The sequence below is a fragment of the Oncorhynchus tshawytscha genome, linkage group LG15 (assembly GCF_018296145.1).
Source record: "Oncorhynchus tshawytscha isolate Ot180627B linkage group LG15, Otsh_v2.0, whole genome shotgun sequence".
NCBI lineage: Eukaryota > Metazoa > Chordata > Actinopteri > Salmoniformes > Salmonidae > Oncorhynchus > Oncorhynchus tshawytscha.
Window position 1 is genome coordinate 4,484,816 of NC_056443.1, and position 54,343 is coordinate 4,539,158.

The following is a 54,343-nucleotide window of genomic DNA, read 5'->3' on the forward strand; positions in this document are numbered from 1 at the left end:
TACCTCATCCCCAGCGACAGGTTAAGTGACATTTTGCCAATGTACGGAAGGTGAGATCTTTCAGTATGAATCATAGAGTCCAGAATGCACGCAATTCCAAGGCCTTACCCTGCATGACACACGAGCGATCATAGAAATGATTTGCACCCATCTCCTGCTCTATATCACCTCGAAACGTCCTCGTTCACTGTGGCGGTGAAGCTAGGGTTACATGTCAAATAACACAGCATTCCGATCAGCTTACCATACGACACATAGACCATCTGCCTAATTGAGACAGTGCTAGAGGAAGAATGGTTTTATGTCGGGGTTGAAACGACCTCCTGAAAAAAAAGATGCATACCTGGGATATTGGGTCCAGCACTATACCATACCCCTTTAAAATATGGGACTTCTCTGTTTCCCATATCGTTGCTCAGGAACACAGAGTCTGCTATCTGACTCACTTCTCGGTTGATTCTTCATTGAGGGCTTGATTCATGCTCTGGAACCAATGGAGATGAAGTGGCCTTTTAAACAGGCCAGCACGCAGTCTTCTCAGCAGATGAACTCCTATTGATTTATCGAGATTTACCTCAGCTAAGAAAACAGCTGGCACAGGGAAAAATATCAGAGTTTGGCAAGGCATAAATACAACAGAAGAAACCTGGCTCATTTGTTAAAAAGGATGCCTATTGCTGTAAAGGAGCAGATAGTTCTAGAATTACCCGGCGTGTGATAAGGCAAGTGAGAAATACCTCAACATCGCACAGAAACGTTACATCATTCACCAATTCTCTACAGAAGAGTTTAATGAGAGTGTAAAACTTGCTTGTTAAAATAAAACACAGTTAAATTAATCGGTCTTATTAACATCCAACACATACGGCAGACTACTCTCTCTCTCTCTCTTTCTCAGTATCTATCTCTCACACTCCTCAGTCACTTCCTCTCTGTCCTCGGTCACTGCCTCTCCTCTCGTCCAAAAAACAAAAAATGCAAAAAATGAAGTGCTGTCAAACAAAAGCATTAGAATAGCTCCCATAATGTCAGCCCCGTGTTCAGGCCAGAAGCTTGGGGCTCTCGAACAGACACTTCCCCAGTGAGTCTCGATTGTGGGCTTAGGCAGCACCATCATTCCCTCCCTGGTGCCTCCTGGCTGGATGTGTACATAGTTCTGACTATGTCGGGTCACACAGTAGTTTCCCCTGTGGATGGAGGCTGTATTAAACCCAGCTGTGGCCGTATTAGGTGAGCCGGTGGGCCTTGTGTGTAATGATGTTACATGGCTGCTATCTAACAGATGTTTCCTCTCCTCCTCCTCTCTCTCTCTCTTTCTTTTCCTCATTCTGACGTGCTGACTAGGTCTCCCTCTCCTCCCCCGACGATCCTTCCGCACCTTGCTCCTCGGTGAGACCGGAACCTTCCACTGCCGGCTCACGGGGTGGGCTACGCTTGACTCATGGTGTTATAAGAGGGGTCGTGACCCGGTCGTATGACTGCTTCCTGTTGTAGTTGAAGAGGTCTTCCGAGGCCTGGGGTGATCACAGGAGATACTACATCCGGTGGTTGAGGGCCTGTCTCAGTAAAAGATATACATCAGTTGAACAGTAGCTGTTCTGGGACGAAGGGAGAGAGGGAAACAGAGAAAGTGGTGTTATTTATTACTAAGAGGGCCAGAGGGAGGTCGTGAAAGAGATGAGTTCACTTCATATAGAAAAGACTGAATACATTTTTTAAAAACACTTTCATGAACTAACACTCACACTTGACTCCCCACCCCTTTACTAGCTCTGACTTTGCTGATAATGCATTCATCTTAAGTTAGCTAGCAGTAAGTCCCTTGGGATAAGAGGGACTAAATGCTAAATGACTAACATGTAAATATAAGAAAAGAGAACTGTTGGTCATATGGATGTTCTGGATGAATGCCAGGAGGACTCTGACGCTTTAAAAGTTCTGATACTGCTGTTCTCACAGACTATTACCTGGAGAGCTAGTTCCATGATCACCGATGTGAACAATAGTTCATATAGCCAGTGAAGACAAGCCCATGATACTAGCAAAGGAGAACAAACCAGCAAAGGAGAACAAACCACTGAAGGACTCTTATATTGGGTTATGGTTTGAATAGCTTAAACTGTCACTCCAGTTACCTGGGGGAGGGGCTTTCCTATTTTGTTCTCTATTGCTCCTCTATTGTTCCTCGAGTAAGGGGGGAGGCAGTTGACAATGTGACTTCCCATTGGACCAACTCCTTGAAGTTTGCAGTTGTCTTAAACACACATTTTGCGCAAAACATTTTTTTTTTTACCCTTTAGTGTGTGTACTTTACTTTCTTTATACTTTGGATATTACAACAGGACAAGTAAAAAAAATCACAGAAGGATGTCTTTAAAGGGGAACTGCATCCACTGATTTGGCCTAGTTTTTTGGCTTGCTCCTCAATAAATGCTGGCGGCCATGACAGAAGCCAAACTTGGGGGTGTGGTTTGACGTGGGTGTTTCTTGGGTGTGTCCTTGCCACCACCAAGACACAGCGATCTGTCAAAAACTTTCCCACAGCCCCCCCACCCCACTCAATCACAACAAACAAACCTTCTGCAGGTTGATTTCAATAACTACAGGCAGATGTATGGTGAGATGCCCGAAGGAAGCTTTGACTAGATCAGTCGCCTACAGAATAATATGAGAAAAATGCATTTGCTAAATTTATGTAGATTCTAAACTAAGTGTTTTGATGATGTAGTAACAGGTCCACGTAGAATAAACAACCCTTTACATAATACCATAGAATCAGTGTTCTGCTAATATAACAATGTGAACCTTTCACCTTTCATTGTTATTCCCAGCCGATACAGATACTATGTTGGCATTTTGTCTGGTGGTAATGGGGCTGCCTTGGCAAACATGTCAGAGTGGTCATGACTTCCTGTGTGGTATCCCGTATACTACAGGAGTTTCCAGATCCTGGTGCAGAATACACAGGTTTTCTCCCACCCCATATTGACTGATACCATTCAATTCAATAATAAAAAAGACAATACAAGTAAAAGTAAGATGTTATTGCCAGGTCTCTCTTCATTCAGGGCTATCAGTTCAGTATTAAGCCCGTTTGTCAGTCTGGACTTCCTCACATCATCAAGTCTCCATGTACTGACTCCATACATGTAACCGTATAGCTTCCGTCCCTCTCCTCACCCCTACCTGGGTTCGAACCAGGGACCCTCTGCACACATCGAAAACAGCCACCCTCAAAGCATCATTACCCATCGCTCCACAACACAAAAGCCACGGCCCTTGCAGAGCAAGGGGAACAACTACTTCAGGTCTCAGAGCGGGTGACGTCACCCGATTGAAACGCCATTAGCGCGCACCACCGCTAACTAGCTAGACATTTCACATCGGTTACACATACATACAGTCACTGTTATGTTACCAATGGCAGTTAGGGATAGGTGATATCTGATATACAGACATAATCTATGTTGAAGTTTGAACAGGTCAGATTAAACCTACACAATTATGGTCACCATTGGTGAGCAGACAAGAAGAGAGGCTGGAGTTGAGTTCTTTGCCAGCGTCCCATTGGTCGGCATAGCAGCGTAGATCAGCACCTGATCCCTTATCAAAAGATACTGATCGATCAAACGCTTTGTCTTGAACAGGTCGCAGTTGCAAATGAGAACTTGTTCTCAACTAGCCTACCTACTGGCTCAGGATTGTATTCGATTCAGGCTGATGACGCTATCACACCAACTGTGACATGTTTTGCTATATCCCTGGGTTGGTTTGAGTTCGTTGCTGCTAGTTTGTACACTGCTGTAGTCAGAAATGAGTTGTCTAGTACCACAATATGTATTTTTTCCCCTAGACATGGGTTGCACCTAATGTGGCTGTTTCATCTAAATTACACTAACTTAGATATGCATGGAAATACGATGACATTGCTAAAGTATGAACATAATTTGTAGGAAACAACTTTGCCATATTACGATGTTGTCAAATTTACTTTAGAGAAATGGCAATGTTATCATTACTGTTACTAGCAAAGTTTGTCAAAAATAACTAGCAATGCTAATGTTAGCATGCTAAAATACGATGGTCCCTTCAATCTTCAAGTTATACTGCATTTAAAGTTAATCTGGCGACATCACAATCATGACAAAAGATGTTCCTACTAATTATTTGCTGTCTTTTGAAATGTTATCGTGTTTCCAAGCCAAATCTGAGTTGTATTGAGGTAGGCTAACGTTAGCCAGCTAGCTAACGCTAGCGATGATAGTGATAACGATTATCAAAATATACACAACCAGCTGTCTAGCTACCAGTATACTCGCCACCACTGGGGACCAACGGACTCCAACCACCTATTCCGCATTATAGGGTCCTTCGGAAAGGGCATGCAAACTAGTTGGCTGTGTATCCTGATGGAAGCATTCATTGCATGGTCAATCCGTATAGGGCTTTTCAGACTAAAATATCTGTGATCTTTCAACGCGTTGGGGGCAATGAAACAACGGAACCCCATTCAATGAAATGAAGCGAAGTGGGCAGAGGGGCCATTTGCATGTGGAGCTTGGTAAAGGGGGGCATGATTTGTCAACATAATTGTAATCCAAAACCAACCTTAATTTACTTGATGTGACACACTAAACGTATCCTATTACACACTGTAGTCAAGTTTGACACCAGAATAAATGTTTCTGACTCATATTGAGGCATAGAGATGAGTTGGTTTTTAGTAGAGGGTCTTTAATGTCATTTTCAAGCAATTGTTATTCAAACACCTTTCCAACCTGATGGGAATTTAAGTGTTCTTTATTTTTCCTGTGAAAGACAGTTCTGACCTCGACATGGCCTACCGACAACTGCCATGCGCCGATTTAGGCTTATTTTTAAATCAAGAGCAGTCGGAGCTGATGGGACAAGGATGGGGTATCAGCGTCCCCAGAGGTCTTATAAATCTGAGCAGTTTACTGGACGGGAAAAATGGGCCCGCTCTCCGTCTCCAAACTCTGCCTAATCCCAGCACTTCCTCTCCTCCGCTCCTCTCCCCCTGCCCACAGTGTAATGCATTTTCTGTAACTAACAGCCGTTGTTTCCCGATTGTCACGCTCCCATCCCTTTCTCCAGGAATGTGTATGTCTGTGTGTGTATGCAGGAGGGGAGAAGAGGGGCCATTGGTCTCTGGGGCGCAGGGCTCTCTTCTAGCCTTGGAGCCATGGACACCGAGGCCAGAGTGAGAGAGAGACAGAGAGGGGGAAGGCAGAGAGAGAAGATGGGGGGGGGAATGTGAGAGAGCGAGAGAGAGGGAGAGGGAGGCTAGGAGCTGGCAGAGTATCTGGATAAGCCATTACTTTTTACCCCACAAACCTCCTCTCCCCCTCCTCCACCTACCCCTCCTCCCTCCATCCCCAGCTCTGTGATGACTCTGGCAGGCATGGTGCTGTAACTGGGCCCCGTCACGCCTAGCCCCCCCTCTTTCCTGGTTGAACAACCACCTCAGCGAAAGAGGAACACTTGGGTGTCAAGTCCTCTCCTGCTGGCATCATCTGGTGCCTTTCAACAGCCTTTAGGGCGTTTAATTAAGCATGTCCCTTATCTGCCCAGAGCCTGACAGACACAGAGCCTCAGGACCTGCAGGGACCAAACTGTATACAGTACTGTAGGCACAACAGCACACCATGAGGACTTTCTGCAGTTAACCCTAAATACCATTCTGATGATTTGATGTCAGTTTCTCCCATGTGTTCCCATTATCCTCAATCATTATGTGAGCATGCTACTGTCATCATGTTTGCGTTTAAAAACAGCAATTCTTTCAGATCAGTGTTTTCCAGTTTCTCTGTGCTAAAAGCTCTTGTCTTAGTGTGGTGCTGGTGGCAGGATCTTCTGTCTGTGTGGAGTGTAGTCCAGTCAGTATGTTATGTCTACAGAGGGCCTGAGCAGCCCTGGTGCTTTAGGGGATCATCACAGGTCCAGGCCTCTCTGTCCCGCCAGCCCAGGGGATGGGGGTGATTCTGGGTGTACGGGGCACCCTGTGACCCTCAGCCTGGGTCGGGTGTCAGGGGCTCGCACTCTGGGGACACAACCTGACCCCCGTCTCATTTCACATGGGGCTCCACTCCAAGGCCACGTTCAGTGCCACGACACTGCCCAGGCCGTGTGTGTGTTTGAGAGAGAGAGAGAGAGCGATAGAGAGGGTCGTTAATGGGAGACAAAGGCTGAGCGGTGTGAGCGCAGTGGGACTAATTCTACTTTAGTTCAAGTCTAGGGGTAAATACATTGGGAATGAGTCAATGCTGGCGAGCCAAAGTGTGACTAATTGCTCAGGGTCAATAACTCCGAGCCTGATTCTGGCTGGTTTCAGACCCAAAAACACTCTGACGTGTGAGAATGGGTGAGAATGGGAGGGCAGGCCTCTTCGTCTGGAACAAAACAGTCAAGATGAATCAATCATCGGCTCAACATTCTGTTCTGGCTCTATTGTTCAAAAGCCCACTAAAAATGATTTGTTTGGCGATTCTGGGTGAAGGCGAGTGGAGTAAGGAACCATATGAAGGGAGCTACAATTTTCCTGATGGAGGCCAGGGCTCAGGCAGGTCTGTGGGGGCAAATGCTATTCAACCACAGGTGGTTGCTGCCTTTTCAGCCAAGTGCTTATTTTTTTTAGCACAGAATAGTGTGTTCCTTCACAAAAGCCAAGGCCAAAAGAAGAAAATGCCAACTACTCTGCTCTAAAAAAGGCAAATCATTGTGAAAATGTTCCATGCCTGTGAACATATTCCATGCCTCTGTTTCAGGAAGCTCCACACAGGTATGATCCGACACGGCTTACCGAATCACAATAGCCTGCTCTAACAGAACATTTTAAAAAGGACATCTGCTTTGTCTGTTCCACCCAGTAAATAAGTGTTCAGTGCTGTTGTACCCTGGCTGAATAATGCCTCCCCCTCTCCTCTTATACATTTGAGTCATTTATCCAGAGTGACTTACAGGAGCAATTATGGTTAAGTGCCTTGCCCAAGGGATTTTTCACCTAGTCAGCTCGGGAATTTGAACCAGCAGCCTTTCGATTACTGGCCCAATGCGCTTAACCGCTGGGATACCTGCCGCCCCCTGCTACTTCTCTCCCTCCCCCTCAGCGACAGTCTGATAGGGGCTAGGGAGAGAGCGACAGGAGCTAAGGAGGGAGCGTGGCACAGTCCCTCATTAACACTCCCAAGCCCAAACAGTGGCGTGTCGCTTGGCTAAGCTACATTTCCTCTCCAGCCAACCCAGCATCTGTTTGTGCGTGCTACTGTCCTCTTATCCCAGGCTCTCTGACACCTTGCTCGATCAATTGTTATTTACTCACCCAGGGCAAAGAACCCTAAAGGGGAAGTGAGAAAAGGAAAGAGGGGAGAAATGCTAATGACTATCCTCTCTCTTCAAAGTAGGCTACTGATAGAGCAAGTGTGTGTGTGTGTGTGTTTGGGGGGGCGGTTAGTGTGATGACAAAATGCATCCTGGACCAACACCTCTATTGTTTGTGTGATTAGTGGAGGTAGAATGAGGTGTGAATAGAGGAAAGCCAGGTGCACTAGTGTGAGTACAAGTGTTTAGTACCCCCATGTGGTCCACACTACCTCAACAAGGCCTCATCATAAATGACATCATTTGGACACGCCAAAGGTTTTACCTAACAAGTTGAATGATTAAATATCATTACAAATTCTTCAATTCTCAACGTAAATATTCTAAAATTCCCATTGCATCCCATTCCCATCCCAAAAGGTTCACAGCTACTGTATATTACCGCGGGTTCTCTCTGTTCTGATGTCAACGACCAGGGCCAGATAGGGCCGTAGAGGAGAGGTTAGGGCCAGGGATCCAGGAGCAGAGAGTAAACAACAGTGGCAGTGGGCCTCCCTGCTGGGTTGATCGTTAGAGTGCAGTAAATAGGCCTGCTCATTGCCTAGACAGAGACAGCACATCTGGGGCTCAGCTCAACACTGCTCACCTGGGCATCTGCACTGGTTGGTACACACTTTAGATAGAGGCAGAACAAACATAATTTACAGTTCAGTAAAAAGACTGCACAGGATGTATCATAACCAGGGACTGAAAACAGAGAGGTAGGCCTACACCTTCGGTATATGTTTACCAACTATTTTTAAATGAGGAAAAATGAGACCTTTTGCTCTGTTGTGCTTCAAGGTCAACCAGCCACAGATGTTACAGCTTCTCCTGCAAATGTGTTAATGAACAAAACCAGAAGGCCCCAATGACACCCTGGGCACAGGAATCAAAAAATCACACATGCAGTACGCTGCTCCTTCCAAAAGCGATTATTTTTTATCTGCACAGGCACAATGTTTGTGGTCTTTGTTCATCACCAGACAGAGAACTCCATGGTCAACCCATGTCTGTCTATCTGTTGACCATAGTAGAGATTGTATCAAATTGAACTGAATTTTAGGAGCAGCAATACTCTGATCTATTGGTTGATACATTTTTCCATCACCAAAACTCCTTATGGATAGCTGACAGTTTCCCCGCGAGGGCCTCATGCTGAGGAAAGCAAGTTGTGAGTGAATAGATGATCAGAGAAATTGAGTTTAATGAACAGAAGAACCTTGTGCTGTGTGGAACAGGCAAAGCTTTGCCTCGGATTTGAGCTGTAAACGCGTTTGTACCATTGGATTTGTACTTTGTCACACAGCACTCTCTGCTGGTGAAAAGGGAGCAGCTGAAATCCGAGAAATTGAGGTTAGGTATCAAGAAATCTGCATCTGTCCAATCCATTCCACAAGTACAACTAGTATCAAATCTAGAAACATGTTGCAAACAGGAGAGAGGACATTAATATAACTGGAGGTAGGACGTTTTTCTTCTCTCCTCCACCTAGTCCTAGAATGAATAACAGACTGAGCACTGAACAAAGGACAAGACAACCTAGTCCATTCAAAATAAAAGTATTTAAATTGGCAAGTCAGTTACGAACAAATTCCTATTTACAATGACGTCCGGACGACGCTGGGCCAATTGTACGCCGCCCTACGGGACTCCCAATTACGGCCGGTTATGATTCAGCCTGGAATCAAACCAGGGTCTGTAGTGATGCCTCTAACACTGAGATACAGTGACTTAGACCGCTGTGCCACTCGGGAGCCTACTATAGGCGTTTACAATAAAAGTACACTGAACAAAAATATAAACACAACATGCAACAATTCCAACGAGTTTACTGAGTTACAGTTCATATAAGTAAATCAGTCAGTTTAAATAAATTCATTAGGCCCTAATCTATGGATATCACATGACTAGGCAGGGTGCACATAGTCCCACCCACAAAAGGGCTTTATTAGTCAGAAACACACCTGTTTTATCAGCTGTCCCGGTGGCTGCTCTTAAGACGATCCCGCAGGTGAAGAAGCAGGAAGTGGTCTGTGGTTGAGGCCAGTTGGACATAGTGCCAAACTCTCTAAAACGTCATTGGAGGCAGTTTATAGTAGATAAATTAACATTCAATTCTCTAGCAATAGTCCTGGTGGACATTCCTGCAGTCAGCATGCCAATTGCACGCTCCCTCAAAACTTGAGACATATGTAGCATTGTCTTGTGACAAAACTGTGCATTTTATAGTGGCCTTTCGTCCCCAGCACAAGATGCACCTGTGTAATGATCATTCCGGCACGGCCAGAACAGGACTGGCCACCCCTCATAGCCTGGTTCCTCTCTAGGTCCTGGCCTTTCTAGGGAGTTTTTCCTAGCCACCGTGCTTCTACACCTGCATTGCTTGCTGTTTAGGGTTTTAGGCTGGGTTTCTGTCCAGCACTTTGTGACATCAGCTGATGTAATTAGGGCTTTTTATAAATACATTTGATTGCTGTTTAATCCATTTGTTGATATGCCACACCTGTCAAGTGGATGGATTATCTTGGCAAAGGAGAAATGCTCACTAACAGGAATGTAAACAAATTTGTGCACTGAACATTTCTAGGATCTTATTTAAGCTCATGAAACCAACACTTTACATGTGTTCAGTATATGTCCACTTTGCTTTGGCAACAGCCGAACACATGGTTTTCACCGGTATAATGCTCTTTGACATTGAAAGGCACAATTCCACTAAAATTCATTAAAAATTAGTATTATTTTGGAGTGAGAATTCCAAGACTTCACTGAAATACACAATGTATAAACAGATGTGAAATGGCCCTAAACTGAAAGGATCACTCATGGGCCACTAAGTATTTATTTGTGATGACAGGAAGACACTTGCATAGTGATGCTCATGGTGCCCCATGGCAGATGTGGGAAGAGACTACTGGTGATGCTGAAGTTCATTCTTTGGGTTTATTTGGTGGCTGTAGTTCTGAAAAGCCATTTAATAACAGTTGTAGCTAAAGCAAATACAGCTCAGGTACTCCATGAGGAGCAACAATCTAGGGCTGTAAAGCCAAATTATTATCTGAATAGTGCTCTGCAAAGATGTAAAGCAAGCATAACATACACCTGTTATAATGCTTATTCGTTTTAAAACCCAGGTCTAGTCTAGCCATTAATTGAACGTATTAGGGTGAAACTCAGGATAGCGCTTAAGTATTAAAAGGTAGACTGAAAATGGCATTGCCACGAGCAGCACCGCAGATATTGAGCGAGATAGCACTTATAGGTCACCATCTGCACAGGTTCGCTTCATGTCGTTCAGTGTGGTTGCCACGGGACCAAAACAGCTGAGAAGCCTCATGCTTCACTCTTTAGTTGTGGAAATTTACCCCATATGCAGTTTACTTTCTGCATCTACGTCCTATCGCAGTCTACTTTAAAACACTTCCCAAAGTAGTGCTTGATGGTCATTAATTAACATTTTCATCAAGTAAGTTGAAAGAAACATGCCAGAAATATTTTCTTCCTCAACTTTATTACATGAAAATGTACAGAGAGGTTAACGGTAAGACTTCTGGTAGCGGGCACGGGCTCCTGGTCCACCGAACTTCTTGGACTCGCAGCGACGAGGGTCGGCAACCAGCAGGGTCCTGTCGTACTGGATCAAGATGTCCTTGATCTCCTTCTTGGAGGCCTCATCCACATCTGGAGAGAAAGAAACATGTCAGATTAGTTATTGTGAACCATTTTCTTGACCAAATGGAAACACAGCAATCATGCACCCACCATCATCCAAAAAAGAGACACCCAACATAGCAATATTGCTTCCTGCAAAAATGTGTCCAAAGTAACACTTAATTTATCAGCAGAGGCAATATTCCATTGAAAACAAGATACTGCATTTGATTTTACAGTAAAATTATTGACACTTACATTTCTGGTAGTATGCGACCAGGGCTTTGGAGATGGACTGACGGATAGCTGCAAGGAGAAGACGGCACAGCGTAAGACAAACAGCCATATTCAGTCAAGTACAGTTATTTCAAATCAACACATCAGTTTCTACTGAGATGATCTGTCTAAGTAGAGCAGCTTCCAGCTGTAAAAACAAGTCACCGTAGATCTGTGCGACATGTCCACCACCCTTCACTCGGACTCGGATGTCAACTCCAGCAAAGCGCTCCTTGCCCAGCAGCAGCACTGGCTCCAGAAGCTACAACAGAGAGGAACTTTGTCAAGGACGCACACAATGTCTATACATCCTGCAGACACATTCAGCTAAATGTCTGGACACAACCAGACATTTAGCTGAATGAAGACCCATGTTGAATTTGGGCTGAGTAAACCAACAGCAGCTATGTAAGAAGCCACGTTGCACATGCATGAAATAGTTAGCGACTGTTTCCCAGGGGACAGATTGGAATTTACCAGAGGGGGGCTGGTCCAACCCAAGGTGTCAAAATGCACAACCCTCCTCAACAAAATGTTTTTCCTCACATGACCATCCACTTGTACAGTCAAATAAATGGAACCGCCTCAGAATTTAACTCAATGTTCACAACAAATAAAAAATAGCAACCCCGTTTATAAACGTGGATATTAACTGCCACTTCACCATGCTTTTGTGGCACAGCCGATGCCAGAAGTTTGGGGGTTCACCGACAAGCTCACCCTCCCTGCCTGTTTCATGACACTACTATCAGAGCCAACTACAGACAATCAGATGTACCATTTTGAAGCCATATTTATAATTAGCTAAAATACATTGCCTTCGGAAAGTATTCAGACCCCTTGACCTTTTCCACATGGTTGTTAAAGCCTTATTCTAAAACGGATTAAAATTCTCAGCAATCTAGACACGATCCCACAATGACAAAGCAAATTTCTTCAGCATTGAAGATAGCAAAGAACACAGTGGCCTCCATCATTAAATGGAAGATGTTTGGAACCACCCAGACTTTCTAGAGCTGGCCGCCCAGCCAAACTGAGCAGTCAGGGGGAAGGGCCTTGATTAGGGAGGTGACCAAGAACCCAATAGTCACTGACAGATCTAAAGTTCCTCTGTGGAGATCGGAGAACAATCCAGAAGGACAACCATTTCTGCATCGCTCCACCAATCAGGCCTTTATGGTAAAGTGGCAAGAAGGAAGCCACTTCACACTGACAGCCCGCTTGGGAGTTTGCAAAAAGGGCACCTGAAGACAGACCACGAGAAAGATTCTCTGGTCTGATGAAACCAAGATAAAACTCTTTGGCCTGAATGCAAAGCTTAACATCTGGAGGAAACCTGGCACCATCCCTATGGCGAAGCATGGTGGTGGCAGCATTATGCCGTGGGGATGTTTTTCAGCGGCAGGGACTGAGAGACTAGTCAGGTTCGAGGCAAAGATGGCTGAGGACCTCAGACGGGAGCGAAGGTTCACCTTCCAACAGGACAACAACCCTAAGCACACAGCCAAGAGAACACAGGAGTGGCTTTGGGACAAGTCTCTGAATGTCTTTGAGTGGCCCAGATAGAGTCCGGACTTGAACCCGATTGATAATCTCTGTAGAGACCCGAATATAGCTGTGCAGCAACACTCCCCATCTAACCTGACAGAGCTTGAGAGGATCTGCAGAGAATGGAAGAAACTCCAAATACAGGTGTGCCAAGCTTGTAGCGTCATACCCAACTCAATGCTGCCAAAGGTGCTTCAACAAATGACTGAATAAAGGGTCTGAATATTTATGTAAGTGTAATTTACCATTTTATAAATTACCAACCATTTCTAAAAACAAACTGTTTTTGCTTTGTCATTATGCCGTAGTGTGTAGATTGAGGGGAAAAAAAACAATTCAACCATTTATAGAATAAGTCTAAAGTAACAAAGGGATCTGAATACTTTCCAAAGGCACTGTATCTGCTACACATTTTCTACCAACAGGTTTCTGTGCCAATGCACCACAACCAATATACAAAGCATACAGACTTTGGGCACGCCAATATCATGGTTAACTTTCAACACCCCAATAAAGACTGCCAATCTCGGCAAATAGAAGAAACATCCCTCCCCACCATGTAGGACAAAATGCTTAACATCCAGAAGAGTATGGGGGAGGTTTAAGTACAATGCTTGTTTGGCAGCTTATTGATGTGCAGGCATAATCAAAGTGACACTGGACTAGCGCACTAGCTATGTTTCCATCCAACCTATGTGAATATTCTAAAATTGTAATAAAAACAATATGCCATTTCAGAGTTTCCGTTAGGAAAATGTGTAGCCGGACAACATACCAGGGAAGATTTTAATTTGCCTGACATCCAAATGCATTCAGATCTGACCTGGCACGGCCAGCGCCTTCAATAAACCAGGGATATTGGCCAAATGAGAAAACGGCCTACAAATGACAAAAACACCAATTCCTTGTGCTTTAATGTGTAGCATACGCAAAACTTCACACCCTATTTTTTTTGGTAACGTTTTAAGGTTACTTTCGCAGTTCAGTTGTCAGATTTGAGCACTAAAATGTATCAGGGCATTACACGCATAGGTCTATAGGCTTAGGTGTCATATAGGACTAATCCGAGAGATAGATATGCCGGTGGCGTGCTACGACACTGGCACGCATTTCTTTATGAAAGAAGGCTACTTCATCTACAGATAGATGCAAAAGCTTATTCGTTAATTTTCAAATCAGAATATTTTTAAAATAATTATTCAATTATAGGTGTAACTCTGGTACGCCCGACAGTGTTCCTCGCATCAAGTTCACCTGTCGGAGTCAGTTGGCGCGCCCTTCATATCATAAGCCCACAGTAGCCAAAGCATAATAATAACTACACCATACCTTTACAAACATTTCTACACTTTATTAGGGTAATATCAAATCAAGCCCTTATTTGTAAGGAAGATATGAGCAGAAGAGCAAATGTAACGCACTACTCTCCCCTGTTCAAAACAACAAAAAATAAATCCCTTATTTTGGACAACAGTAAATTGCAATCTGTCTTTAAGGACTCACCTTGTACTGGAGAGTGGCTGGCTCAATCATCTCCAGGGGTCTGCCGTTCACCTTGATGAGGCCATTCCCCCTCTTGCAGTGAGCAACAGCGGTGGCTGTTTTCTGCAAAGAGATACTGTAATGTTCACTTCCATTTGCTTGGTTTTAGCTAATTACATGTGCACTTTTCTAGGAAGCATGGGTGGCTAAACAGACGGTCCATAACGTTAAACATTTCTTTGCTACGTTTACCCCCCCCACACACACACAAATGCTATTCAGGTGATTGCTGATCAACACTATTATTATAATCAACACTACTTAGCCAGCCAATGTCTTAACCAAACACTGAGGTACATCATGAGGGATGAGTGGACCAAGTCATGGCAACTCGCTAGCTACAGTACAATGATTAGTTTAAAAATTATGTAACAAATGCAGTGTTGTGGCATAATAAATCAGCGAATTAACGTTTTTTTTTTTTTTTTTTTTTTTTTTTACCTCACTACACCAAACAATTGGCGTTGATGTAGCTGGACAACATGCTTTCCGGCATAAAATTAGCTAATTGGTTGACGTAGCTAGCAGGCCGCAACATTTGTAGCCATTCATATCAATATGCCACTGGCTGCAATCAAGGCACATGTGGACGTTTAACAATAAAGTTGTCAAATCGACGGTCACTTATATTTCCAAATGTAATGGATACTTTTTGGGGGGACAAATACACATTTCTGGCCTGTCTGGCTAACGTCACCTAGCCGGATAGCGTTAGTTCTTTGGCTCAACACACGTGGAATAAAGTCAGATAGTTTACTCACTTTGCGTCCGAAAACCTGGACCGATTGCAGAGGACCTTTGGCCGGCATGTTTCTGAAACAATTAATCACAATGAGTACCTTCAAAAATAATTAATAGATCATATTTTTGCATTTGTAGCTGGGCTCAAGGGGGAACATACCCTCTTCAGCTTTAGTGCCGTACGAAAAGACCGAACGGGGGTTTCAACACCGAAAATCAGGGGCAGTAGTAGCACGACAGTTTATGGCTTTGCAATGCATTTACGACAATTGCAGGCAGAGAGGAAGAGCCGATAATATGTTTTGAAACTTGTGCACAATTCATTTTTATTTTGTAGCAACAAAATGTATCACGTATTTTGGAAACTTAAGCAAATTATTTTTATTTGACATGTTTAATAAATTGTCATAATGTAAATGATTTGAACCATGGATGATTTAAATGTTGTCAAAATGTAATTCATGGCCCAAATAGTTTACATTATGACTGAATTAAACATGGTCTGTGATTTTTTTTAAATTAAATAAATAAATATGACTGCAATATTTCTGTCCAGAAGAGGTCACTGTACGAACACGTTTTTCGGAGGACGAAACAAAGCAACTGTGGATGAACTCTTTGGTTTCCAATTTATCCTCGCCTTATGCCATTGGGGGAATCGCCAGTTGTCCAAATGATTAGCCAATCATGGCACGTTTGCAACGTAAGCCCCGCAGCTCTCGTTTTTAGTCGCCTTTGCGAGCGTACAATTATCTTCAAGCTGGATCCTAAAACTCCATAATTCTATTCGCTACGATTGTACGTCCGCTAACAAACTACAGGTGGCTGAAAACACAATCATCTCGAAGTGTCTTCTTAATTTGAGGGCTGAGGGGATAGGGTGTGTCTTAAGTGTTTGGACCGCAATCCTGTTCGCGATGATTGTACATCCGCTAAATCAGCCAAAACGTAAAACCCACATCAACATGGAGAAGTAAACATACAAGTGTAAGTAAAAACGAATGTTAATCATTTAAAAATTGTGCTAGTAATGCACATGATGGCACAAACACGTATCATTAGTGTTTGGTTAGCTTTTTGAAACTATCTAGCGCATACAACTTTCCCTGACGTCACACTTGTACATAGTAATGTTTGATTTACCTGATATTGTCGGATGGCTAGCATGCGTCGTCTTCTAGCCAAGATATGAAATGCAATCATAAATGACTGTAGTGCATATAAAGCACACACACCACAGCTCCAGGTGGGTTCCATGATGACTGAAAACAACCGTGGGACGAACTTGTGGCACATTTCATTGCAAGGGCGGTCCATTCATTCTTCACTCGCTCTGCAAGTGTCAACTCATCATGAGAAGTTCATTTGAGGGAAGAGGGTGTGTCTTTTATGTGTTTGGATCGTAGAAGGGTTTCCCAAAATGATCGAGTTTATCCTTAGAACCTTTGTAGGAGCATCGTTACATCTCCGAGCTGTTTCCCAAAACCAATTGCACGTGAAAACGCTCGTAATCTAACGCCTGGCACAGGCCACATGTAGAAAAGAGTTACGTTAAGTGCATCCTTAGACGCTTTTTCGGCCTAAAAATATAATTACCTTATTTCTCTCTCCGTGACCGCCGATAACTTAAACACATTTGTCTACAAATACAGAGTTGCCAATGTTTTTGCAACTGATACAAACAGGCAACGTTAAATATAAAGATATGATTCAAATGAACAGTAGGTAATAGGCCCCATGTCGCAAGGATCTGTACACGATTCCTGGAAGCTGAACATTACCCAGTTCTTCCATGGCCTGTATACTAACTAGACATGTCACTCATTGAGAATGTTTGAGATGCGCTGGGTTGACGCGTACAACAGCGTTTTCCAGTTCCCGCCAATATCCAACCATTGAAGAGGATTGGGAACACATTCCACAGGCCACAATCAACAGCTCGATCAGTTCTACGCGACGGAGATGCGTCGCACCCCGGGTGCAACACATAAATAAAAAGAACCATTCAGCACTAACTGTCCTTTTTATTCAGACATTTGGGACAACACAGATAATCATAACATTGAAAACTATATACATATTAAAATATATATACGGAAATAAGACTCAAAAAGTAACAAAGAAAAATAGAAACAAATTTTAGTATATAAATACAAATAAAAAAGAGAATCAAATCATTTCACTCTTATCCTATTGCTAACAAAAAACGCACAAGTCCTATATCACACAAATACACATAGAATAACACACTTATAAAAAAGGAACCTGATTATTACACTATTGCACTTCAAACAAGAAACACAAAACTAAATTGCATAACTGCCATAAACCCTGAACTTTCTTGCCTTCCTTGATGCAAAGTCATCAATTACATCATAAGAAATGTGCCCAGCAATTGCATGGTTAATACTGATGACAGCAAGGCCACTAAGGTGTTCCTGTGACATGGTGGCCCTCAGGTAGGATTTGATGAGCTTCAGCTTTGAACAGCTCCTCTCTGCTTCAGCTACGGTCACTGGAAGAGTGAGACACATTCTGAGAGCAGTCCACAAATTAGGGTACATTTCTGAGAGCTCCCTTTCAGGTATAAATATCAGCAGCTCAAGCAAATATTGGCCCTGGACTCCTCTGCCTCAAAACCCCATAAAATGTTCCTTTATGTGGGGCTCCTCCTTCAGTGACACAATGCTAATCACAACTGACAACTGTGTGGCTGACATCTGAGGTGCAATCTAGAATGATAGAGAATAATTTTGCCAGCTTGATGTCTCTCACCATTATTGAAATGACCTTGCTGCTCAACAAATCAATGAGTTCATTCTGTATTTGGTGGCCAAGGTAGCTAGCTGGTGGTGTGACTCCAGGTCCCTTTTTGGACACGGTTAAGGTGCTCTTTCATGACTGCATCAAATTGTGCCATCAGTTCAACCTCTTTGAGGAAATGTCCATTTGATGGAGAGTACAGTGTTTCTGTGTATCCCCATAGTGCCAGATTTCTAACTGCCAGAGACTGCACAATAGCAGTCAGATGTGTCAACACCTCTCTCCATCTTATCCTCTCAGCCTCCATAAGTGCCATATCATGCTTATCAATTGTTTCCCCCTTTTTAATCCTCGTTGCCAGTTCTTTCCATGTTTTCATGCAATTTTGGTGTTCTGGACTACTGTCGTGTGAAGTCAGCAAATAACTTGCATGTTTCCAGTCTGTTAGTCCTGAGTTTGCTAAATATATTCTATTCTTAGAAAAGAGATTGCAGCAGAAGAGGCTGTTGTTTCTTTCAGAATACATCAACCAATTTCTAGGGATTTTTTTTTCACCACTCACCAAGGTCTTCCTGAAATACTGGTGGTGGCAACTTCTTCTATCACTCTCATTCCTTGGGAAAACAAAGTTAGGTGTTACCTCACTTGGTCCTCTGCAAACTAGTTGTGTCTGAATTCTGTCAGTCAGAACTGAAGGCCAGTCATCAGGGTCTGTAGACAGTGGTTCAACCTCAGCAGCAGGGTCTGTATACAGTGGTTCAACCTCAGCAGCAGGGTCTGTAGACAGTGGTTCAACCTCAGCAGCAGGATCTGTACACAGTGGTTCAACCTCAGCAGCAGGGTCTAGTAGACAGTGGTTCATCCTCAGCAGCAGGGTCTGTAGACAGTGGTTCATCCTCAGCAGCAGGGCCTGTAGACTGGTTCATCCTCAGCACAGTGGTTCATCCTCAGCAGCAGGGCCTGTAGACAGTGGTTCAGTGGTTCCTCAGCAGCAGGGCCTGTAGACAGTGGTTCAACCTCAGCAGCAGGGCCTGTAGACAGTGGTTCAACCTCAGCAGCAGGGCCTGTAGACAGTGGTTCAACCTCTGTAGACAGTGGTTCAACCTCAGCAGCAGGGCCTGTAGACAGTGGTTCAACCTCAGCAGCAGGGCCTGTAGACAGTGGTTCAACCTCAGCAGCAGTGCCTGTAGACAGTGGTTCAACCTCAGCAGCAGGGCCTGTAGACAGTGGTTCAACCTCAGCAGCAGGGCCTGTAGACAGTGGTTCAACCTCAGCAGCAGGGCCTGTAGACAGTGGTTCAACCTCAGCAGCAGTGCCTGTAGACAGTGGTTCAACCTCAGCAGCAGGGCCTGTAGACAGTGGTTCAACCTCAGCAGCAGGGCCTGTAGACAGTGGTTCAACCTCAGCAGCAGGGCCTGTAGACAGTGGTTCAACCTCAGCAGCAGGGCCTGTCAGACAGTGGTTCAACCTCAGCAGCAGGGTCTGTAGACAGTGGTTCAACCTCAGCAGCAGGGTCTGTAGACAGTGGTTCAGCAGGGTCTGTAGACAGTGGTTCAACCTCAGCAGCAGGGTCTGTAGACAGTGGTTCATCCTCAGCAGCAGGGTCTGTAGACAGTGGTTCATCCTCAGCAGCAGGGTCTGTAGACAGTGGTGGTTCAACCTCAGCAGCAGGGCCTGTAGACAGTGGTTCATCCTCAGCAGCAGGGTCTGTAGACAGTGGTTCAACCTCAGCAGCAGGGTCTAGTAGACAGTGGTTCAACCTCAGCAGCAGGGTCTGTAGACAGTGGTTCAACCTCAGCAGCAGGGCCTGTAGACAGTGGTTCATCCTCAGCAGCAGGGGTAGACAGTGGTTCATCCTCAGCAGCAGGGTCTGTAGACAGTGGTTCAACCTCAGCAGCAGGGTCTGTAGACAGTGGTTCAACCTCAGCAGCAGGGTCTGTAGACAGTGGTTCAACCTCAGCAGGGTCTGTAGACAGTGGTTCATCCTCAGACAGTGGTTCAACCTCAGCAGCAGCAGGGTCTGTAGACAGTGGTTCATCCTCAGCAGCAGGGTCTGGTTCATCCTCAGCAGCAGGGTCTGTAGACAGTGGTTCATCCTCAGCAGCAGGGTCTGTAGACAGTGGTTCAACCTCAGCAGGGTCTGTAGACAGTGGTTCATCCTCAGCAGCAGGGTCTGTAGACAGTGGTCCTCAGCAGCAGGGTCCAGTGGTTCATCCTCAGCAGCAGGGTCTGTAGACAGTGGTTCAACCTCAGCAGCAGCAGGGTCAACCTCAGCAGCAGGGTCTGTAGACAGTGGTTCAACCTCAGCAGCAGGGTCTGTAGACAGTGGTTCAACCTCAGCAGCAGGGCCTGTAGACAGTGGTTCATCCTCAGCAGCAGGGTCTGTAGACAGTGGGTTCAACCTCAGCAGCAGGGTCTGTAGACAGTGGTTCAACCTCAGCAGCAGGGCCTGTAGACAGTGGTTCATCCTCAGCAGCAGGGTCTGTAGACAGTGGTTCAACCTCAGCAGCAGGGTCTGTAGACAGTGGTTCAACCTCAGCAGCAGGGCCTGTAGACAGTGGTTCAACCTCAGCAGCAGGGTCTGTAGACAGTGGTTCAACCTCAGCAGCAGGGCCTGTAGACAGTGGTTCATCCTCAGTAGCAGGACTTGGTGGGGATGCTGCTACAGGCATTTCTGATGGAGAGCACATGGGCATTAGTTTACACATGTGATTCACAGCATTTCTAGTGGTGGAACATCTGACATACACACCCAGTAATAATAAAATCATCATTGTTACCTACAATATGGAAACTTAAATCTTTGCAAAAGGGAAATGATTTATGTTGTTTTTGTTATGCAGGGATGCACACATAAACACATGTGCGTGTACCCACACACACACACACACACATGTGCTCACAAACACACCTGAAGAATCCTGCTGGGGAGAAGTGGAAGCAAATGGGTCTTCATCCTCAGGCTCAGACAACATTTGCGACGACACCTGTGTGGCTGAGGAGGTTGATGGCTCCTCATCCTGGCCAGTGCCAGAGGGTGCTCCAAAATATTTCAGAAGTGCCCCTGAACATGCATTGAAATACAATATATGAGTCTGACACCCGAAATACATTTGTTGCACAATTAAATATACATGTCATTATGCACAATTTATCAAACCTTCAGAATAAGAACCAAATAAATCATATGACCTCCTTGGCTAATTCTAGGCATAAGACACTCCAAAAGACTCAATATATCACAAAAGATACAAAATATCAGCCTAATATAGATGTCTTTTAAGTTATCCTACAACATTGTAAATTCTCCTTACTGAGCTCAGGACTGAGTCAATACAATCACAGAAAACCTTTATGATGTCACCCCAATGAACGTTAACCAAATCAATAATGTGCTAGTTAGGTTGTAATCGTTTTGCTGCAGGCTACACACATTATCATGATGAACCTGTATGAAATGATATCCAATGTTATGTAAGCTAGTTGGACAGAAAACTGAATATTGTTGCCCTACGTGTAATAGCATAGCAAGCAACATAGGCTAGTATAATACTTATGTTTGTTAGCCTATTTCATTACATGCATAATCTTCTTCTAATTGCATTAGTACTGTACAAAGTTAGAGGTGTGCTGTTTGATAGATTCCCCCGCTCCCCATACCTCAGGCTTCCTGTGGGGAGACCTGAGGTCAACCTACCCACCCCATTTGTAGCCCAGTAGGCCTCGCGAACTTGTTTGTGTGTGCAGATTAATATATTTGTTTGATTAAAATGTTGACATGCTTTGCAAGAAGAACGATTTCCCCAATAATCCTGTTTACATGGACACATCTGAAATCGGGCGACCTGGTGGGACTTTGATAAATGCTGAAAATCATCTGCAATCAACATAAAGATTCTATCACAGCGACCATGTTCTTTTTGGGAAGGTTATTTCATTCTGAGTTTGGACATAAAGTTTGAATATGAAAACAATTTCTACGATGCATTAAGTTTTTCAGAACTGACTTCACTCGCGCAAAAGAGGTTTGCTGGTGCTGCTGGTGCTGCCATGTGCAGATCCAATACACTGCTGGAACTCCGATTTGAAGGTGTTTACATGTCCGAGTAATTCGAAAGATTGCTCATTAATCTAGTCGTGTGCTTACTTCAATTATGATTTGCTGAGTTAAGATAATCAGAGTAATGTGTTTACATGACTAATGATAAACTCGGCCTATTGCCACAATCAGTTTAACATTGAAGTGTTAGTCAGCATGTTATCATTCTTAGTATTTAGATAATAACGGGGCCTTCAAGGGAGAAAAATGTGTCGTTGTGGTTTCTTGTCCCATTCTGCCTCTGGACCCATGTTTTAGGTTGCTGGTGTTGTGATCTTGCCTCTTGGTCTACATCTCAGGCTCGTTTCATTCTAATTGTGCTTATGCATAGGTCTAAACTGTGTGTCCCCCTCCCCCCAGGTTAGAAAGTTTACTTGAAGTTGTCATACACAAGATCGCATACCAATGAAAAATCAAACATATTTCTGGGTTCTGGTGGACCTCTGTCTCATGCTGACTGAGACTGGAGTTGGTGAGTGTAGGAGCGATGCAAAGCAAACCCATAACATTTGTTCTCCACAATATCAAGAAGAGTCTGAGAATTTGCTCTCTTATGCATCCTGCTAATATTCCTTTAGGTATCAGAGTCATCTCTTACAATGGCCGCCCAACAGTGACTCAGGGACAACACGCAGACTTGACCTGTGAGCTCATGGAGACAAACGAGGAGCTCATCCAGATCTCATGGCAGAAGAGTACCAGGGGTTACCGTGCCAACCACAACTTCTTCCTCATCACCCCTAGCCAGGGTCCATCACATGTCAAGGGGCGGGGGGACAGGGTGGGCTTCATTGGGAACACCACTGCGCTGGTGGGCTCTATCCGACTGGGGGATGTGTCCCTGACTGATGAGGGCGTCTACACCTGCATCTTCACTGTGTTCCCCAGTGGGCCATACAAGGCAGAGATCCACCTCAATGTCCAAAGTAAGAGGTTATTTATCATGTATTTCCCCAATGTAATGAATCGTTTGATACAATTATGTTAGCGGTGCTCCTTTACTTGCTATCCAAGGGTTAGGTTTTAAAGTGTATATAAAGACATTCATATTAAGTCAATGTGTTTATTGTGTTTTTTCCCCAATAGTTCCTCCTGTGATTTCGGTTGCTGTGGATACTCCACCCGTGGTTGCTGAGGGGCAGGAGAGCATCTTGGCCACATGCACAGCAGCTAACGCCAAGCCCCCTGCAGATGTACGGTGGAGCACGGCCAGTGCAAGACAACCACGGAGTCTGACAACCTCAACCAACACTACACTGAACCCAGATGACACTGCCACGGTGAGGGTCCACCTGAAGGGAGAGCCCTCCAGAGTCATGCACCAACAGGAGGTTCAGTGCCTGGTGAACCACACCACTCTGAGCCAGCAGAAGGTCGTTCCCTACGAGATAGATATACACTGTGAGTATTCTCAAAGACAACAGCCGCAGTGTTTCTACTCCATATTAGACACAACAGTAACAGCACATAAATAATGTACAACTTTATGCCTATTCTATAGATCCTCCAAATTCGGTCAAAATCATCATTCATGAGAAGCCACCCCAGGCACCGGCATTTCAGTGTTTAGTAGATGCCAACCCCCCTCCATCAGAGTTCACATGGAAGAGGTCAGTTTTTCACCATATTTCATTTCCCCCAACCCATTTTCTAAGGATCAGTGTCTACATCTATGTTTTGCTATGCGTCTACACTTGTCTTAGACTGAATAGATCAAACCTCAATGAGACTGGGGGCTTGTTGGAGTTAGTGAAGGTGGGCCCTGACTTTAGTGGTCTGTACAGCTGTGAGGTGTCCAACCCATACGGAGCAGCATCTGGTTTCCTATATGTGCATAAAGGTAATGGCGTGTGTAACTTAGCCGTCTTGACATTTAATTCATTTATTTGAAGCATACATTCTGCAGAACTTGAACATACACTGACTGTACAAAACATTAGGAACACCACCTCCCTAATATTGAGTTGCAGCCCCTTTTGCACTCAGAACAGCCTCATTTCGTCGGGGCATGGACTCTACAAGGTGTCGAAAGCGTTCCACGCGGATGCTGGCCCATGTTGACTCCAATGCTTCCCACAGTTGTGTCAAGTTGTCTGGATGTCCTTTGGGTGGTGGACCATTCTTAGCGTACATGGGAAACTGTTGAGCGTGAACAACCCAGCAACGTTGCAGTTCTTGACACTAAAACCGGTGCGCCTGGCACCTACTACCGTATTCCGTTTTTAAAGGTATTTTGTGTTGCCCATTCACCCTCTGAATGGCAGACATGCACAATCCATGTCCCAATTGTCTCAAGGCTTAAAAATCCATCTTTAACCTGTCTCCTTTCCTTCATCTACACTGATTTAAGTGACATCAATAAGGGATCATAGCTTTCACCTGGTTAGTCTGTCATGGAAAAAGTAGGTGTTCCTAATGTTTTGTTCACTTAGTATATATCTCCAGCTCTGTTTTCAACACAAAGTTATGTTCCATTATTTTTACTTATAATATTTAAGAAAAGGTAGATTGTTGGAAAGTGAAGGTTCTGTTTTTCCTATTTGCAGTTGATCAGCGCTCCATTGTACCAGTAGCCTTGTGGGTTTTCCTCCCCATACTCCTCCTCTTCCTCTGCATTGTAACTGTATCACTCTGGCTGTTGTTTTCCAGAGGACCCCTGAGAGGGAGGTAACATTGTACAACTTCAGGTCAAACCGTGCACACACACCTTTATTGACAAGTATCATTATATGCTGCTGCTTTGTCTAAAATTATATTTACAGTGCCTTCAGAAAGTATTCACACCTCTTGACTTGTTCCACATTTTGTTGTTACAGCCTGAATTCAAACTGGATTAAATTTAGATTTTAAAAAATCATAAATTGAATATCCCTTTTGAGCTGGTTATTAATTACACTTTGGATGGTGTATCAATACACCCAGTCCTCTTGCTCAGTTGTGCACCGGGGCCTCCCACTCCTCTTTCTATTCTGGTTAAAGTCAGTTTGCGCTGTTCTGTGAAGGGAGTAGTACACAGCGTTGTACGAGATCTTCAGTTTCTTGGCAATTTCTCGCATGGTATAGCCTTTGTTTCTCAGAACAAGAAAGGACTGACGAGTTTCAGAACAAATTTGTTTCTGGCCCTTTTGAGCCTGTAGTCAAACCCACAAATGCTGATGCTCCAGATACTCAACTAGTCTAAAGAAGGCCAGTTTTATTGCATCTTTAATCAGAACAACAGTTTTCAGCTGTGCTAACATAATTACAGAAGGGTTTTGTAATTAACTTAGATTAGCTAACACAACCTGCCATTGTAACACAGGAGTGATGGTTACTGATAATGGGCCTCTGTACACCTATGTAGATATTCCATCAAAAATCTGTTGTTTCCAGCTACAATAGTCATTTACAACATTAACAATGTCCACACTGTATTTCTGATCAATTTGACGTTATTTTAATGGACAAAAAAATTTTTGAACGGTAGTGTATATTTAATCCATTTTGAATTCAGGCTGTAACACAAAGTAAATTGGAATAAGTCAAGGGGTATGAATACTTTCTGAAGGCACTATGTGTTCTTTGCAGAGCCATGGCACTGTTTTTTTGTAGTGGAGAGGCCACCCAAAACCCAGGAAGGGTAAGCCGTAAAGAACTGCAGGATTCTCCAGCGTGTGAGTCCGTTGAGGTTGAGAAACAGAAAGGTGCGGTTTGATAAAGGACTGTGTTGATTGGGTAACATGAGGGGTTTCTCGATGTTAGAAACAGGGTCATGTTTTATTTTTGTGCTCTTGCCTTTTTTTTATGTTGACGTGTTCTAACTAGCATCTAAACGGTTTAGAAGTCCACAGCACACTACTGTACACAAGTGTGAGGATGATTTCTATGGGGATTTATACGTTTTTGTTATGGTCTTGACTGTTTATGTAAAAATGTTCAGACACAGTTTTGTTAAGAGTTTGTAATGGTAAAACTGTACCTCGACATACGAGATTGTATTAGGCGTAAGAGTGTACAGCATTAATCGTTTGAATTATAAAAATTCCTCAAACAAGTTTAAATATCACTGTATTTGTGTAGACCTATTATGTCATACAGTATTGTGTTGGAATGTAGCAGTTACTTTTGCATAAAATAACTACATGGTTTGACCATTTGAGGGCACCGTTTCCTTCATTCCTAGTGCAAATTATTTTTTGGGGTTGACCTGTTGGAAGTGTGTTTAGTATACTATATTCTGTATGAGCCTGTGGCAACATTACAGGCTTAGGTCTGACAGATCTATGCAACTATCTTAAATGGGATCTATTTCAAACACAGGCTCAAAAAAACACTTGTTTTTCAAATCAAATCAAATCAAATTTATTTATATAGCCCTTCGTACATCAGCTGATATCTCAAAGTGCTGTACAGAAACCCAGCCTAAAACCCCAAACAGCAAGCAATGCAGGTGTAGAAGCACGGTGGCTAGGAAAAACTCCCTAGAAAGGCCAAAACCTAGGAAGAAACCTAGAGAGGAACCAGGCTATGTGGGGTGGCCAGTCCTCTTCTGGCTGTGCCGGGTGGAGATTATAACAGAACATGGCCAAGATGTTCAAATGTTCATAAATTACCAGCATGGTCGTATAATAATAAGGCAGAACAGTTGAAACTGGAGCAGCAGCACAGTCAGGTGGACTGGGGACAGCAAGGAGTCATCATGTCAGGTAGTCCTGGGGCATGGTCCTAGGGCTCAGGTCAGTTGAAACTGGAGCAGCAGCACGGCCAGGTGGACTGGGGACAGCAAGGAGTCATCATGTCAGGTAGTCCTGGGGCATGGTCCTAGGGCTCAGGTCCTCCGAGAGAGAGAGAGAGAGAGAGAAAGAGAGAATTAGAGAACGCACACTTAGATTCACACAGGACACCGAATAGGACAGGAGAGGTACTCCAGATATAACAAACTGACCCTAGCCCCCCGACACATTAACTACTGCAGCATAAATACTGGAGGCTGAGACAGGAGGGGTCAGGAGACACTGTGGCCCCATCCGAGGACACCCCAGACAGGGCCAAACAGGAAGGATATAACCCCACCCACTTTGCCAAAGCACAGCCCCCACACCACTAGAGGGATATCTTCAACCATCAACTTACCATCCTGAGACAAGGCTGAGTATAGCCCACAAAGATCTCCGCCATGGCACAACACAAGGGGGGGCGCCAACCCAGACAGGATGACCACATCAGTGAATCAACCCACTCAGGTGACGCACCCCTTCCAGGGACAGCATGAGAGAGCCCCAGTAAGCCAGTGACTCAGCCCCTGTAATAGGGTTAGAGGCAGAGAATCCCAGTGGGAAGAGGGGAACCGGCCAGGCAGAGACAGCAAGGGCGGTTTGTTGCTCCAGAGCCTTTCCGTTCACCTTCCCACTCCTGGGCCAGACTACACTCAATCATATGACCCACTGAAGAGATTTTTTCATCTCAATATTTAATTAGAGGCTAACAAAGAACTACTCTGGAATGCCTTACAAAAGAGAGGATAATAATCTGTTTTAAAGACAGGTGAGCTCTGAATTTTAATAGAAATAATACTGTAACACATAACTAAGCAATACTGTAAATGAAAAGACACATTTCACTAGTCTTAATACTAGAGAGGGGAGGCAGTAGTGTGGCTATTTATAGTCTAGTCCTGGTCAATTGTACTTCTCCTTGCTCCTATTGATGGACACAGTTGTCCCTTGCCATCAGTGACCAAAGGTCTTCATTTTAAACCAGACCACCACCTGCTACTTATAATTGACCAATCAGCAGAATTGAAGTTTGGTCATTTTTTTTCTTTGGGTTGGAGGGTTCCTCTTTTGCTCACTGAAATGTGTCAATTAGAAAATAGTTAGGTATGGAGGACTGTGGGCGTTCCCCTAGAAATTGAAGAGCTTTAGTCCATAAACGTTTGAAATGTTCTCTCAACCCATTTAAACTGACATCTGTGTTGCACCGGATGCTTGTTCTGATGCTATTACTATTTTAATGAGGCTCCGCACTGGCCTTAATAATACTGTGACTCTTAGTTGTGGATAATGGCTGGCAATCTCCAGGGGTGAGTCTTAGGCTGTGGAGTGCAGGGACACTTTCAAAATCCTTCTATTGTCTGTCCCCAAATCCTAGCCCTTAGTCCAAGGCCTGTACTCTGCCATTTTGCTGTTGCCTTTTGAGGAAAAGGCTACATATTCACTAAGAGGATCAATCTTCCACGGCACAGTGGTTTATTGGAATTCTCAGTGTTCATAGGGGACACCCGTGGACAACGCACAGCAACTGTCAATTATCCCATACTAAAACCACATTTGTCCTTTTGCGCTCCTAATTCAAGGGCTGGATATTTAAGTGCTGACCACTGTATTCTATTGTTGCCATCAGTGCCCAAGAAGTAAACATTGAAAAAGCTATCCACTCGACCCTGAAAGCTGGAGTGATCTATTGCAAGAATGTTTGAATTACATTCCGAAGTGGAGACGAGGCAGTGTTCAGAAATTGTTCTCGTTGGAAGTTGTATTTTTAGGGCCCATCTTTCCTGGACGGGTGTTTTCTGTCAGCACTCCAGGATGATCAGTTGAAAGCTTGTGCTCAAATAGTATTTACTATGGTAGGGTGGTCTTTGGCTGGCAAACTGGAAGAGGTTTTATTATTATTATTATTTTACAAAGTGCAACATGAAAATGGAACAGTGGTCAAGCATTTCTTCATAGTTTCTTTGTTATTTAGGGGGAAATTGATACTAATTTGAGGTGTCAATTAGCAAAGTGAACATATTTCAAATAGTTGTAGGAAGGACAACTATTGAAAAGATTATACACACACAGCTTTGGTGTTCTTGCAAAGGGTACTTTATATATTGTAATGACATGCTTTGCTCTTGGATGTGCTCTGCGGTAAGCTCTGTAAGTCGCAGTGGAAGAACGAGGCCTCTAGATGAATGTGCTTCAGTCAAGATGAGGTGGTTATGACGTAATGGCATAAGTGAGGTGACCCCAAATACATTGTCTGGTGTTCACATTCTAACAATGAAGTGCTACTTTAACTGGCAACAAGCCTTTTCAATGGTCTATCTTTGGTGCATGACCCATATATGTGCTTGATATATCACTCTATGTGGAATATAAGATACCATTCATTATATAGTTATTGATATAGTGAGCATTCATTGTATGGTTATTGATATATAGACTGTTCATTATATAGTTATTGATATAGTGAGCATTCATTGTATGGTTATTGATATAGTGACCATTCCACTATTAAACTATTACTCTCCATTCTTCTAAGCTGAAATTAGGAAACTTCATCCCTTTGATTATTATTATTTTTTTTTTACAAGTGTACTTATACTCTGTCTCTCTTGTTCTCCCTCTTGATGACCAAGTGTATAAATAACTCCATAGTGTCCGATTGTCCTTAGAAAGGAATGATGTGGAGAGTCTGGGGTCGGGGTTCAGGAGAGGGGGCAGACTTGTTGAAGGAGAAAATATACTCCATTCCATCTGTCTGAACATCTCTGCTAGACCGTGGGGTTTGGACACATATTCAGGATAAAGCTTTAAAAGAGCCCAAGCAGCCACGCCTGAAAGTTCACTTCACTTCCCCTCTTGACTGTTGGGACACAAGTTGGTCTCTGTGTGTGTGTCTCCGCTGGTCTTTCTTTCTTGACTTCTTGACTGTCTCAGGCAGGCTTAACATCATGTCTGACACAGAGGATATTGTGGAGGAATATGAGGAGGAGGAAGAAGTAGAGGAGGCACCTGAGGTGGAAGAGGAGCCTGAAGAAGAGCAGCAGGAGGAGGATAAGGAAGATGAGGAGGACGAGGTAGATGAGGAGGAGAGGGAACACGTTGAGGGGGAGACCAAGCCACGGACCAAGTACATTACCAACATCGCTCCTCCCAAGCTGCCCGACGGCGAGAAGTTAGACTTTGATGACCTCCACCGCAAGAGGCTGGAGAAGGACTTCAATGACCTGCAGAGCCTGATCGAGATGCACTTCTCCAGCCGCCAGAAAGAGGAGGAAGAGCTGGTGGCCCTCCGCAGCCGCATCAAGCGCCGCCGTGCTGAGGAGCGGACCCGCCGGGAAGAGGAGGCCAAGCTCCTCGCCGAGGAGGATGCCAGGAAGAAGAACGTCTTCTCCAATAAGGCGTTCGGCGGCAGAACGGGGACGTGAAGAAGGGCAAGAAGCTGACGGGGCGCGAGAAGAAGACCAAGGCTCTGTTGGAACACCGCAAGCCCCTCAACATCGACCACCTCAACCAGGAGAGGCTGGCGGAGAAGTCCCGCGAGCTCTGGCAGTGGCTGCGCCAGCTACACGCTGAGCAGTTTGACCTGGCCGAGAAGCTGAAGAGGCAGAAGTACGACGTGAACGTGCTGCAGAACCGCGTCAGCGACCACCAGAGGGGCTCCAAGGTGGCCAAGGCGACCAGCGGGGCGAAGAAGTTACGTTAGTCACACAGCAACAACCCCGACATGATCAGATTAGCCTAGCTGTCTTTGGGCCGTTTTAGGTACATCCACCTGCTTCTGCTTTATCATATTTCCTGAGGATTGGGTATAGGCCTGCTTGTTTGTTTGTTTGTGGGTTTCTACAGTATACCGTTAGCTAAGCAGGTCTATAACTGATCAGCCTACATAATGTATTTACAGGTTTTGTACAGGCTGTAATTCTCTTTGGGGACTGTAGTTGTCTGATGTAAACATTTGAATATGGTTCACAAGGTATATGGTTCCTGATATCGTATTCACAGATCAAGCTAATTGTTTGAATGCTGTTAACACAGTTTTGATTTGATCATTCTAATAAAATGTGTGAATGTTGGGTGCAGTTTTGGTCGTTATATTATATTATTATACCTAAGCAGTCTTTGTAGCTGGTTAATTAAATTCCTCTCTTTCTACTGTGAGGGTTACTGAACCAGTCAAATGCAAGACAAAGGATAATATACTACATTGCAAAATGTTTGTTTTTTTACACATTAACATACACGTCATGAATGTTTATTTGTTTGTCTTGGTCCATTTCTGAGGGTGGAAACGTGGCTCGTGCCTGACAGGTGTGGCACACATGGAACTGTAAAGAGCTCATTTAGTCTCTGCCATGCTCAGGGTGGGGAATGCAGTTGTATTGGCCTGAAGGAGTTAACTATGGGTTCAAAATCCGACAAGGGGTATCCCCATTCAATGGGTGGCTGTTGGGTGGACTGCTGCCCATATTGAGTGTACCCATAATCCAGAATTCTATTTCTGGGGAGCCCACTATCTTAACTGCCCCTCTGAGTGATAGATGTCATTCCATTGATGGGTGTTTACAGTCAGCCATCTCGGGCCATCCACCTTCAATCAACAGGAGACGTAATGGCTGCATCTATGGTATTCAATGGCAATAATGTACTGTATTTTTGTATTTAAACTTAATTTAACTAGGCAAGTCAGTTATGAACAAATTCTTATTTACAATTACGGCCTATCAATCCATTATATGAGGCGGTATAATTTACTCAACCAATTTTAGTGCTAAAGAGTATCAACAAATATTATCAGATGTACTTGCACTACTGAGACGTTATTAAGCTGGAGTTGTGTCGTTGTGTCGAGACAGTCTGGACAACCACTAGAGGGCGCTAAGTGACCAGTTTACAGTTGAACGTCTGAATGTACCTTTTCTTTACACCGTCGATAGCATGCATAACTTGGCGCTCATTGAAGTAATGAGCACTGTGCATACCTCATCCATAAGAGGTTTCCTCCCCTCCCATTTTCCTCTACACTTGTGAACCCTTAGCTCTGTGCTTCACAATTACTTGTTTCTACTGGCAATTCTCCCCTCAACCTCTGAACTATTCTGAAAAACAATCAAATTGTCACTTGGCAACAACAAATCAATGAACTGAAATGAAAGCTGTGTCATAATAGGGAATGCAATTGGGGACAATGTTCCTGCTGTCCAGTTTTGATTGTCATTTAGGCTGGCCTCACTATTGCCAAGAGCTGCTTGTAACCATAAGAACAAATTAAAGCCTTCCAGGCGCTGCTACAGTACATGCCAACAGGTTTCCATAGAGACTGCGGTAGGCCAACTCAGCAATCAGGGCCCCTCCCTCCCCACTCGGCTGAAAGGGCTGGAAGTTGATATTGATAGAAGTCTAGAAACGTCTGGATTGACTACAGCTCAGACAGGATCAGTTCAGAGGCAGTTGATCTGCTTACTACTGTTCTCTGCATCAGCAAGCAAGTCCATGTGGGGATGTGTGGGAGCATTGAATTCATGGAATGAACATCCATTGTTGCTGAATTTTGTTATGTATTATGATGATTTAAAGGTGCTTTGTTTAGGTTAAAGGATTATGCATATAGTTATTGGGTTCAACTGACAAGCTGAAACTGCTAATTATGTGTACACTATAGTCATTTATCTTCGCCCACTACGGATAATGAGAAATGAAATGTGCTGTCTTAAACACAGGCTCAACAATCTCACATCAACTGACAGAATGACACATGGTTCCCAATCAAAAGTTTGCATGCTTGTTCAAGAGCATCTTCAAAACAATATAGCTCTAACCAGAGCTATTCTTCATCAATTAGCATTTCAAATCCTAAAATGTTCCTGTCAGGGTGTTGGGATGCACATGCACTCTTGAAACGTGACCCTGTTTGTGTGATTAGAGGCTAGATCTGTGTGTGCGTGTGTGCGAGCACGCATCCCTGTGTGTGTGTGTGCGCGTGCGTGTGTGTGTGTGTGTGAGGAGTGACAGCAGCTGCAGGGTCACCTGCTCATTATGGCCTGGCAGAGACCATAGGACATTCTGGGCCTCTGCCCACACAGCGACTGACAGCTGTCACTCTCTCTCTCTCTCTCACACACACACACACACACACACACACACACACACACACAACACATGCATCTACAACACACACACTGCCCTTGTCATACGGTAGGGCTATCTCTTGATCGCACAGAGAATCACAAGCATTTAGTTGATACCAGTTATGAACAGGAAATCTGTTTGTTCGATGTAGATGTGGATCCATGATTAGACTTAGAAAGAGAAGGTTGGCGGGTGGTTGAAAGGACATGATGCTGTGGTGATGCCATATGATACTGTACTGTAGGCATCCACCTGTAGGTTCATTAAGGGCCTGTGTGTTGCAGGTTTTGCTCGCTGCCTTTAAATGATTACCATTGTCAGTAATGGAAAGTGGCCTTTAATTGGTTAAATGGAGTCATGATTAGATAGCCGGTGAGTAATTACTGCCAGAGAAATAACACTTAAAATCTGCTCCTGGGGTTCGGGAGCTGGAGCTAAATATCCACTGAAGCCTTTTGTTTACAAAAGCGCAACTTTTAGTTGGTTAATCAACTTAGAATAACACAGAACATTTCAATCTGTACCGATGTATCTGTCAAGCTAAGTGTGAATAACAACCACTAAGTGCAGTAGAAGAGACTATTGTCTGTCTGTGTGAGGAAAGGCGTCTGAGAAAGTCAGGGCTACCCATCGCATTTCAGTCCCAAAGTATAATGTGCTGTGCCACTCACACAGCTGATGTGTTATTGCATCTGTGACTCAACCGTTATTTCAGGGGGAATGTGGTACATCCTGTCCCTGGTAGACTAAAGGACACATCAGCAGGCCTATAGTAATTATAAGAGCAAGTAGCCTCATCGATTTAGAATGGACAGAGATTGAAACGCAGGAAATGGACAGAAACTTCAAACATCTTGTGATCACAGCAGGTGTCTGAGCTATGCCCTCTTTCATTTGGCATTTATAAGTCTGTCTTTTCATCTCTATGGAGACCCAACAACCACTGAACAGTGGGCTGAATCTATTATGGAGCCACTCTTTACAGTGGATTTGGAGAGACACATTTTCTCGAGATGAACCCAAATCAAATAACCTATATTTGAAGTAATCATTAGGTTGATTTGAATTCCTTTGCGTACGAAATCCTCAATATCGGCTTGATTTGAGCTCACTAGTTGCACTGAGGCACTGAGGTAACCATCTCATCTGGCTAATTGTATTTGCTAGATTATTGTGACTAATCAGGAGACTTGTGAGGTAGGTATATGAGGTTGGGTTGTAATCTGGATGTAAGGTTTATTGTACATTATACACACACAGACAGAGATACTGCAGTGACACAAACAGCGTGCGCCAGAGGGAAGATATCAGAGCTGCGTCTCTCTAGCCTGTGGATAAATTAGTCTGCCCGGGAGACAGTGTCATTAGGGCTTATCTCTACCCAGCTCCAAATTGAGGTGGGACCTGCTACCAGCCAGCGGTATGAAGAAGATTTATCCCCTCTGACAGGGACATTCATCTCCACGCCTCCCTAGTCTCCTCTGAGTTTACAGGCCCTGATCCCTCTGGCCATTTAAAGAGCCCGTGTCACTCCTCCAGCATGCATACCATTAGGACCACTTCCCCAACTCATCATAGGCCTTTCAGAGGACGGGGGAAATAATGTACTGGTATCATTCAATCAGGCAGACAGTGAGGCTTTATAATGTGCATGGTGATAGGGGTGATCTCATGTGTGTACCCAGTCTATGATGGATATTCCCTGTGAACTTTATGCAACATCTCTAACTGCTTTAACACAGTACTTAGCTCTCTGTGAGTCTCAGTTTAAGTGCACAAATGAGGGGAACTTGAGTGGCAAAATAAACAGATGCGCAGTACATTCTGTTCCAGAGATTCTGAGTAGAGTGTTTTTTGGTTAATAAGCTCATTCATTAAGGCAGAGCTGTAAAACCTCAGAGGATGTAGTGCACTTTGTCTTGTTGCATTGCTGGCATCGTTGCATCATTGCATTGTTGTTTCTACTTTCGTAGACCTGTATTTGTTTGTAGCAGGAAAGGCTAGTGGGCGGAGCTATAGGAGGACGGGCTCATTATAATGGCTGGAATGGAATCAATGGAACGGAGTCAAACATGTGTTTGAAGTGTTTGGTACCATTCTATTGATTCCATTCCAGCCATTATAATGAGCCTGTCCTCCTATAGCTCCTCCCACCAGCTCCTCTGGTGTGTGTGTGTGTGTGTGTGTGTGTGTGTGTGTGTGTGTGTGTGTGTGTGTGTGCGCACGCGCCCTGGCATGTGTGGGTACGCTAAATATAAACCTGTTTCATTATTCCTAACAGCAGACCGTCAGCTGAGCCCACTGACATACTGTAAGACACTGGGCCAATGGATGACTCATCGCTTTAGAGGAGTGGGAGTCTGGCAGCTCATTCATAAAAAACATAGCTCCTCTACAATACCGGCTGTCTGACATCAGCTGTATGCTAGGCTGGCGCAGGGGTTAGCCGAACAAGTCAGGGCTAACACAGCCCACTGACCTGGCTGCCTCCTCAATGAACGGCTTGTGGGTGTTGTGCGTCATGGTAAAGTTGCATTAAGAAATAGTTTTCCTTTAGTGAATAATTGCTATCCATCTACTAATCATTGTTAGCTAAGCCCAGTAAGTAGTGTGTGGATACATTGGAATCTTTTGTATTCTAGTAGTGCCAGTGTGAGTTTTTCTGCATGCTCATGGTGTTTTCGGGATGCTGAAGCATTTTCCCGGGACAGCTGTTGCTGCGGACATTTGTGGATAAGTGAGCTGCCGGGAGGTGAGCTGTACATCTTTGTGAGTTGATGGGCTTGATGAACAGCTGCATCAAGAGTCATGCTCATGTCCTCCCACCGTGTCCTCTCTCTGTCTCTCCCGGTGATTCACGCCGCCTCGCCATCTCTGCACAGCATGTAAATCAACCCAACAAGTGGAGGGCTCTGATCCCAGCTCCATCCTGTTATTATCACTTGCTGGGACTCAGAGGCGGTGGCAGGAGTGTACCACCAAACTGCACCTGTTGTGCCGGTTATAACACAGTGATGGCCGTGATGGCTCAGGTTTCCAATTTAAACGACAGAAAGAGAAAAGGCCTCCCACGTCCCTTAATTACTATTCTCAGACAGGCTTTAGTGAAGCACTGACTGTGAGACAAGGGAACAGGGTAGCTCAGGCACACGGGTACACAGAACACCAGCCAGGTGGCATCGTGTCTTTCCCTTGGCTGATGAGGTCTCTAGAGAGAAGCCTGTGTACGTCACGGCCAAACACTGTTTAGAGAGAACAAGAGTTGATTCATGTCTTTGGAGTTAGGATAGTAGCACGTTATGACCTACACTGCAGCTAGCTTGATAAATTGGAGGAAGAGATTTGTTTTTTTTCTATATAAAATGTTCTTAATTATTTCTGGTAATTAGTTTGGATTCTCTAATGGAGGCCCTGTTCACCACAGGATGCCATTTGATCCCAGACCCTATCCCCAATGTACACAACACAGGAGAATACTTTAATTAATAACAACCGCATTCAGTGCACAATCAACTATTAAATGTTCCGCCAGTTTCTGTTGCTGTCTCCAAATGCCCATACGTGGCACCCTGCTGAGACTTGAGCAGCTCTCATTCTGAAGACGTGTAGTTCAGAATCCCCATCGCCGGAGTAAACATGAATTAACATGTCGTGGTTATTCATGGGACTGGATGCTCGTGTCAAAGCAAATCATTGCGGTGGGAAGTGTAATGAAAGTTGATTTCAGTGTGCTCTTGTCCGCGGTGTAAAACGTCTATTTTGGGCCACTCATATCAATACGTTTGCGTCACAACCTTTCATCTTTCGTCCCTGTGATTGCGGTGGAAGAAAAGGGTTTCAACAGCCGTGGTTGACACTGACAGCTCCACAGGCCCCTCGGTTTAGTTTTTTCTTGTTGCTTCCATCCACTGGATGATTTATGTATATTCAAATGATTTCAAATGTAAATTCAGAAATACAAAATGTACAATCAAATCTTTGTCAAAACCTATTACATATACAAGATTGAAGCAATTACTGTCCAAACACAAGATAATGTAATGAATACAGGCCAATAAGAAGTTAATAACTCTGGTCCGCCTCCTTAACCACCACCTTTCACCACCTTATCATCAGGCCTAGCAGCCTCTTTCCACGGATATGAGAGTCGTGTTAATAGGAAATCAATACGGTGTGTTCTAGATGAGCTGCAATCAGGGGAAATCCCTCAGCAGATAACAGCAGTGTGTCTGTCTCTCCTACTGATGAGCCTGTGTCAGCCAGTCTGAATATTATAAACTCAGCAAAAAAAGAAACGTCCCTTTTTCAGGACCCTGTCTTTCAAAGATAATTTGTAAAAAATCCAAATAACTTCACAGATCTTCATGGTAAAGGGTTTAAACACTGTTTCCCAGTCTTGTTCAATGAACCGTAAACAATTCATGAACATGCACCTGTGGAACGGTCGTTAAGGCACTAACAGCTTACAGACGGTAGGCAATTAAGGTCACAGTTATGAAAACTTAGGAAACTAAAGAGGCCTTTCTACTGACTCTGAAAAACACCAAAAGAAAGATGCCCAGGGCCCCTGCTCAGCTGTGTGAATGTGCCTTAGGCATGCTGCAAGGAGGCATGAGGACTGCAGATGTGGCCAAGTCAATAAATTGCAATGTTTGTACTTTGAGACACATAAGACAGCACTACAGGGAGACAGGATGGACGGCTGATCGTCCTGGCAGTGGCAGACCATGTGTAACAACACCTGCACAGGATCGGTGCATCCGAACATCATGTTAGATCGGAGGGTGAGGGCTAGGGCCACATTTTGTTGTTATTTTAAAATGGATGAAATCTCTATGTTTGTTCTCACCCTACAAATAATATCCCATAATGACAAAGTGAAAACATTTTTGGGGGAAATTAAATGCAGAAATAGCTCATTTACATAAGTATTCACACCCCTGAGTCAAATTCTAGAATCACCTTTGGCAGTGTGTCACGCCCTGAGACGTTTTATTTCCCTACTTGATTAGGTCAGGGTGTGATGTGGGGTGGGCATTCTATTTTTGTTTTCTAGGTTTCTTTATTTCTATGTTTTGGCCGGGTATGGTTCTCAATCAGGGACAGTTGTCTATCGTTGTCTCTGATTGGGAATCATACTTAGGTAGCCCTTTCCCTCCTTTCAGTGTGGGTAGTTAACTTTGTTTGTGGCACTTAGCCCTGTAAGCTTGTTTTGTTGGTGACATTACTAAAATAAAAGGAAAATGTACACTCACCACGCTGCACTTTGGTCCACTTATTCCTTCCAGGAAGACGGCCGTGATACAGCGATTACAGCTGTAAGTCTTTAAGAGGTTTCCACACCTGGATTGCACAACATTTGTCCATTCTTTAAAAAATTCTTCAAGATCTGTCAAATTGGTTATTGATCATTGCTAGACAGCCATTTTCAGGTCTTGCCATAGATTTTCGAGTATATTTAAGTCAAAACTGTAACTCCACCACTTGGGAATGTTCCCTGTCTTCTTGGTCATCAAGTCAGGTCATCAAGTCCTTAATGACACAAGCATACCCATAACATGATGCAGCCACCACTGTGCTTGAAAATAAGGAGAGTGGTACTCAGTAATGTGATGTATTAGATTTGCCCCAAACATAACACTTTGTATTCAGGATGAACAGTGAATTGCAGTATTACTTTAGTGCCTTGTTGCGTACAGGATGCATGTTTTGGAATAATTTTAATCTGTACAGGCTTCCTTCTTTTCACTCTGTTAATTAGGTAATTATTGTGGAGTAACTACAATGTCGTTGATCCATCTTCAGTTTTCTCATATCACAGCCATTAAACTCTGTAACTGTTTTAAAGTCACCATTGGCCTCATGGTGAAATCCCTGAGTGGTTTCATTCCTCTCCGGCAGCTGAGTTAGGAAGGACGCCTGTATCTTTGTAGTGACTGGGTGTATTGATACATCATCCAAAGTGTAATGAATAACTTCACCATGCTCAAAGGCATATTCAATGTCTGCTTTTTTTAATGTTGATCTATCTACGAATAGATCCCCTTCTTTGTAAGGCATTGGAAAACCTCCCTGGTCTTTGTGGTTGAATCTTTGTTTGAAATTCACTGCTCGACTGAGGGACCTTACAGATAATTTTGAGTCCATACAACTTATTATGTGACTTAAGTACATTTTGCCTCCCGACCCTAATTAGACTTGCCATAACAAAGGAGTTGAATAATTATTGACTCGAGACGTTTCAGCTTTTCATTTTTGTATTAATTTGACATTATGGGTATTGTGTGTAGGCCAGTGACCAACAAAAATCTCAATTTAATCCATTTTAAATTCAGGCTGTAACATTAAAATGTGTTGAAAAAGTTGAGGGGTGTGAATACATTCTACCCTTGTGGACTAGATCATTCATATTGCACTGACACCTGGGATAGTAATAAAGTAGGGAAACAGTCAGGGAAAATGCTAAGCCGCCTTCAAGGTACATGTCAAGATACAGAATTATATCACATTATTGCAATAATAATAATTAGTGCAATAACAGCAATGAAACAAAATACCTGCTTCTGTTACTTTTGTGTTGTCATGACTACCGTGCAAAACACCATGTTATATAAGATGGTCGTAACTCGGATCATTGAGAATTGCCATTCCCAAGTGCCGTCTATAAAACGCTGGTTGGGTTTTAATGGGATGGCTTTATATAACAGTCTGGCTTCAACCATCATCAACCCTTTTACCTGTGATGGTTCTTTCAAACATTTTATTTGACATTTTCCATACAGACCAAACCAACAATAACACAGAGCAATCATTATATACGTACACATAAAAAAATAATAAACACGTAGACAGATACACAGTCCCTCCTCATCGTGGGGGACAAAAATAAATAAAGACGTAGACAGATACACAGTCCCCTCCTCATCGTGGGGGACAAAAATAAATAAAGACGTAGACAGATACACAGTCCCCTCCTCATCGTAGACAGATACACAGGGGGACAAAAATAAATAAAGACGTAGACAGATACACAGTCCCCTCCTCATCGTGGGGGACAAAAAAAATAAATAAAGATACACAAGTAGACAGACACAGTCCCCTCCTCATCGTGGGGGTGGGGGACAAAAATAAATAAAGACGTAGACAGATACACAGTCCCTCCCCCTCCTCATCATGGGGGACAAAAATAAATAAAGACGTAGACAGATACACAGTCCCCTCCTCATCGTCGGGGGACAAAAATAAATAAAGACGTAGACAGATACACAGTCCCCTCCTCATCGTGGGGGACAAAAATAAATAAAGACGTAGACAGATACACAGTCCCCTCCTCATCGTGGGGGACAAAAATAAATAAAGACGTAGACAGATATACAGGCCCTCCACATCGTGGGGGACAAAAATAAATAAAGACGTAGACAGATACACAGTCCCTCCTCATCGTGGGGGACAAAAATAAATCGTGGGGGACAAAAATAAATAAAGACGTAGACAGATACACAGTCCCTCCTCATCGTGGGGGACAAAAATAAATAAAGACGACAGACAGATACAAAAATAAACCCCCTCCTCATCGTGGGGGACAAAAATAAATAAAGACGTAGACAGATACACAGTCCCCTCCTCATCGTGGGGGGGGACAAAAATAAATAAAGACGTAGACAGATACACAGTCCCCTCCTCATCGTGGGGGACAAAAATAAAAAAATAAATAAAGACGTGGGGGTAGACAGATACACAGTCCCCTCCTCATCGTGGGGGACAAAAATAAATAAAGACGTAGACAGATACACAGTCCCCTCCTCATCGTAGACAGGGGGACAAAAAAAATAAATAAAGACGACAAAAATAAATAAAGACAGATACACAGTCCCCTCCTCATCGTGGGGGACAAAAATAAATAAAGACGTAGACAGACACAGTCCCCTCCTCATCGTGGGGGACAAAAATAAATGAAGACGTAAAGACAGATACACAGTCCCCTCCTCATCGTGGGGGACAAAAATAAATAAAGACGTAGACAGATACACAGTCCCCTCCTCCTCATCGTGGGGGACAAAAATAAATAAAGACGTAGACAGATACACAGTCCCCTCCTCATCGTGGGGGACAAAAATAAATAAAGACGTAGACAGATACACAGTCCCCTCCTCATCGTGGGGGACAAAAATAAATAAGATAAAGATACACAGTCCCCTCCTCGTGGGGACAAAAATAAAGACAGACACAGTCCCTCCTCATCAGTCGTGGGGGACAAAAATAAATAAAGACGTAGACAGATACACAGTCCCCTCCTCATCGTGGGGGACAAAAATAAATAAAGACGTAGACAGACACAGTCCCCTCCTCATCGTGGGGGACAAAAATAAATAAAGACGTCCCCTCCTCATCGTGGGGGACAGATACACAGTCCCCTCCTCATCGTGGGGGACAAAAATAAATAAAGACGTAGACAGATACACAGTCCCTCCTCATCGTGGGGACAAAAATAAATAAAGACGGGGACGTGGGGGACAAAAATAAATAAAGACGTAGACAGATACACAGTCCCTCCTCATCGTGGGGGACAAAAATAAATAAAGACGGGGACAAAAATAAATAAAGACGTAGACAGATACACAGTCCCCTCCTCATCGTGGGGGACAAAAAAAATAAAATAAAGACACAGTCCCTCCTCATCGTGGGGGACAAAAATAAATAAAGACGTAGACAGATACACCCCCCTCCTCGTGGGGGACAAAAATAAATAAAGACGTAGACAGATACACAGTCCCTCCTCATCGTGGGGGACAAAAATAAATAAAGACGTAGACAGATACACAGTCCCTCCTCATCGTGGGGGACAAAAATAAATAAAGACGTAGACAGATACACAGTCCCCCCCTCCTCATCGTGGGGGACAAAAATAAATAAAGACGTAGACAGATACACAGTCCCTCCTCATCGTGGGGGACAAAAATAAATAAAGACGTAGACAGATACACAGTCCCCTCCTCATCGTGGGGGACAAAAATAAATAAAGACGTAGACAGATACACAGTCCCCTCCTCATCGTGGGGGACAAAAATAAATAAAGACGTAGACAGATACACAGTCCCCTCCTCATCGTGGGGGACAAAAATAAATAAAGACGTAGACAGATACACAGTCCCCTCCTCATCGTGGGGGACAAAAATAAATAAAGACGGGGACGTGGGGGACAAAAATAAATAAAGACGTAGACAGATACACAGACAGTCCCCTCCTCATCGTGGGGACAAAAATAAATAAAGACGTAGACAGGGGGACAAAAATAAATAAAGACGTAGACAGATACACAGTCCCCTCCTCATCGTAAAGACGGGGGACAAAAATAAATAAAGACGTAGACAGATACACAGTCCCCTCCTCATCGTGGGGGACAAAAATAAATAAAGACGTAGACAGATACACAGTCCCCTCCTCATCGTGGGGGACAAAAATAAATAAAGACGTAGACAGATACACAGTCCCCTCCCCTCCTCATCGTGGGGGACAAAAATAAAGTGATGTCCATGTCTTCCAGTAATAAAACAAGTTAGAAAAGACACATTTATAATGTCACTGTAGAGTCCTTTTTTTGACAATGGTTCTTGTAATTGAGAAACGAGGGCAGGCTGCCAGGTGTCTGTCACTGCTCCAATGTCATTTATCACTTCACCTTTCACCTTTCACCCTCTGTACCCCTGTTTCACTGGTCAAACAGCCGTCCACCACAGAGTGCATCCAGAAAAAGACTTATTTATTTCACAATATAGAGAGCATTGTGTTGTTGAAGAGTCATTGCTAGCTCTTGCCTCTTATATACAGTAATATATAATAGTTATCTGATATAATAGAGCTGCCACCAAGTAAATGTGTATCATTTTTATTTGATTTATTTAACCTTTAACTAGGCAAGTCAGTTAAGAACAAATTCTTATTTACAATGACTGCCTATAAAAATATAGTACAAAACACACATCACGACGAGAGACAACACTACATAAAGAGAGACCTAAAGACAACAATATAGCATGGCAGCAACACATGACAACACAGCATGGTAGCAACACAACATGGCAGCAGCACAACATGGTAGAAGCACAAAACATGGTACAAACATAATTGGGCACAGACAATAGCACAAAGGGCAAGCAGGTAGAGACAACAATACATCATGCAAAGCAGCCACAACTGTCAGTAAGAGTGAGACAGGTAATCAGTAATAGGTCCTGGACTTAACTTAATCAGTGTGCATTGCATTTTAATTTCTGTTTTGACATAACACAGATAAACAGCAATGTTTATCTATGGATGCATTTGGAATTATATTTTATGAAATAATTTATTGAAGTCACCAGCCCGGAAATCGGCCGCTTGTTGGATTGTTTCTCATCCTATTGGAGAGAACAGCATCAGGTGACATAGCGTGCCACGCCCCTATCGTATCTTTATCATCTAGATAAAACACTCCTTTCCCCCGGCGTCTACCTCGTCAATATTAACAATCTGAGGGCACAATGAGTTGATTCTTGGCAATTTCCCCTAAATTGTAGCTGATGTAGCAGGTGGTTTGCTGTCGTTATTCCAGTCCTCTCTCCTCCAATTCCTCTTCTAACAGCAGCCCTGATGAGTGAATGCCAGGAACTATCAGACGCTCAGGAAATGACAAAGCTTTAATGACATGTTGCATCAATAGGCCAATGTGGAGCTATTAGCCAACGCTGACTATAGATGCATCAAAATGCCAAAAGGGGTTTAGTAAAGGCACAGACACAATCCTGTGTCTGGTCAGACTGACCAAGGGAGGCTGTAGTTTGTCGTGATTTACACATTGACATAACCTACATTTTTTTTGTGTTTGTTTATGCTATTCACATTACATTGAAGCATTCAAAATATAAAACTATATTTTACTTCAGACTTCCCGCTAGTGCATTTTAGGCACTAGTGGGAAGTGAAATTACTGCAGCTTTTCTTCCTTTCAAGCGACTTATCTGTAATACATGGTAAATAGTTTACCTAGCTATTTACAGATCTAATTTTGCTCTTTTGTGGCTTTGTAAACTGTGTGTGTTTTCAATACCTGTCCACTCCTCTTCCTGTAGGCTTTACACATGCTCCCCACCCCTTGGCTACAACCCTTCTAATTTGGTGTACCCTATGTGGAATTCCTGGTGTCTTGCACTGTTTGGAACTGCCGATCTGCGGTCAAGAACTCAAGAGTTCATCTCAGCCTATGCTGCCCTTCAGTCCCTAGACTTTTTGCCCCTGGACGTAGACATGGATCACACAGCTGCTCTCTTTTCATTTGACTATGTCTTCTCTCTTAGTCCGAGAGCAACTGGTCATCGCGGTGATGGCACAGGGCTACTCATTTGTCCTAGGTTGAGATTTCCTCTTCTCTCCCTGACCCACCTGTCCATCTCCTCATTTGAATTCCATGCTGTCACTCACTTGTCCAATCAAGTGTGATTTTTTTATGTCATCTATCGCCCACCAGGTGCCCTTAGAGAGTTCCTCAATGAGCTTGACACCTTGATAAGCTCATTTCCTGACGATGGCTCACCGCTCATCGCACTGGGCCACTTCAGTCTCCCAACATCTGCTTTCGATTAATTTCTTTCAATGTCTTACTTTCTCCTCCTTGACTCTTTTGACCTCACCCTTTCTAAATCCCCTCCCACTCACAGAGCAGGCAATATCATTGACTTCATCTTTACTAGAGGCTGTTCACCTACTAATCTCATCGCACCCCCCCTCCAGTTCACTATTAATGATCACTACTTTTCTGTCTCTCTCTCCTCCAACCCCACCCACTCAGCCCCTGCCCAGATGGTCATGTGTCATCGCAATCTTCGCTCTCTCTCTCCCACTACTCTCTCCTCTTCTATTCTATCATCTCTCCCTTCTGCTAAATCCTTCTCCCTCCTGTCTCCTCATTCTGCTTCCCTCGACCCTACTTTCCTCCCTTTACGCATCCTATGACTCGCTCTGTCCCCTTTCTTCCTGGTTGTCTCGGCCCTCCCCTACTGCTCAGAGGCCGAGTGACTCATTGTGAGCTTACAGAACAGGGCAGCTGAGTGAAAATTGAGGAAAATGAAACTTCCGGAGGACCTACCATCCTTTCACACCCGCCTCTCTACCGTCTCTTCCTCTGTACCCGCTGCTAAAGCCACTTTCTATCACTCTAAATTTCTATCACTCTAACGCTAGGAAACTCTTTTTCACCTTCTCCTCCCTCCTTATTCCTCCACTACAAGATCATTGCACTTGCCTACTGAGCAGCAAGATGAACTGCCCCTCCTTACTTTCAAGCTATGCTCAAACTCTACCCCCCAATCTGAATACTCCGTTCTACCACTTCTGGTCTATTGTCCCTCCCACCCCTAGGGGAGGGCAGCTCCCACTCAGCTCAGTCAAAGCTCTTCTCTGTCCTGGCACCCTAATGGTGGAACCAGCTTCCCCCTGAAACTAGGACCGCAGAGTCCCTGCCCATTTCCCGAAAACATCTGAAACCCTACCTCTTCAAAGAGTTATAAATAATCCCTCATTTTCCCCCCGCTAATAGCACTGACTTTACAGATAGCAACTTTATTGAGCTATAAACACACATTTGATATAAAACAAATAGCAGCAGAGAAAAATAATTCAAATCCAACATTTTCTCTATTTCTGTTTATTTGTTTCTTTTTTTCTGGCATAGTTGTGCTCACTGCAAGATCCTTTTGGAGCTGTTTGGTTCTAAGCACTGTAATTATCATAAATTATGCCCTCTAAACTTAGAAGAACACATAATGCCTTCCAGTCCAGGGGAGGGGGTAAGTCATTCTTATTATCGTCTTGTCAGAGCGCGACGAAATGCTTACATTGTGGCGCGTGTCAGACACCACTTTAGGAGCAAGGGGGCTATGGGAGAATAAAAGGAATCTCTGCACTTGGCCTGAGTGACAGCGCTGCAATTAAAGTGACAGGTCATCGTACTGGCCGGGGCCCACCCCACAGGCCAAGAGTCCTGCAACAAGGTGCCTTTCATTGGTGGTGCCACCGCAATGTGTGACTGACTGACTACTGTCACAATTATGAGCTCAGGGCTGGAAGGTCTGAGGCGAATCAAAAGAAAGTTACACTCTCATTAGGTGTGACTCACGGCGAGTGATACAAAGTCAATTGTATGTTTGACCTGTTTGTATGGGAAATCCTGTACTATTGACTAGGGCTAATGAGCATCTGTTACTGCACTGTAATTTGTTGGGATTACTTGTCAGATACTGTACATCTGATGTTTGTTCACACCTTAGAAATAAGAAAAGGGTAGTCTCATTTGTCTGCATAGCTCTGATAATGCATTTTTTCTTACAAACGCTGTGGGAACTTGGTGTAAACATCCCTCAAAATAGGACTGAGGAGACACAACACACATTTATTTGTTCTCATTTGTCAAGGCTGGCTGACTCCAGGGGTGAGATGCATCCGACTTTTAGAGAGGCTGATAAACAGTCTATTCCTGTCTTGAGTAGCTAATGGAACTGGCTATGCCAGGCCTTTGGCCTCGGGAGCGAATCAAGCTGCTGCATGTTGTAATAGGGTAATGGAAGGTCTTTTGTACTTCCTGAAGTCGTACCCCAGTAAGTTGTTTGTAATGGTATAGAGGATATGCTAACAGTGATATTGTACTACATAAATATGTGGGTAAACTGCTTCACCAGTGGCAGTGAAGAAAGTAACTCAACCCATACTTCCAATACATTTTTCCACAAAAGGTCCCACAAAAGAAAAGTGGGTAAGCTGCGTTTACCCTCCACTACACCAAGGTAGTAGGAGGTAATGTTGTCGGAGGTGAAGTGGCCAAAAAGATCCAAGTTAATCATAGATATACAGCACATAGAACATGCTACATAATAACATTCAAAACTAGCTCTATAATGGAATCCATTTGTCTTTTTATATTTTTCCTCCACTCACTCGTGTGTGGATTGCACTAAATGTTATCTATCCTCAAACATGGCAAACTATCCATCAGAACAACCATCTCTGCTGAACTGACAATGATGGCCACTCATTTCAAGTGGAGCGAAAAAACGTGGCAAAAAGAACGGAAAATTCATGTTTTTAACATGATGTGACATTCCATTCCGGAAGCCGTGTCACTTTGATTTCTGCACTGACTCTCTGCATTGTTAGCGTGATCATTCCAATGCGCAGTTTCTTGCAATGTTCTCTTCTCAAGGCTGATTACACTCTTCTCTCAAATGAAAGGAGCAAAAAGAAATTGGACAAATGACAAACGGATCAATGCAGTTGTGAATAGCACAGGCTCCATATCCAACTGAACGATTAGAGGTTTTGATGCAGGGATTTGTCTGTGCCTCTGTTTGTTTAAAAGTTTAATACATTGTTACGTTTCAGGTTCAGAGTATTTATTTTCCAGCTCATAAAAGTAGAGGCAACGTGAAATTGTATTTTAAGCTAACTGTATTTTTTTACACAAACAAAATAGTTTCCCTGTTGATAAGTGAATGTGTGTAGCCCTTTCCTGCAGACAGTGACCAAAAGTGCTCTCTTTGGCCTCATGGGTGGAATGTTATTAATATTTTCATAAATTCATCATTAATAAAGATTATTTAAAAAAAAATAATAATAAGGTGTCACAGTTTTGTTAAATTTCAGTTTTCTGTGATGTATATAAAGTGTATTATTGGGATGCAAACTCAACATTGACTACATTTCAACTCTATATCTGACATGGTACAGGGGTCTTTCTTTTAAGCCATAACCATGTGTGTGATGTGTACACTTTTGTTTCAAGTTAGATTTGTTTAAGACGACCAAGAATGACTGTGTGACCCTCATTTAGCCCACTGCAGTAAAAGGTTCATTGTGTGACCAGATCCTTATTTCCTGCTCTAGTTTGTCTCTTACTCTGCTGCTCTAGATGTGTCCAGGTGTGTATCCCTGCATCCCTAGCATGTGTCTGATGTACCTCTATACCGACAGGTCTTTTATTTATTTCCTGGCTGTCTCAGACACCTCCCTTCCAGATGGTTCTTTTTATATCCACCTAGTTATAAAGGGAACAGCAGATCAAAGTGCACTTAAATACCCAACATGCTTTGTCGCACTTTGATGAGGTTTCTTTTTTTCAGTCGAGGGGAGCCGAGGGGCGGGAAGCATCTGAGACACATTCAGAGCTCCCTGTCCTTTGAGCTTGTAGTGTGCTGTTCTGTCTGAAGACGGAGACTGAGGTGCTGAATTATGTGAATGTTATGACATTCTCATCCTTACTGGAACTTGGTGTCAAAATTGAACCTGTTGCGTACAACAATGAACATGCCGTAGCAATGAAATGAAACAGTTGTCATTGAAGCCATCAAATCTGGTGACTGACGGAAAGACAGACTTCCATAGAGACAGACGAAAAGGTAGGTAAGGTACAGTACGTGTACAAAATACAATGATTCACAGCATACCCCTCATCACAGAGCAAACCTAATGAGCCCTTAAATATGAGAGCTGTTTAACAGGGCCTGACCTCCGCCCACCTCACCTCAGCCAATCTTGGTCTCCATCTCCCATCATCACACCTGTAATTGCTCCATGGCTCCTTCACTCGTCCCTCCATCTTTAATAATTGAATATCTAAAGGGAGGCAAATTACATGTCTGAGCACCGAGAGGCCCATTACTGAAGCGGCTCCATAAAGGAGGGCTGAAATCAACCTCCTGCCCATGGTGAGCACAACAGCACTGTCTGCCACACACAGACAACACCATCAATCACTGAAACGAGGACATCTGCCACCGTTGCAAGAAGGGACACTGCAAAAATTCCAAAGTAAACATCCCAAGACAAAAGGTCTCTGTCCCTGACACTCTGTTCAACTCTTAAATGTTTTTGTACATTGCTTTACACATCGTACTGATACATTGGTTAGCATGCAGGTCATTTGGAGTGTGAAGCTGCTGAGTAAATGGGCTTATCAGTGCTGTCTTGGTTGCCAATTTTTATCTGGCACTCAATTCGGTATCCAATGCACATAGTATGGGTTGCATAAACCGGATATGTTGTGACTAGCGAATATATGTTGAACATTTACTGTCTACCATTCAGAGGTTGTGTGTAGTGCTGGGACCTCTTCACAATACCATACCTCAATGTGGCATTAGATAATGTTATATGGTACGTCCCAATGACATCTCCTTATTCCTGCAGTGTGCACTCGTTCACTACTTCCCACAAACCTAAAAGTATTGGATTGGTGGCGGAAGATATTATTGGGACACACAGACAGCTGCAGAGATATCCACTCTGCAGGGTTACATAATGGGGAAATGTATTACAGGGGGATTGAAGCAATTATTCTTAAACAGACACAAAAAAAATGCACTTATCTTTCATACTATAGCACAGGGGTATTAAACTTTCCCTACAAGGTCCGGAACCTGCTGGTTCTCTGTTCTACCTGATAATGAATTGCCCCACCAAATCTAAATCAGTCCCTGATTAGAGGGGAACAATGAAAACAAGCAGTGGAACTGACTTCGAGGTCCAGAGTTAAATTCAAGTCTACACCTTAACCATTACACCAAGTGGTATGAATCTCTATATGAGATCGCCAAGTGTTTGGCTAAGGTCACTACAGTACGTATCCATTGTTAGGTCATTCTTTCACCAAATTGCGTTTTCTGTAAGGGCAGTCTCACTATACTTATGGGGAACTTTGTGCTTGGCTGATTCATTTCCTAAAGGAGGCTACTTAGTTATTCATGCATCCACCACACATTCAATCAAATACACCCACATTTTTTCAGCACAGAAAATGTCTGACAGCAGTAATGTTCTTTGTTTATTTATTTAAAATACATAGGAAACAGATACAGTAAAATTATATTTCAAATGTTTACTGTAAATTGTTACAAAAGTTATCACAAACTGTACACTTCATGACAAATAGTTGCAATTGCTGTTCTTGTTTAATATACTATTGATGTTAGCATTATGCACACAATCTCAGCAAAAAAAGCACAAAATTCCTAAGCATGGAGTGTCCCGAAAAAGTAGAGGGTTGCCTTAGATATGCTTACAATATGACAAATCATTCCACAATTTGATACGGAATGTGTATAAAGTCACCCAAAAACACAAGCTTGAGCTGTACAAATTATCACCAAACAATCCATATAAATACACAGTAACATTTTCATTTTAACAAGTTTTCAACAACAAATGTTCTTAGAAGTAAACTTTAGATATATACAAGAATTCGTATTGTGAGGTCTATGTACAAATGTAAACGTAAAATATTAGCAATATAAAATACTATATAATATATTCATGAGACTTTGATATTCTCATACTACTTCAATATATTGACTCGCGTGCTACAAATACAAATACTTACGGTTTTTATATTGGGGCCAGCCTGGGAACAGAAGCATTATTATTTTAATTAATGCGCAAAATAAAGTTAACAGTACACAGCCTTAGTATTTGGGTCGTTCGCGAACTAGCGGCTCTTTCTGAATGGCTCCTTTTGGTGAACGTCAGGAACCAAATCACATTTGGGAAAGAGCTGTTCATTTGGCTCCCTGATTTGCATACTGCTACTACTGCTTTATGAGCTTCAGTAACAAATAGATAGGATAAAGCTTAGTTCTGGTCCCCACTCAATTCTGTTTTTGCAACAATTTAATTTTGTCAGGAATTATAATTGTTTACTCACATTTCACAATCTGAGATGACAGTATGCGTCTTTCTAGCCTCTACATTAGATTTTTAAGCACTACTGAACAAAGAGCCATTTAGGAGCCGAACGGATCCGCAAGGTGAACGGAGCCAAGAGTTTCGGCTCACCGAAAAGACTATGTCCATCACTATTTCATATTATTACTCACATGTGCAACTGAAATTCATTCTAGTAATGTTTTCAGATTGAGTACTAAACTCGATATCATAATGCTTTACATAAAGTGATTGCAGAAGACACAATTGGAATCTGGGGCTAGGCCATATGCTTTTACAATGGCCTATTTGTAAAGAAAAATGTACTCATATTAAACTAATCTAGATTCGGACGATAAGGTTCTACCTGCATTTTTGTCAAAATGTATTTATTGACTTAGCCTTGTTCTGTTCAATTCCTTTATAGTACTCTAAACACCCCAATTCATGTTAAGTTCAAAAGAATTCAAGATCAAATTGCTGATACCATTCAAACCAATGAGGGTTCAGAACTTTAAAACCAATTATCTCAGAATCATCTTTTTGCATATGGAACCTTATAGTGATTGATGGAATTTTGTTTTCTTTCTCCCTGTAATGCTTTTTGTCTCCACAACTAGAACGAATTACTCTTATAAATATTCATTTGTCAGAGACAATTTTAATAATCAAATTTTTTTTTCTTCGCTATTTGAAATCATATTTGGCACGTGACATACACAAAGACAATATTTTTCAGAAAAAAGGAAAGCCATTAGCTTAAAAAAGTGAATTACCTCGCTTCAAACCCATCATGAAGGAGTTTGACCTCATTTGCATGGTTTTACTTTTCCAGATGAATTAGTAGAATTCATTTCAGCAATCTTATAAAGATCCCTATCCGTTACAGTGACAGATAAAATGTTGGGCAAAGTCTCAGAGAAAAATATTCTTGGACACTGAAATGTTCTGAAGAAGTGACTTGAGAACGAGGTCAGACATGCTTTTCTGAATGTATTGAGTTCTTAAGGAAGCAAATTACGTCGAGTCAAATATAAATGCTTCTAATCTTTTGTGTAGCAGCGGTGGGAAAGGTTGCAATTCAAATTTGTATCAATAAATAAGAACGTTTTGTTTACACAGTGCCTACAGAAGGTATGTAGACCCTTTTACATTCCACATTTTGATGTGTTACAACCTGAATTCAAAATGGATTAAATATGTTTTTTTTCACCCATCTACACACAATACCCCATAATGACCAAGTGAAAACATTCAAAATGTTTTGCAAATTTACACCCAGTCAATACAAAGATACAGACTTGAATGAAAAACTGTTGGCCAGCAAGTAGGAGGGTTTTCAGCAGTCAAATTACATTTATTCAGCACGCGCAAGGGAACCATGCCTGCAAAACCCGTTACGCACCTTCATAAGGTATGTCTGAATACAAACTACTGAGATGTGCGTAGGAAAGCTGTGTGTAAGAAAGAAAATTAAGCCTAAATCGGAATCGGGCCCCAAGAGACTTATCCAGAAAGACTCACAGCTGTAAATTTCTGCCAAAGGTGCTAACATGTATTGATTTAGGGTGGTAAATAATTACCTAATCAAGATATTAGTGTTTTACAAAAAAATACATCTTTTTTTATTTTTTATTTATTTTTTACAAATCTTTGAATTTTTATTCCACTTTGACATTAGAGTATTTTATTAAGATCGTTGACAAAAAAAGACAATTAAATCCATCTTAATCCCACTTTGTAACACAACAAAATGTGGAAAAAAGTTAAGGGGTGTGAATACATTCTGAAGGCACTGTACTTTTCAACAGTTTGTTGTTTCAATGCTTGTCTCACTTTCATCTCCCACAAGAGAGTTGAAAACACTATGCTACATTGTGTGGCTACTATTGCTCTAATCTCAGTTTATCCAGATGCTAGATGAAGTTCTTGGGGAGACGAAATTGTACTAACGCAACTTGTGAAGTCTACAGTACACACTCGTAAACAGAAACTCTCACCATCTTCGCCCAATCCTGATGAATCCAAATAACCAGTGATGGAAAAACCCAAGAACCTAAACTACTCTGCTTGTTTGTTGACACACCCCATAGCTCCTAACAGCATTTATGTTACGTAGTCTGTCCACGAGAGAATACTGCTGCTCTTACCACGTATTGCACTCTCGTTGATCCTATGACAAGTGCATCTGCAACCCACTTGTGATATGGAGAGAGATGCACCATGTTCTTTCATTAAATGGGATCAATTGGCATTCATTAGTGATGTGCCACTGGCAAACTGCTGTATGCTCTGGGTTTGGAGATTCACCTAGCCCTTTGAGTTGATAGGTTATCTGTGTTCCCTGTGGCTATGCCCAGGGCACATCTGATTGGCTTGTCTACTGTATGTCTATGTTGACATGTGGTCTTAGAACCAAGCCTAGCCCTTTAGCATCACATCATCCCAAATGAAAATGGCAACTCACTAAATAACTGAGCGGAGCAGAATGCCTTGGGCAAATGTATCAACCAAAAAGTGTTGAAGTATGTTACAAAGATTATATCAAAGTTTACTCCTCTTAATGCCCACTGGTAGTACTGTGGTAATAACTTGCTGTTCAGCAAGCAAATACAATGCTATAGGAATGAGAGGAGGATGACATCTCCATTTTGCAAAGCTATTATCTGATACGATGCCTTTCGGACCCAAGTGCCTCTCACAATGTACAATGGAAATAAAACTCGTGGTAAAAAATATTTTTTCCACAGCTCTATACTGAATAGCTTGCACAGGACAGGAAACAGAATTTTGATAATTCAAACTATTTACTCTGAGTACCACCATTGGCTGATTAATGCCACGGTCAGAACCAAGATTAATTTTCCACTCCAGTCAAGCAATATAATACTGTAAATGGTATGTGATAAAGGTTACTGAAGCAATTAAATAAATTAGAGAATTCATCATGGATAACACTACTCAAGACACAAACTTTGGAAATATTTAAATTCACATTTAAATGTAAAATGTTATGATCCCACGAATAAGGCATTCTCATGTGTGGTCAATAACTGCATTTCAAAATCAGGCCATATTGTAGAATGTTTTTAAAGGCCCAATGCAGTCATTTTATATCAATATCAAATCATTTCTGGTTAACAAATAAGTACCTGACTGTAATAGATTTCCATTAAAATGGATAAAAATGACTTTTTAGCTAAATACTATTTCTGAAGCAATAGTTTTGCGAGTACTCTCTAGGAGTGGTCTGAGTGGGGAGGGGGAAACTGAAAACTAGCTGTTATGGGCAGAGAGGTTTGGAACTCTTTGTTATTGATTCTATTAATCAAATGTATTAACGGTTATGTATGTAGTTCTGTCCTTGAGCTGTTCTTGTCTATTTATGTTCTGTATTATGTCATTCTGTATTGTGTTTCATGTTTTGTGTGGACCTCAGGAAGAGTAGATGCTGCTTCTGCAACAGCTAATGGGGATCCTAATAAAATACCACATTTATTGTATTTTCAACCAGCTACTCTTAGGAAATTTGTTCATACTTTTACAATGTTCGTTTCATCAGCTGTTGTACAATGATACAAAACACAGGAAAAATCTCATTTTGACTGCACTGGACCTTTACCTGGAAAGTAGAATAACCCTTCCTGCAAGACATCATTTCATTGCCAATGTTGTTTGTGTCACAACTCTGTAATGTAGAGTCCTGACTGATGATGATTAATGCAATAGACCTATACGATTAAAC

The 54,343-nt window shown here is 43.0% G+C and overlaps 2 protein-coding genes and 1 pseudogene across 3 annotated transcripts; 2 read left to right on the forward strand and 1 right to left on the reverse strand.

Moving 5' to 3' along the window:
- Positions 1 to 10,872: 10,872 nt before the first annotated feature.
- Positions 10,873 to 15,401, reverse strand: LOC112267833 (40S ribosomal protein S16). Of its 2 annotated transcripts, XM_024445983.2 has the most exons (6): positions 15,299 to 15,401; positions 15,159 to 15,210; positions 14,359 to 14,460; positions 11,473 to 11,569; positions 11,290 to 11,337; positions 10,873 to 11,061 (listed from the first exon to the last, which is right to left on the reverse strand). In XM_024445983.2, the coding sequence occupies exons 2-6, from the start codon at positions 15,204 to 15,206 to the stop codon at positions 10,916 to 10,918; spliced, it is 441 nt and encodes a 146-aa protein (XP_024301751.1). In that variant the 5' UTR covers positions 15,207 to 15,210; positions 15,299 to 15,401; the 3' UTR covers positions 10,873 to 10,915. The 2 variants fall into 2 exon arrangements, with proteins under 2 accessions (XP_024301751.1, XP_024301752.1); XM_024445984.1 differs by lacking the exon at positions 15,299 to 15,401 and having other exon boundaries at positions 15,159 to 15,211.
- Positions 15,402 to 15,806: 405 nt separating this feature from the next.
- Positions 15,807 to 26,131, forward strand: LOC112267832 (nectin-1-like). Its single transcript, XM_024445982.2, has 8 exons — positions 15,807 to 16,125; positions 22,361 to 22,472; positions 22,579 to 22,926; positions 23,087 to 23,401; positions 23,502 to 23,610; positions 23,704 to 23,840; positions 24,547 to 24,667; positions 25,568 to 26,131. The coding sequence occupies exons 2-8, from the start codon at positions 22,406 to 22,408 to the stop codon at positions 25,692 to 25,694; spliced, it is 1,224 nt and encodes a 407-aa protein (XP_024301750.1). The 5' UTR covers positions 15,807 to 16,125; positions 22,361 to 22,405; the 3' UTR covers positions 25,695 to 26,131.
- A 3,568-nt stretch (positions 26,132 to 29,699) lies between these two features.
- Positions 29,700 to 30,824, forward strand: LOC112214919 (annotated as a pseudogene).
- The last annotated feature ends 23,519 nt before the right edge of the window (positions 30,825 to 54,343 follow it).

What these genes read in the sequence shown, in the direction of transcription:
- LOC112267832 (XM_024445982.2), top strand. Translation starts at nt 22,406, where the DNA reads ATGAAAAATCAAACATATTTCTGGGTTCTGGTGGACCTCTGTCTCATG. An exon ending in CTACGAGATAGATATACACT is followed by an intron (nt 23,402 to 23,501) that starts GTGAGTATTCTC and finishes CCTATTCTATAG; the next exon opens with ATCCTCCAAATTCGGTCAAA. An exon ending in AGAGGACCCCTGAGAGGGAG is followed by an intron (nt 24,668 to 25,567) that starts GTAACATTGTAC and finishes TGTTCTTTGCAG; the next exon opens with AGCCATGGCACTGTTTTTTT.
- LOC112267833 (XM_024445983.2), bottom strand. Translation starts at nt 15,206, where the DNA reads ATGCCGGCCAAAGGTCCTCTGCAATCGGTCCAGGTTTTCGGACGCAAA. An exon ending in TCCAGGTTTTCGGACGCAAA is followed by an intron (nt 14,461 to 15,158) that starts GTGAGTAAACTA and finishes ATCTCTTTGCAG; the next exon opens with AAAACAGCCACCGCTGTTGC. An exon ending in CAGCCACTCTCCAGTACAAG is followed by an intron (nt 11,570 to 14,358) that starts GTGAGTCCTTAA and finishes TCTCTGTTGTAG; the next exon opens with CTTCTGGAGCCAGTGCTGCT.